The sequence below is a fragment of the Triticum urartu genome, chromosome 7 (genome assembly GCF_003073215.2).
Source record: "Triticum urartu cultivar G1812 chromosome 7, Tu2.1, whole genome shotgun sequence".
Classification (NCBI taxonomy): domain Eukaryota; kingdom Viridiplantae; phylum Streptophyta; class Magnoliopsida; order Poales; family Poaceae; genus Triticum; species Triticum urartu.
In genome coordinates, this window is record NC_053028.1 from 17,793,314 (window position 1) to 17,859,794 (window position 66,481).

The 66,481-nt window shown below is 45.8% G+C and overlaps 2 protein-coding genes and 2 pseudogenes across 11 annotated transcripts in view; 1 reads left to right on the forward strand and 3 right to left on the reverse strand.

The window, feature by feature from the left end:
- Positions 1-193, reverse strand: part of LOC125520735 (disease resistance protein RPM1-like) — a 6,776-nt gene extending 6,583 nt beyond the window's left edge. For all 6 annotated transcript variants that reach the window (XM_048685734.1, XM_048685733.1, XM_048685732.1 and 3 more), the window contains exon 1: positions 1-193. This exon is cut by the window's left edge and continues 70 nt beyond it. In XM_048685734.1, coding sequence (XP_048541691.1) covers positions 1-46 — 46 coding nt within the window. In that variant the 5' untranslated portion in view covers positions 47-193.
- Positions 194-26,437: 26,244 nt separating this feature from the next.
- Positions 26,438-31,450, forward strand: LOC125523790. 5 transcript variants are annotated; one of them, XR_007290403.1, is made up of 4 exons: positions 26,438-26,954; positions 27,117-28,712; positions 30,787-31,057; positions 31,220-31,450. XR_007290403.1 is itself a non-coding variant. In XM_048688861.1 (3 exons), the coding sequence occupies exons 1-3, from the start codon at positions 26,675-26,677 to the stop codon at positions 31,222-31,224; spliced, it is 1,881 nt and encodes a 626-aa protein (XP_048544818.1). In that variant the 5' UTR covers positions 26,438-26,674; the 3' UTR covers positions 31,225-31,450. The 5 variants fall into 5 exon arrangements, 3 of the variants coding, with proteins under 3 accessions (XP_048544818.1, XP_048544817.1, XP_048544816.1); XR_007290402.1 differs by lacking the exons at positions 30,787-31,057; positions 31,220-31,450 and adding exons at positions 29,374-29,891; positions 29,975-30,052; XM_048688861.1 differs by lacking the exon at positions 30,787-31,057.
- Positions 31,451-32,762: 1,312 nt separating this feature from the next.
- LOC125518161 lies at positions 32,763-37,812 on the reverse strand (annotated as a pseudogene).
- Positions 37,813-49,350: 11,538 nt separating this feature from the next.
- LOC125520001 lies at positions 49,351-54,865 on the reverse strand (annotated as a pseudogene).
- Between the last annotated feature and the right edge of the window lie 11,616 nt (positions 54,866-66,481).

Genomic DNA, 66,481 nt, shown 5'->3' on the forward strand with positions numbered 1-66,481 from the left:
CGCCCATGAGCATCGACCTCGCCATGCTCACCACCGTCCCCGACATCTCCGACCAGTTCTTCTCCTCCGCTCTTTCTCAATTTTCTTACAGACGCTCTCTTTGCTCAAGTAGTTACAACAACAAGTATTGATTTGCAGCTCACACAAGCAGGTTGAGGCGTTTATGTAGCTGATCCACCAAGCCCAGAAGCTCTGCCTGTGGACCGGGTCCTCTTAACGTAGCACTCTAGTAATGAATGAGCCTGTTCAATAATACACATATCCTAATCCCACTTAATGCAGTAAGGGCCCTTGGACCGTAACATACGAGCGACCTATGTTTTCTTTTTCCGTCTGAAATTCGTTCGATGAATGATCATGGCTCATATTGCCCTGCGTGTCTACGTGCTGTATATGCCCCACGCGAAAATAAAGACGCATAACTGCACCAAAGCTGTGAAGCAAATACGTACGCGTGCCAGCCGATGATGACATATTAAACAGCAAAAATGAGCTTGTTATCCTACGTGGAGCCAATTAACATGACCTTATCTTATTAGAAGAAAACAATGCTTAATTTTGTTTTCTTAGTTTTTTTTTTTTGCGAGAAACTTCCAATCTATTTATCTTCGATCATGTCGGTACAAAGAACAACAGATGTATACCACCAAACGCAAGTGGAAGCGGAAGGTTTATCCAGTGTCTGCAGTGCGTAGGAGTGCTAGGATCCGTACGGCAAAAAAAATCCATGATGAAGTATGAAAGGAATCTTTCGAAATAGCAGAGGTCTGAAAGACTTGGCTAAAAGAAGGTTTCTGGCGGAGGCGTCTCTTGAGCATAGATTAGATTTTATCGCTTTATCAGAAACTGGTAGAGATAATTTTGCGCCACAATTTCTAACTAACTTGTCGGGAGGAATTGATTTTGACTGGCATTGTTTGCCACCGAGAGGGAGATCGGGTGGGATCTTACTCGGAGTTCGATGCGATTCGCTCGAGGTTCGAAGTGTGGTTATGGGAGATTTTACAATCAAGTTTCGGGTGCGGTCAAAGGCCGATGTGTTCAACTGGGCTTTGCTGGCGGTATATGAGGCCGCACAGCCTGAACATAAGCCTGAGTTCTTGGCTGATCTTGTTAGGATTTGTGGCTCTGAGCAGCTACCTATCCTGGTGGGGGGTGATTTTAACATCATTAGAAGGCGTGAGGAGAAGAACAATGACAACTTTGACGACAGATGGTCTTTTATGTTTAATACTATCATTGAAAGCTTGGATCTGAGAGAGATTGAGCTTTCAGGAAGAAAATTCACTTGGTCTAACGCGATGCCAACTCCGACGTTTGAAAAGTTGGATCGCGTGTTGGCTAGCGTTGAATGGGAACAGAAGTTTCCCTTTGTAACTGTTCAAGCTCTTTCCCATGGAATTTCTGACCACACGCCGTTATTTGTTGACACTGGTGAGGCCACCCACGTGGGAAATAAAAATGTGTTCTCTTTCGAGCTTGCTTGGTTTGAGCGAGACGGCTTCTTTGATCTCGTAGCCAGGGAGTGGGCTGAGGATTCCGGAGGTAAGAATGCGCTTGAGCGCTGGCAGAATAAGATCAAGCATTTGAGAAGTTTTCTACGTGGATGGGCTAACCATCTTAGTGGGATCTATAAGGTCGAAAAGGAAAGGCTCCTTAACCTTATTCAGTCCTTAGATGTAAAAGCAGAAACCACTGTTCTGCCACCCTCGGAACTTCATGACAAGCTTGACGCGGAGATGAGGCTGAAAGAGCTTCTTCGAGAGGAGGAATTGAAGTGGGCGTTGCGGGCCAAGGTCTGGCGACTAGTCCAGGGGGATGCGAACACTCAATTCTTGCACATGATCGCTAATGCTAAACACAGAAAGAAGAGGATTTTCCAGCTTGAGCAAGATGAAGGAATGATTTTAGGACAAGAAAACCTAAAACTATACATTACCGAGTATTACAAGCAGCTGTTTGGACCCCCAGAAGATAACTGTGTGTCTCTGGATGAGTCCAGGATTGAGGATGTTCCTCAACTTACAACAGTGGAGAACGATATTTTGGCGGCCTCTTTCACTGAGAAAGAAGTCTTCGGGGCTATATCGCAAATGAAAAATAATAAGGCTCCCGGCCCGGATGGTTTTCCGGCTGAGTTCTATAAGAAGTGCTGGCACATCATTAAGGGGGATTTGTTGCCCTTGTTCAATGATCTCTTCTCTGGGCAGCTTCAGCTTTTCCATTTGAATTTTGGAACGATAACCCTTCTTTCTAAGAAAACAGAGGTTGTGAGAATTGAGCAATTCAGGCAAATCTGTCTTCTCAATGTTAGTTTCAAAATTTTCACCAAGGTCGGGACTAATAGGCTCACACAGATCATGCACGCTGTAGTGCAGCCTACCTAAACCGCTTTCATGCCGGACAGGAACATCCTCGAAGGGGTTGTGGTCCTTCATGAAACGCTCCATGAGATCCACATGAAAAAGCTAGACGGAGTTGTTTTCAAGGTGGATTTCGAGAAAGCGTACGACAAAGTCAAATGGCCTTTCCTTCAGCAGGCCTTACGCATGAAGGGTTTTGACGAAGCTTGGCGACGCCAGGTTGAATCCTTCATGCAAAAAGGGAGTGTTGGAATTAAAGTGAATGATAACATTGGTCATTATTTCCAGACACACAAGGGCCTGAGACAAGGTGATCCAATGTCTTCTATTATGTTCAACATCGTGGTTGACATGTTGGCAATTCTGATAGGAAGGGCCAAGGAGGCTGGTCAGGTGGGTGGATTGGTGCCTCATTTGGTTGATGTTGGGGTGTCCATCCTGCAGTACGCTGATGATACAATCATCTTTATGGAGCACGACTTTACGAAAGCGAGAAATATGAAGCTGGTGTTATGCTTATTTGAACAATTGACCGGACTGAAGATCAATTTTTATAAAAGCGAGTTGTTCTGCTTTGGTAGAGCCAATGAGGAACAGGAGGCTTATAGGCAATTGTTTGGATGCGAATTGGGGGTGTTACCTTTCACTTACTTAGGTATACCCATTCACCATCGTAAGTTGACGAGCAGAGAATGGAAGAGCATCGAAGACCGGTTTGAGAAGAAACTAAGTTGCTGGAAGGGCAAACTCATGTCTTATGGAGGCCGACTAATACTTATTAATTCGGTGCTCACGAGTATGCCTATGTTTCTCTTATCTTTTTTGAAGTCCCGGTTGGTGTTAGGAAAAGACTGGACTTCTATCGATCCCGGTTCTTCTGGCAAAGTGATGAAACAAAGAGAAAATACCGACTAGCCAAATGGGATATCATCTGTCGACCAGAGGACCAGGGGGGCCTTGGTATTGAGAATCTTGAAGTCAAGAACAGATGTCTTCTCAGCAAGTGGCTGTATAAACTTTCAATTCAAACCGAGGCCACATGGGCGCAGATTCTTCGAAGTAAGTATCTGCAGTCCAAGACGTTGTCCCAGGTGACAGCGAGACCCACAGACTCGCCGTTTTGGAAGGGGCTTATGAGAATTAAAGCTGCCTTCTTTAATAGAACTAAGTTTATAGTCGGTAATGGCAACACCACTCGCTTATGGGAGGATACTTGGCTTGGTGAAACGCCATTGGCACTTCAGTATCCGTCCCTGTATCGTATTACTCAATGACGTGATGCTCTAGTTGCCACGATTTTGCAGTCCATTCCCCTTAATATTCAGTTCAGGAGGGCGCTTGTGGGCGACCGGTGGGAAGCCTGGCTTCACTTGGTGAGTAGACTGATGGAGGTTCAGCTATCTCACCAACCCGATAAGTTGTGTTGGAAGCTTACTAGGTCTGGTGAGTTCTCTGTCAAGTCGATGTATATCGATGTCATTAACCCAAGTGTTATACCTAGTTCCAAAGAGGTTTAGAAAGTCAAAGTTCCTTTGAAATTTAAAGTGTTTATGTGGTTCGTGCATAAACAAGTCATTCTAACAAAGGATAATTTGATTAAGCGCAACTGGACAGAATCTACTAGGTGTAGTTTTTGTGATCGGGACGAAACCATCAAGCACCTCTTCTTTGACCGCCCTTTGGCAAAGGTTTTGTGGCACACGGTGCATATTGCCTTTAACATTACTCCTCCGAATTCGGTCAGTTCGTTATTTGGAACATGGCTTCTTGGAATAGAGTCCGAAACAGCCAGACACATTCGTGTAGGAGTATGTGCTTTGTTGTGGGCAATTTGGAATTGTAGAAATGATTTGACCTTTCACAGTAAAACGAATATTCATTTTTTGCAGGTTTTATTCTGAGCTACTGCGCTGATCCGTATGTGGTCCTTACTCACTCCGATGGAAGCCAGGGAGCGTTTGGTTACTGGATCTGTCCGGTGGGAGATGGTAGCGCGGGATATCTTCAACCGGTTTGGATGGCGGTCATGTAATATGATAGGCAATTAGTTTACCTATCTTTGTTTTGCCAGCCGGTTGTGGCTTTTGGGCTTTGTGTTTCTGGCACTTGTGGCTCTTTGTGAGCTTGTCGTTATTTTGCTTTCAGACGTGACAACCTTGTTGAACAACTTTTATTTATTTATCTTTGTGGCCGTATGCATCGTTCTGATGCAGAGGCCGGGGAGACCCCCCTTTTTGAGAAAAAAAATTATAACCATGTCCGTGGACAACCTAGCGACGACTACAATCACTGCACTGGAGCGAGCCGAAAGCGCGCCGCCATCATTGCCCCTCCCTCACCGGAGCCGGACAAACCTTATTATAGTAGACAGTAGGGAAGTAGTCGTTCTAAGGCCCCATAGGACCAGTGCACCAGAGTAGCAACCATCGCCGATAAAAAAAGTAGTAGATCAGAAGGATCAAACATGTAAACACCTAAACGTAGACAAATGAAAACTGGATCCAAATAGATCCAGCAAAGACCAGCACCAACCAAATCCCGCAAGATCCGGCGAAAACAAATCTCCACATGCCCTCCGATGATGCTAAACGCATCATTGGGACGGGGATAAAACGTGTGAGACATTATTAAAAACACAAAAGTAGAAAACAAATGGAGAAAAAAGAAAAAGAAAAATATTTATAGAAGAACAGCAAAATAGAAATAAAAAATGAATGAATAAATGGAAAGCTAAGAAAAGTAAAAAAGAAAACTAATTAAAAAAGGACCAGGCAAGGCTGGTAGAGAGCAAGATGCAGAAAATTGAGCAACGGCAAACGAGCGACCTTACATACAACGACCGAGGAGAGATGCGTACAGCCACAACCGAGCGAGCATGTGACATTGCTAAAGGCCAAAGCTATATCTGCTTCGTTGGCGAGATATAGCTTTGGTGCTCTCCTAGGGCGATCCAGTTTTTAGAATGTGAAAAAAAAGAGTCAATTTTAATGCTCTGAACAAAATGGGTGGTTCATATAATAATCTGATGGTTTTTTCTGCTCTCTAAACCCCTCGATCTATCTAATACCGTTCAAAAATCATTTTAGCTGGATTTCTTAGGCGGTTTGCTTACGTGGATGAGGTCAAAGTGATATTTCACCAATAGGACCCCCTCAGGTGACCCGACACTGCTGACGCGTTGTTGGCCCTCAAGTCCGCCATGGATGCCCGACGGCCTCCTCTGTCCGCGCCGGAGGCAGAACCAAAGTGGAGTGAGGAGGCCGCCTTGGTTCGCTGAAGAAGGGCACCACAAGAGGAGGCAGGAGCGCACCGTGGCCGCAGCAAGAGCGCGCATGCCGGGGAGGCGCTCGCCCGGATCAGGGTTAGGAGGTGCAGCTGGGTGAGAGAGCTTTGGTCCGAGTTGGAGGAGGAGGGCCGCGAACTGGATGCAATTCGCACGGCCGCTAGCGCGCTGCAGCGGGGCCGGGGTGTGGCGGGGAGGTGCGGCGGCTCGCCAGGATCCGGAGCAGGCAGTGTGCAACGAGGACGGAGTGTGGTGGTGCCTTGGCCAGTCGTGGCAACTCCGATTGAGAGGAGTTCAGGCAACACAGGCTCGCGCTGCGATTTGAACAGATATTTTTATACATACATCAATTCCTCGACTTACAATACCTCTGTTCATGTCCTCGCCGTCGCCGCTACCGCCGCATGCTGTCCGCTGGTAGACCCGGCATGTGCTCCAGGCAGCGGGAGCACGTCGAGAGACACGACGGTGTCTGGCGAGACGGCGCCCACCACGGACTCCTAGCGTGCAGCCCGGTGTCACTAACGTGCTCCCTGGAGCATAGCATGGTCCTAACTCCTAACATACGTGGAGTGAAGCACGTACACATCTCGGCCCGAATTGACAGCTTGAGGATGCCCGATTCCTACTGGCTCGGTCCGCCACAGGCGCACGCAGCGCCGCACACGGCAGCCATGAAACGCACGGTCGATGTGTGCTCCAATGGGTGATACCCGCGTCTTACGCTGCCGCCATGACCATGGGTGATGCAGACGAAGATTTCAGGCCAAAAAAAAAAACGCAGAAACGTGTGATTCCTGCTCACCATGGCGAGCTTCCAGTACACGACCTTGAGGTCGGCGTCGGAGCACTCCTTGTTCAGCCTCAGTCCGGCGTACAGGTCACTGCCGGCAGCACGCAGCTCGCTGCACCTGTCGCCGCCGGTGGCCATGCCTTGCATCGCTGGTAGGAGAGGCCGGAGGCTGCACAGGGAAGGAGGAGTCTCATGGTCAACAAAACAGCCTTGACCGAGTCCAACTAGCAAAACCACCTGACCAAATCCACTTTAGGTGGGTATTGAACGGAATTGATTTTATTATAAGGGGTTAAGTGAACCATTGTAGACTTCAGCGAGTTATGTGAACCATCCATTTTGTTCAAGGGAGTAAAATCGACCTTTTTTTCAATGTGAAATTCGTCTTCTCCCCTTTCCAATTTCTCTAACTACCTAGCTACCGTGTAGTAGATAGTGGCCGCCGACATGTACCAGCCCATCCATTGCAGCTGTGATTATCTCAATGTTGCTGTTACCTTTCCTCCTCCGGAACACTTGAACTATACTTATCCATACGTCCCACATAATTTTTCAAGATGATGTATTTCCAAATACCTCCCGTTCATATTTCTCCATTGATTGCATTCATCCAACTTATTGTTTTCTATTTCACTGCTCTCTCGATTAGGATCCTGATAACGTGAAGGCTACAGAAAGACCACAAAGAGTAGTGTGTCTTTTATAGACTGGTGAAGGTTGGTGAGCACATTCTCTATTTCACTCATTTTCGGAATTTGAGTCGTACTTGAACCTTAATTGCGCTTTCTGGAAAGAGGGCTGGCTACACATGTGCTCTGCCACCACTTTTCTTTCTCACCCTGGCCTCTACAGTCAACACCGAGTTGCCAAGCTTCTGGGAGACCGGCGTACACTGAAAAGAAAAACAATGGTCAATGGTATAGCGTCATATACCATCTGAAATTTGTGGAAGGAGTGACATCCTAGAATCTACATCTACGCTACCCACCACCCCTTAGTGAGCTAGCCTTCAAGATTCCAATTGACATGTCATCTTTGATTACAGGAAAAATGTGGCCTACAACCCTACGATTGTTCGTTGCCTCTAGCTAAGCATGTTTGCTTTGGCAGAGAGAGGAAGCCCATCAATGCTGTCCGTGACACATCAATGTTGATGAGGATGGCTTTGGATCTCCTCTCGTAGAGTATGGGAACAGGATATATTTATCTCCTCTCGTAGAGTATGGGAACAGGATTAAAGATTGGATTGCATCGTTCCGGCATAGGTAGCGTCATAAAAATTCTTCAACAGTGGATTTGATGTTTTTGGGGGTATATAGACGGAGGGTCAAAGAAGCGTTCGAAAGGTACCAGTAGGCCCCACATGCCCTAGAATCATTCCGGAGACTTGGGCGCGGGGAGTTGGCGACTTGTTAGCCCCGATGGCCCCTCTTTGCTGATCCTTATTATGAAAATCGCAGTTGGGATATTTTATGTTTTTTATCTCTTCGTAAAATACCATTTCCTATAAAGTAAAAAAAACATTGAACACTCTGAAAATAATATCTTGGTCCAAAAAAAGTGAAAAACGTTGTATAGAAGTGTGAATAAGTGCAACAAATATGGCATCACTAGTAGAAAACCGGCCTTTTGTCCCGGTTCATAAGGGCCTTTAGTCCCGGTTCAGGAGCAGATACCCCCACCCTTTAGTCCCGGTTCAAACCAGAACCGGGACAGATGAGCCTCCACGTGGCCGCTGCCGGCAGCCCAGGCAGGGGGGCCTTTGGACCCGGTTGATGACATAAGCCGGGACCAAAAGGCTTCCACACGTCAACAGCTGGCTGGAGCTGAGGTTTTTCTTTTTTTAAAAAAAAGTGGCTGTTTTAGGGGTTTAGGGGGTTATTTTTAGGTTGTTATTAGCTAGCTAATAGAGAGAAGTGTCCTCTCTTATATGTAGTCCTTGGTTTACCTACGCTAATGCTATGTTCATTTCACCCGCAGATATATATATATATATATATATATATAATAACTCATGCATGCTCGCATCATACATCATCATATATAATAACAAGTCCTACTAATTAATCAAGCATCATCATACAACTTCTACTCGTTATTAATAATAAGTCATACGATCATTATCCTCATAGTCATCGAACCCAACCCTACATAATTGTTCTTAGCACATGATCATCAGTATCAGGTAGGACCTAAACACACTTAAGGTAAAATAGCATAAAACAATATAGACCCTGACTCTCCATTATGAAGAATGGAGATCATCCTGTCTCCAATTCTTGCGCATCGCTTCCTTTTGCTTCCAAGAAGCTCCTTACGACTGTCCATACATTTTTTCCATCCTTTGATTGTCATGTCTCCACTTTTTTTAGAAATCCGGTATGAACAGTTGAGATTCGTAGGATGACCTGGATATATGTTCAAAACACGAAGGCTGCCGCCATTCTGATACATCAAATGAGGCACACAATCCTCTGGGATTCTCTGTTGAAAAACATAGTAATAACTTCGTAGTTAGCAATGATGTACTAGTTTTAGAAGTATGCAAAAAGATGCACGGATGTCGTAATAGTAAAAAAACTTACCAGGGTATCTCCATGGTAGTTACCGTAGTTCAACACGTGCACTAGTGGCACGTATTGACCATAATGTTGAGGAGTTCGATTGTAGATATTGTAATTCTCAAGATCATTACAAAATCCAACCAGATGAGTTTTCTCCTTGTAAGTTAACTCAGAGCCATCGGTGTAGTAAGTTCTATCTACCATCTCTATGCACATTCTTTGATACTTCAAAATAAGCTGTCAATGGAAATAAGCTGTCAACTATTTTGAAATGAACAATATAAATTAGTTAATAATTAACTATGTTTGAGAAACTCACATAGCGGTAGAACTGGAGGAGTATCAACAAGGACCCAAATGACCAAGATCCATGGTGACAAGCATACCCTCATCAAAACCATACAATTTGCAAAATGCTTCCCAATTTTTGCAACCAAAATGGGTTACGCTCTCAGCATTATACAACTTTACTTCAAAATCCACATCATGATGGGTCCTTAGGTGAATTTTCTTCGTTTCAAAATTTTCATGGTCTTCAAAATCCATCCTCTCCAAGACATAGCGTCTTGCATGGCATGTGATAAACTATACTCGAATTGTAAAAGAAGAAAATTACACGTTGAAATAGTTGAAGTCATGCTTAATTATGAAAAAAAACACTTGTCGTCGTTGCGTACCGTTTCAACTTCGAAGGTCTCCTCAAGCTTAATGCTGAAGCGCCGACCATCGTCCAGGTGAGGCCTGTCGCACTCACCTCGATCGTCGTGGCACCAGTCGCACTCCCCGGGAGACTTTCGTCGTCCGATGATGACATTTCCTATACGTTCATAATTCAAAGACTAAATTAGATCATTATTATTCAACTAATCATATGCATATGCCTTGCATAGTGCTCTCCAATTTGAGCATTCAATAAGAAAAATCAAATCGCAAAATAAAGTAGTATTCAAATTAGGATGCCTTCAATTATAAGAAAAACTACATCATCTCCATGTGTCCGTACATCGAATATTATCACTAATACACGTCGAATACTATATATCATACATATCGCCAGTACAGCTAGAACCGTAGCGCCCGACGGGTATCGGCGCGGGCGATGGACACCCAAAGGGAAGGAACCATCACAGGATCATAGCTCCATAGCTCCAGTGAGATCCCTGAAGAACCTGCCAGGTATTCTCGAACCTGCCCTCCAACGCAACCATGTAGCGACGGACGTGCTCGTCCTCCTCGCTGACACGGTGACGTACCACCTCCGCGGTGTCCGGAAGCCTCGGCACCGTCACTGGCCCACGCGACCGCCACCAAACAAGGATCGGGTCAACGACGGGCTGGCTCCTCACCAAGCTACGCCCCCCGGAAGGTAGCGCCTTCCAGTACCACCCCGGCGGAGCCCAGTCCCGGACATGGCCCATCTGGTCAAGCAGGTGTCGTCCTCCGCCGACTCGACGACAAGGATGCGGGATAGGCATCGTCCACGTCGATGCGGGAATAATTGCTTTAACTAAAAGAATAAACTAGTTCTATTAATTTTCTTGCTAAAAATAAACTATTTCTATATATAGTAAATAAACTAGTTTTCTTAAATCAACCAGTTCAACTACTACTAATATAAGTAGTTAATTACTATAAATAAAATAAAGTAGTACTAACTAAAAATAAACTACTTGTATATATAGTAAAATAAAGTAGTACTTATTAAATCAACTAATTCAACTACTAATTAAACTAGTTCAAAGCACTAACCTAGAATGTACTATCCTAAAATGCACTAACAGTAGAACTAATAACCTCAAGTGCATTAAATCAACTAACCTTAAATGTAACTTTTGCAACATAATTTTTTTTCTGAATATGCACATATATACATATGAACATATATATACATAAATTGAAAAAAATAATTCTATGAACAAAAAAAATCATACATCAATTCATACATATCAATGGCCCTAATCTCACACCGCTATGTCTGTGGGCCTGCTGGGCCTTCTGCGGGCCTGAATCCTGGCCCATGGATGGGCTTCTAGTCGTATTCAGGCCGTGGTGGCCCAGTAGGTGGCATCTTTTTTTTTTCTTTTTTCCTATTTATTTTTTCATTTCTACTTAGAACTAAATACTTATAGTTTTTTAGTGATTTCTTTTTTCTTTTAGGTCAAAAAAATTATAAACTTTCTGTTAGTGCCATTAGTTTTCAAATTAGAATAGTTAAAATTTGAATTCTTTGAAATTTGTGTGAATCTCAAGTTTGTGATTAACTTTACTAGTGCCATTAGTGTCAAATTAGAATAGTTAAAATTTGAATTCTTTAAAAATTTTGTGAATCACTAGTTTATGAATCACTATTTTACTAAATTTGTGTGAAAACACTTTGTAGAATAGTTAAAATTGATTTTTGAGTCAATCTTTTTCCTGCTATTTAATAGTAGGTGGCAATTTTTTTTGTTTTGTAGTGATTTCTTTTTTATTTTAGGTCACACAAATTATAAACTTTTTGTTAGTGCCGTTAGTTTTAAAATTTGAATAGTTTAAATTTGAATTTTTTAAAATTTGTGTGAATCACTAGTTTATGAATAACTTTACAAATATTATAGGCATTTTTTCTTTTTTGCTATTTATTTTTTCATTTCTACATGTCATCACTAGTTTATAAAAACTTCTCTGTTAGTGAACATAGATGCACTTATAGAGAAAATTAAACATAAATTCATAATTCATTTCTATTTATGAATTTAGGTCCAATTTTCCTCTATAGATGCATCTATTTTTACTTTGAGAGGAGCTCAACAACGCAGAGAGGGACGTGCTTATAAGCAGGTGTGGGCGCCCTTCGGTTGGCGAGGTGGGACTAAACTCTGGGTGCAACGAGGGCGAACCCTTTAGTCCCAGTTCGTGGCACAAACCGGGACTAAAGGGGAGCCTGTGGTCCCGGTTCATGCCACGAACCGGGACCAATGGTGGTGGGCCAGGAGGCAGGCCCATTGGTCCCGGTTCGTCCCACCAACCGGGACCAAAAGGTCCTGACAAACCGGGACCAATGGCTCACGTGGCCCGGCCGGCCCCCTGGGCTCACCAACCGGGACCAATGCCCCCATTGGTCCCGGTTCTGGTCTGAACCGGGACTAATGGGCTGCCCCGGCCTGGACCGTTGCCCCCTTTTCTACTAGTGCATGAACATGACAACAAAAATTATAGTTACCTTTGAGACGTATCAATGGATTATAATTCAAAATATTTCTATGAACAAGACTTAAAATTTAGCCATCAACTATATTATTGCACTTTGAATTGCAGAGGAAAATATTGAGTCGTTTTTTATGAAGTGGAATTTCTCTTCTTCCCTTTCTATTGTAGCCACCTTGTAGTAGTTGGTCCCTGATTTGTACCAGAATATTGATGTCTTCTACCATCACATTAGTGTTAACACTACATGCCCTCCTCAGAAATCCATGGCATAAACCTCTTTTCACATCTTACTTCCTCCATCTGGGAGTAAAGGGCCCATGAGCCACGTTAAACCATTTGAATTTACATGGCAGCAGCTATTACATCGAAAGTATTTCGCCTTGATTCTGCTCCAATTTGCCGCGTTAATTGCAACTGGGGGCATGCAGCCAGTAAAATCGATCTGGTCAGTACGCCGGACTAGGCATGCTAGCTATTATAGCTAAGAGTATGCATGCAGCAAATTAAATTGCTACAATCAATTAAGCTGGATGGAGTGGGCATATGATTTTTTGAGCAGATGTGTTTCCGTATGCCTCCCACCCATATTACTCAATAAATTAGACTGATCCAACCCATCACAATTGTCACTGCTACGTCCCCTCTCTAGCGCCACGACTCTGTTCATGTTTGTTTGGCTGCTAGTACTATTCTTACAACATAGGTAGAGGCTACAAGAAGTAGCGACTCTGCGTTTTATATGTCTAGCTCATGCTTAGAGCGAGAAATGTTGTTGAGGATATTAGCTGTCCATCAATTAATTTTATGACCAAATCTTGGATTCTACGTCGTATCAAACCTTTATTTCCCTTTCTCTAGAGAGGTATCGCAACACATGTGTGCTCTGCTCCATTGTCTCCATCTAACATTGGCATGTACACTCAATACTGAATATCAATTCTTGTGGGAGATGGTGCATTTGGATCTTGGGAAAAAATACCAGAGACATGCTTCCAGTATAACCTTACACACCATTTGCATTTTGGGGAAGGAATGAAATTCTTAGATATCTCCAAGATCCTGCCTCCAGCCCCATCGCATCGGCCTTCAAGATTGCAACTGAGGTGGCTCCCCTGATTCTTGCAGGAGAGTAGCGTAGTGCTATCTTTCTTCTGAAAAGACTTTTCCACTTTTGATCCTTGTTAGGTTGTAAAACTTCTCCCTTTTACAATGAATGGCAGAGCTTCAGCTTGTTCGGCAAATTAACTCCAATAAATAGCATGTCATGTCCTACGAAGAAGCTCGAGTCTTGTTCCATGCTAGTCAGGGAACATTTGTAGTTTGCATTCATGGTAAGATGGAGGGCGTGGGAAACACGAATATCCATTTCTGCACTCGAACCCATCTAATTTTGGTGAACAGTAAAATTAAAAAAATACTAGAAAATTTTAAAAAACTCATAATTTCTTTTGCATGGAAGGTGTTCTAAAGTGTGATGTGGACGCCAATTTTCTGCGCACATCTGACTAGATCTCAGAAAACGTTCTGAACCGTGCATGAACAGTATTAAACTTTTTCACGGACCCCATTTCTTTTTTCCTAAGAGCTACTCGGAGGTCCGAGTGTGCTGAAAATTAGCAGGGACATCATGCACTAAAAAATCTTCCATGCAAAAACAAAATTTAGATGTTTTAGAATTTGTAGCAGTGCAAAAAATATATAGAACAAACATAATTTGTTTAAAAGGCACTGAATGAAATGAAAACAAAAATCTAGAACATAGAATGGCCCATGGAAGACCATCCATGGCCGCGCGGTTGCTGCGTTTGGCGGAGCAGTGCGCAACGGACCAAGTCAAGCGCGCACGCTTGGTGTCCGGTGATGAGTTTAGTGAGGCGAGCCGCGGTCAGTCTCCTGGCCTTTGTCATAGTCAGTCTGCTGATTGCACAATTTAGCCTGCAGGTCCGTGGAACTATCGACAGTTGAAATTGGGAAACATGGTCACAAATTACAGATGGAAAATACTGCTCCCAAAATAAACCTGTGTGTTTTGTGTGCCGTCGCGTGGCCTTTTGCTGACAAACTATAAGTGGCAAAGCGAAATTGAGAAGGCAAAAAGTCATCAATTGCCATATCCTGTTTCCACTAGTGTGTCAACCAAGCGCTTGCAACTTTTTTTTTCTGATGTTTGGGGTCCAGCACCCACTTCTGTTGGTAGGCATACTTACTATGTAAGCTTTGTCGACGATTATAGTAAGTATACCTGGATCTATCTTCTCAAGAAGCAATCCGACGTGTTTCAAGTGTTTCACAACTTTCAAGCTCTCGTGGAACGTAAATTCTATAGTAAAATCATAGCCATGCAGTCGGACTGGGGTGGTGAGTATGAAATATTGAACTCTTTTTTCCAAAAGATTGGTATCTCTCACCATGTTTCATGCCCACATGCTCATCAGCAGAACGGTTCTGCCGAGCGCAAGCACCGTCACATCGTTGAAGTAGGCCTCGCTCTCCTAGCTTTAGCTTCCATGCCACTAAAGTTTTGGGATGAAGCGTTTCTCACTGCCGTATACCTCATTAACATGTGGCCAAGTCGTGTTATTAAAAAACAGTATAATTCAGCTAGCTAGAAGCCCCCACAGCGTTTTGACACTCTCAGCCGTTGGATCACTCTTAGGTACGCTCAGGATTAGGTTGGTCGTCTCACACGTCATTTGAGCCAGTTTTTTACCGCTCTGCCCACTTGGGCCATTCCGGGCACCGTTGTCTGGGCCGCTGCTCCTCAGAACGAGTTAGAAGTGCGGTGCATGATCGGGCCGAACAGGTCGAAGGCCGAAAAGGCCTGTCGAACGTGCTTCCCAGTCCGTGAATGTGTGCAGCTTCCTGATCCGTACGTCATACCCATTCAACATCCGTATCCCCAAGCACCTCGCGTGTTCCTCCGCATTGCGCCGCCGCCGCCGTCCCGAGTCCCGACAGCGAGCTTCTACTGCACGTGTGTGTGAGTGTCGGTGCCCTCTACTCTTCCTCCGTTGGCCCGCATAGTGAGTCCCTTCTCTCCTACTATGTCTTACCCTGTTGTGTTCCTCCATTGCGGCTGCGACAGCCGCATGTGCCGTCGACGTCCGTTCCCGGCTGTCCTCAGCGTGTATCGGCCGCCATGCCATGGCGGCTGTACCGCCACATCATGACCGCATCTTTTTCCATTCCGTAACTGAAACGTCAGAACGTGGAAGCTGAAACCGTCGCCGGCGCATAAGGTCTGAGTGTTTCCCTCGTGTAATGATGGTAATTGATTTCTTCTGCGTTATCACAATCTCCCGTTCTTGGCAACCTCTACTCCTTCCTCGCTTCCGTGTTGTTTCTCACCGTTCGTCAGGCATGCCCATTGCTTAGTTTCGCTATTGCAGACCATCCATCTACCTCCCCGTAATTCTTCCCCTTGTCTTCAAATCTATGGAAATGACTAACTATTCCTCCTTATAGGGTTGCAGTGCTGACTCAATGGAGTTTCTGTGTTGGAATTGCTCAGAGGGTGTGTCGCACATCCAATTTGCGACCATGGCTGCTGGACAAGGCAACTACTAACAAATTCTCCTCCTGTTCATATCTGTTTTCTTTATTACTGCAAGTTTACTTCCGCATTATATGCAATTTGTTCAACTTTTATTCCAACCGGACGCTCCCTTTCCCTCAATTTGTTTCAGATTTGATATAATCTGGCTGTGGCATGAGCTGGACCTATGCATATTGGCTTATTTGGTATGGCCCCGCCTGGGTATGTAAGACTGAATAACGCTTCTTGGTTTTCTTCTTTTCCTGTGCTACTGCCATCAACACTTTAAAATTGTTCTAGCTAAAAAAACTCCGTCAGTCTCAAATGAGTGGGAATGGGTAAAATATCCCCGATGCATGAATCATGATAAACATCATTTGTTGACCATGCATTATGTTATTCTGGATCATCTGGAAATAAAGTGTCGTATCCAAATGCTGATAATTACAAGTCTATCCATTAGGATGTAAGGTATGTAATCTTGATGCCGGATATTGTTGAATGACACATTCCTTATCCTATCCATGCTCTTATCTTCACTCATATTTTCACTTTATTTGGTCCCTATTCCGTTGCAACATACAGATGTTTCCTATTGATTGCTTTCTGAATCTATTCAGGAGTACTTTCTTGGGAGTCTCTATTATTAGTACTTGCTAAAGTTTGACGTCTTTGCTGAATGCCTTTGTGATAACACACTCATAAGCGCTTGCTTCTCATAGTAGCCAAATATGATGTCTTACTTTTTCCAGTGTTAAAGATGATATACTGACCAACTTGACATTTGACAGAAGGGAGTGTTATCCTAGATTGTTATAGATAAACTGTGTTAACATATGTGTTTTCTAACCCATCATAATGCATATATCTATACTTTCTCAATATGGGCGGGCGCGGCAACGCGCGTCTTCATGATCTAGTTTCCAATGAAACTCCTACGGAACGCCTCTTGCATGTTACACCAGATTACACCACTCTTCGTGTCTTTGGTTGTACCTGTTGGCCCAACCTTCGTCCCTATAATACTCGTAAGCTCATGTTTTGATCCAAAGAGTGTGTTTTCCTTGGGTATAGTGCTCAACACAAGGGTGTTAAATGCCTTGATGTTGCAACCGGCCGTGTCTACATTTCACTTGATGTCGTGTTTGATGAAACGCAGTTTTCATTCGCCAAACTTCATCCCAATGCCGGTGCTCTTCTTAGGAAAGAAATCCTTCTCCTTCCAACTAGTCTTCGTGTGGGTAATGATAACTGTGATGATCATGTATGGACTAATACTCCTAATCCTTTGCCTGAGTTTGATACAGAAAAAAACTGCAGTTTAAATGGTGCAGAAATCGGTCCAAATGGTGCCCCGGATGATGCAGCAACAAACGCAGAAAATCTGGCGCAATCTCCTTCGGGATCCGTGCGCCCATCTACGTCAGACCTGACAGGATCCGCCTCGGGATCTCCCATGTGCTAGGCGGATTGCCTCGTTTCTCCGCACCAACCTGACCTCGCCACGTCGTCACGTGTTGCAGCGTCGGACCCCGTGGGCGAAGCGCGCCAATCAGCGGCTGCGGCTCTGTCGCCCGCGCGCTATGCGACAACCCCACGGGTCTTCATCATGCGGGCCCCGCGCTCCACCATGGTCGCGCCAGACGGGCTCGACTCGCGCCCCGAGCTGCATGAGGCTGGCTCGCCCGGATCGTCTGTGGCGGTTCCCTCCACTTCGACGCCTGCGCCTGCCACAGAAGATCCCTGCAGCCCTGACGCGCCTACTGCCTCGGGATCGGCTGGATCGCCTGCCGTATCGGGATCGGCTGGATCTCCTGACGCGATCCCCGCCACTTCTGACGAATCTTCTACGCCTGATCCCGTGTTGTCCATCCTGCCTCGCACTCGCCTTCGTACAGGAAGAATTGCACCCCTTAATTATAAAACCAAATATGGTTTAACTGCTTCTGATGTTGCTACAGGGGAACCGCGGACTGTTTCTCAGGCTCTCGCTGATCCAAAGTGGAAGCTTGCCATGCAAGAGGAGTTTGGAGCACTTTAGAAAAATCACACTTGGCATCTGGTTCCTTTCCGTCCAGGTACAAACCTGATTGATTGTAAATGGGTGTTTCGTATCAAGCGACAGTCAGATGGTTCCATAGATCGCTACAAAGCTCGTCTCGTTGCAAAAGGATTCAAGCAAAGGTACGACCTTGACTATGAGGACACATTTAGTCCAGTTGTTAAAGCCGCCACTATTCGTCTCGTTTTATCCATAGCTGTCTCTCGAGGTTGGTGCTTGCGTCAGCTAGATGTGCAGAACGTGTTCCTTCACGATGTTCTGGAAGAGGAAGTTTACATGAAGCAACCTCCTGGGTTCGTTGATCCTAATAAACCATTCCATATCTGCAAACTGGATAAATCGCTTTATGGACTGAAACAAGATCCAAGGGCCTGGTATTCTCGTCTCAGCTCCAAACTGCACACCCTTGGATTTGTTCCCTTCAAGTCTGACACTTCATTATTTATTTACAACAAATCCAACACTGTTATCTTCGTGCTTATTTATGTTGATGACATTATTGTCACTAGTTCATCTAATGAGGCAGTCACAGCTCCTGAAAGACTTGCATTCTGATTTTGCTCTCAAAGATCTCGGCGATCTGCATTTTTTCCTTGGCATTGAGGTCAAGAGGAATCCGGAAGGTGGCCTCCATCTTTCTCAGGAGAAATATGCCACTGATCTTCTGAGCAAGGCAGGGATGCAGGGCTGCAAACCATCACCAACACCACTCTCCAGTTCAGAACAGTTGTCTCTTGTTAGGGTGTTCCTTTGAGTTCAGAGGATGGCACCAAATACAGGAGTTTGGTAGGAGCACTCCAGTACTTGACGCTCACCAGACCTGACATTTCGTTTGCAGTGAACAAAGTATGTCAATATCTTCATGCACCTACTTCTACTCATTTGACTGCAGCCAAACGTATACTCAGATATGTGAAGCACACGTTGAGTGTTGGGTTAAATTTCACCAGGTCAACCTCCACTTTGGTTAGTGCCTTCTCTGACTCTGACTGGGCAGCCTGTTTGGATGATAGGAGGTCCACAGGTGGATTTGCAGTCTTCTTTAGGCCCAACTTAATTTCTTGGTGTGCAAAGAAACAGGCAACTGTATCAAGGTCAAGTACTGAGGCAGAATATAAAGCATTGGCAAATGCTATAGCTGAGATAATATGGGTTAAAGCTCTGCTTAGAGAACTTGGCATATGTTATACACAAACTCCATGTCTCTGGTGTGATAATATTGGTGCAACATATCTCTCTGCTAACCCTGTCTTTCATGCAAGAACCAAACATATTGAGATTGACTATCTTTTTGTGAGAGGGTTGCTAGTAAGGAATTGGAAATTCGGTTCATTCCCTCAAAAGACCAAGTCGTTGATGGTTTTACAAAAGCTTTGCCCACAAGATCATTTGAAGAATTTAAGCGTAATCAAAACTTGAGAAGTTCAGATTAAGGGAGGATGTTAAACACATATATCTATTCAGGTTCGGGCTATCCCTTGAGGGCCACGGCATGGTAGTTAGGGAGTTTATTCTCTTTATGTTTATCTCTCTCTTATCTCCTAAAACCCTCCTGTAATATCTCTTGATAGTTAGCCTTGACGCTGCTATCTCCTGTACCGACCCCCCTGATCAATATATACCTCGCGGGTCTCCATGTATGGAGATTGAGATGCTTACCCATAGGTTTCTACACTAAACATCTCTGGAAAAATAGAGTACTAGAAAACAGAGTAGGTCTGATTCAAAATTGCAGGCGTTCTGATCAGGTTGATCAGCCATTCCATGCCATGGTGTTCCTCAATGTAGAAGGACAAGATATGGGCTGTGCAATCTCGATGTACTGATCGGTGCACCAGGCACGTATATATAAGTACAGAGGTGGGCCACAACCTCAACTATACAAGGAAACAGGAGGTGGGCCCTACACACAAATATACACGTACACAATATACTCAACACCCCCCCCGGCAGTCGAAGCGGCGCCAGTGACGCAAAGACTGGAACGAAACTCCTCGAAAGTAGAAGTCGGCAGTCCCTTCGTCATCACATCGGCGAACTGCTGAGCGGTCGGCACATGGAGAACCCGCATACGTCCAAGAGCCACTTGCTCGCGCACAAAGTGAATGTCCAGCTCGATGTGTTTAGTCCGACGATGATGAACGGGGTTGGCGGAGAGGTACACCGCAGAAACGTTGTCACAGTAGACAACCGTAGCCTGGGAAACGTCATGATGCAGCTCCTGAAGTAACTGTTGTAGCCAGGTGCACTCGGCAACGGCGTTAGCCACAGCTCGGTACTCAGCCTCCGCGCTAGAGCGCGAAACAGTGGGTTGCCGTATTGACGACCACGAGACGAGTGAAGGACCGAGGTAGACGCAGTAGCCAGAGGTGGACCGACGAGTGTCAGGGCAGCCAGCCCAGTCAGCATTGGAGTAGGCCACCATCTCCGGAGAAGTAGACGCCGTAAGTGTCAGCCCGAGGGACATTGTGCCGCGGATGTAGCGAAGGATCCGCTTCACGAGAGTCCAATGAGAGTCACGAGGGGCATGCATGTGGAGACACACCTGCTGAACAGCATACTGAAGATCCGGTCGAGTGAGAGTCAAGTACTGAAGAGCGCCGACAATAGACCGGTAGAACGGAGCATCCGACGCAGGCGAGCCCTCAAGAGCAGAGACCTTGGCCTTCATGTCAACAGGAGTAGCAACAGGATGACAGTTGAGCATGCCGGCACGCTCAAGAAGCTCATGTGCATACTTCTGCTGATGAAGAAAGAAACCGTCCGGGTGCCGAACGACCTCAATGCCAAGAAAGTAATGTAGAGCACCCAGGTCCTTAATAGCAAACTCGTCACGCAGCCGGAGAGTAATCTGCTGAAGAACAGCTGCGGAGGAGGCCGTCAGGATGATGTCGTCGACGTAGAGTAGCAAATATGCAGTCGTGTCACCGTGGCGATAGACAAACAGTGAGGCGTCCGAGCGAGTAACGCTGAAGCCCAGTGTCTGAAGAAACCCGGCAATCCGCTGGTACCAGGCGCAGGGTGCCTGCTTGAGCCCGTAAAGAGAGCGGGACAACAGACACACATGGCCGGGAAGTGAGGCGTCGACAAAACCAGTGGGTTCCTCACAATACACCTGCTCCTCAAGATGGCCATGGAGAAAGGCGTTGGAGACATCCATCTGATGAACGGGCCAGCCGCGGGACACGGCGAGCTGGAGGACGGTGCGGATCGTGCCCGGTTTCACAACTGGGGCGAACATCTCGGTGAAGTCCACTCCAGCGCGCTGGCGGAAACCACGGACCACCCAGCGAGCCTTGTAGCGCTCAAGAGTACCATCCGAGCGGGTCTTATGGCGAAAGACCCACTTGCCGGTGATGACGTTGGCGCGAGGAGGCCGGGGAACTAATGTCCAGGTGCGGTTCCGTTGAAGGGCATCGCACTCTTCCTGCATCGCCGCAAGCCAGTGAGGATCACGGAGGGCGGCGCGAGCGGACACGGGAAGAGGCGACGGCTCCGTGGTGGAGGCTGCGAGGACGTACTCGTCACTCGAGTACCGGAGGCTCGGGCGATGAACACCGGCGCGAGCCCGTGTAACCGGGCCAGATGGCGCCGGCGGAGCCACCGGCGAGGCAGCCGGTGAGGCGGCCGACGAGGCAGCCGGCGTCGGAGCCAGCGAGGGGGCCGGCGAGGCGGCCGGCGTCAGAGCCGGCGAGGGGGCCGGCGAGGAGGCCGGGGGCGTCGGGGCCGGCGTCAGGGCCGGCGAAGAAGCAGCCGTGCCAGCGGCGCCCGAGCCTGCGGCACCCGAGTCGGGGGCGGCGGGTGAAGAAGGGGCGCCGGCTGCGTCGGCCGAGGGGGCGGGCGCCGGCAGGAGGGCGCGAGGACCGCCAAAGCCCGGAGGCGGTCCCCGAGCCAAACGAGACCGTCCACCGGACGAGGTCGTCGAAGAGCCGCCGGTGGCTGGTGGTGGCGAGGCGACAAGGAGGTACCTTCTGCTGAAACGGAAACACCATCTCATCAAAGTAAACATGTCGGGATGTGAAAACACGATGGGAGACGGGATCATAGCAGCGGTAGCCCTTAGTGTTAGGTGGATAGCCGAGAAAGATGCAGGCGACGGAGCGGGGTGCAAGCTTATGAGGCGCAGTAGCGGCGATGCTAGGGTAGCAAAGACAGCCGAAGATGCGAAGCCCATCATAAGAGGGAGGTGCACCGAAGAGAAGATGATGAGGTGTAAAGTTCCCACGAGTACGACATGGACGGATGTTGATAAGGAGAGAAGCGGTGGCGAGAGCGTCAGGCCAAAAGCGCGGAGGCACATTGGCATGAAAGAGAAGTGTCCTAACGCAGTTGTTGAGAGTGCGAAGGATGCGCTCAGCACGACCGTTCTGTTGCGAGGTGTACGGGCAAGTGAGACGAAAAATCGTGCCATGTGTGGTAAGAAGATTACGAACAGCGAGGTTATCAAACTCCTTTCCGTTGTCTGTTTGCAACACGAGAATGGGACGACCAAACTGCGTGAGAACATAGGAGTAGAACGCGGCGAGAGTGGATATAACATCCGACTTGCGGCGCAACGGGAAGGTCCACACATAATGCGAAAAATCATCAAGTATGACAAGATAATAAAGAAAGCCCGTACTACTGGCAAAAGGAGAGGTCCAAACATCACTATGAATTAACTCAAACGGGTACGATGCAACAAAAGAAGAAGCCCTAAACGGAAGACGGGCATGTTTGCCGAGGCGACATGCATGACATGAGTGATCCTCGTTCTTATTACACGTGAAAGAAAAACTCCGAAGTATGTGGCGAAGGGTGGCAGGATTAGGATGACCCAAGCGAGCATGCCAAAGATCCACTCCGGTGGCGAGAGCGACGGGGGCGGCGGAAGTGGTGGAGGTGGCGGAGTGAACCGGGTAGAGCTCGTCGGGGCTGTCATATCGGTGGAGCACCATCCGCATGCGAGCGTCCTTAACAGAAAAACCACATTCGTCAAATTCAACGGTAACCGGATTTTCACGTGTAAGAGAACGAACGGAAACAAGATTTTTAATAAGTTTAGGAGAAACTAGAATATTGGACATGGATATAGGAGTGGAGTTAGACGGAAAGTATGTATGACCAATATGAGTGATAGGAAGGGAAGAGCCGTCACCGACGGTGATGCGGTTGGAGGTGTGGATAGGATGGGCGGTATGGAGGTTACCGGGGTACGCCGCCATGTGAGCGGTGGCGCCGCTATCCATGTACCAGTCGCCGCCGCCGGTGTAGTTGGACGGGGAAGGAGCATTGTGGAGAGCCGCCAACAGGGCCGGGTCCCACGGTGCCGGCGGGAGAGGTGGCGCGGCCGTCAGGGGCAGCAGCGGCGGCCCACCGGGCGGCGGCTGCTGACCATAGGGCGCCGCGTAAGGCTGCGGCACGGCGTAGTACGCCTGGTGCTGCTGTGGCCGGGTGCCGAGAATGCCCGGGGCAGGGGCCCGAGGAACCGGCATGGAGTAGGCATGTACAACGCCGGTCCATGGGTTCTGGCCGGCGTACCACGGGGCCGGCTGCCTGAGCACCGCCGCCGCCCTGCTTGCGGCCTCGACGATGGCCGCCGCGACGACCCCCCCATTGGCCGCCGGCTGGGGCGGCGGGAAGGGGGCGGCCGGTGCGGGCGGGAACCCGGGCGGGAAGGCGGGCGCCGCTGGGGGCGGCGTCGGGCGTGGCGGTGGCGGGGCCGAACCCCCGCGGGTGCCTGCGACGAGGGCGGTGTGGGTCGCGCGAGTCCGGGCCACCCGCATCCGGCGCTCCTCCAACTTGAGGTACGCGACCACCTTGGCGAAGGTGGGCTCCGGGATGAGGGTGAGGTTGGAGGCGGCGTTCCCGAAGTCCTCGTTGAGGCCGCCGGAGAGGGTGCTGATGAGGAGCTCGTCGCCGATCTTTTCCCCGAGATCACGGAGCTCATCGGCGAGCTTCTTGAGGCGCATGCAAAAATCATCGATGGATGAGTCAAGTTGCTGGCACCCGTAAAACTCACCATAGAGCAGGACCTTGCGCTGCAGCCGATTGTTGGTGAGGAGGCCGTTGAGCTTGGTCCAGACCGCATAGGCGCCGTCCTCGTCGTTGACCACGGTGTGGAAGAGGTCGCTGGAGATGGTGAGGTAGAACCAGCGGATGATGGTGGCGTCGAGGATCATCCACTCCTCGTCGTTGGTCATGAGCGCCGAGTTGACGGTGTCGTCCACGTGGCCGTGCAGGAGGTACTCACGGAACACAAGCGAAAAGTACCGCTTCCATGCAGAGTAGGACGCGGTGGTGTGATCAAGCTTGACCGGGACACGCTCATGGATGTTGAGGTCGCGGACGAGGGTGACGTCGGGACCGGCGAACGGGTTGGAGACGGTGGATGAGGAGGAACTCATGGCGAGGGGTAGGGTTTGGGAGGTGCGGCGGCTCAGGGAAAGGTGTGGCGCGGGTGCTGGTGCGAGGGGAAGGTGCGGCGCGGGTGCGAGGAGATGGGGCGCGGGCGGAAGCGGGAGTCGCGGCGGTGGCGACCTCGGGAAGAGGCGGCGGCGGCGGCGTGCGATGAGGTGGGGAAAGGCGGCGGCGACCAGCGGCGGCGACGGCGACCGGGGAGGTGGCGGCGGCGGCGGGGAGTGGCGGCGGCGGCGGCGCGTAGGAGCGCGGCGGCGGCTTAGGGTTTAGGATCGTGCTGCGATAGATACCATGTAGAAGGACAAGATATGGGCTGTGCAATCTCGATGTATTGATCGGTGCACCAGGCACGTATATATAAGTACAGAGGTGGGCCACAACCTCAACTATATAAGGAAATAGGAGATGGGCCCTACACACAAATATACACGTACACAATATACTCAACACTCAAGAAGCGGTTTTTCATCTCGGCCGACAGTTGCAACTTCTGAGTAGCAGTGCAGCTTGCTACTCCTCCCCATTACACCGAAGCCTCGAGATCAATGTGTTCCTCTTCCATTCGCAGTGGAGAAATGTCAAGATCCCTCTCAGCTTCACCTTGCACCGTATCAGAGTTTGCCAGCCAGCAGAGAAGTTGGAGAGCTGAACGTGACAACAGGCATATGCGGCTTAAGAAGCAGCAGCATCTCGTGTGGTGTAGTACATTGCATTTTCTACATCTTCTCCCCAACTGAGATAAAATACGCAGCATTAGTTAGTGCATTTCATCAGTGGATGCATGGTCTCAAGCGGAAAATGATACAATGACAGTAAGTATAGGGACTGACTAGTTATCACTGGAAAAAATAACATGACAACAACGAAAAAGGGCTGTAGATGAACTGACCAGTTATTGGTGTGATCACAGTCCATACTTCAGAACATTCTCATCAGTTGCAGAAGTATGTACCATCATGTACTGTCCATCTGTCAGAGTTGCTCGAGGTCCTCCTAAATATCAAGATTCCTGACATTTTGAAATGCTACACATTATGAACACTAACTTCTGCCTTGCATATACACAGATACAAAGAAGGAACAGAAGGTTAGCCGATGCACACCTCTAGTACTTTCCATGGGTTATATATATCTTCCTCCAGTTGACTCCTTGGTATTATACAATCTTCAGCAGAAAATCAGGTAGTGTGCTGCCCATAAGTCACATTAATTGCATCATGAGCTTGATCATTCCATGCTCCGGCATGTGCTGGATTTGCGAAATTCCAACTTCCTGTAAAGTGTGCCAACAAAGGGGTGCTTCAAATTATAGAAAACAAGAGGAGCCTAAATTGTAATGGATGGTGAGAGTCTAAGACACCAAACGATATGATACAGTACTGCTTCTATTTTGAGTCGAAAAGTAAAAATAACTCATAGTGCATATCATACTGAGACATTGTGGTTTAGTTTTCGAAAACAAAGTGCGATGTTTTAATTTTCAGAGGAAATAAAAGCTGAAAGCAAAATCAAAGCAGAAAACCATGGATATAAAAAACATTCACCTGCAGGATGCAGCCTGGAAACTTGACATTATATGGTAATGCGTACACGCCCAGCAGGTAAATACGAATGCGGCACAATGTTGAACCAGGTAAAATTTATGGCACAGATATAACCTCTTACAGACATTGAGATGAACAGTTGGTGTGGACAAAAAGACCTGACAAACATTACGATAAATCAGTACAAGGTGTTAGAGAAGCGAATGAAACAGAGAAGAAATTATCAGTGCAGATCATCTTCTCTGTAAGCGACAACAAAAGGAGAGATGAATCGAAATATGTGTACAGCTACTACCTACTGCATGAACAAAAGAGAAATTAGCAGCTGACCTGTCAGCATGGAACAGACGACTCCGATCCTCTGACACTTGCAGCATAGGAACATCCAGTTGTATCTTAGGTTCACTTTGCGGCAAATGGAGTCCACCAGCAGCGAACCGGAAGTAAATCGCAGCGACCAACTGCAGCATAGCAATGCAGCTTAATTTGTAGTTGTATGTTGTGTTGTCTAGTCCACCTCACGGTTTTGGGTACCGTTCGAGAAAACCGGTTACCGAGCGGTAACCGCGTTTCTCGCTGCCCTCCGGTAAATGGGCCTCCCGTGCAAATAAATTCGGCCATATTTGAATTTTTTTGTCCGGTCCAGCTAGAGCCCGAGAAGCCACGGCTACGACGCTGCGTCTCGCTACTCACACACCCAAACGTGAACCCTAGAAGCCGAAAACGCCAGTCTCTCTCGTCTCTTTCTCCCCAAATCGTTTCCCACAAAAACTTGGCGGCGGCGGCGGCGCCCACTCCACCCCTTGGCTCCCATCCAGCTCCACCGCGGCCGTGCTTTTCCCCCCTCCACGGCCTCCTGGGGCGCTCCCCGTCATGGCCGGTGTTGCAAGGGGGATGGGGCGGGGTGATGGCGACGGAGATGGCGAGCCGTGAACTGTAGGGATGGCTATCGTCGCCGGCGTTCGTGGCGCGGGTCGTGCGTCTATCACCGTCGGCCAGGGCAGAGGGGATGTGTTCCTTCATGGCCAACCGAGCAGATCCGGAGGCAAAGATCATGGCAATGGCAGTGCGGCCATCCCCGTCGACCGTTCGTCAGGAGGAGGACAATCCACAGGATTCACGGATGACATCAATCGGAGCGGATATGCCACCCGCGGGGCTCGTTATGGTGGCATAAGCAGAGGCCCGGAGGTTCCATTGCCAATTCCAACACCAAAGAAAGGTGATTGCCCTTCAGATTTCAAGATGTTTTTCACTTGACCAGTTATATTTGGTATATTTTATCTCTAATTTCCTGTCCAGTGTGTACTCACTTTGCTTTGCATCAAATGTTATCCAAATTACATGCAAAATCATTACATTGCTTCTGTATTTTTTATTTAAGGTAATGCAAATGATGTAACAAATATATGGTGTCATGGAAAATCGTTGGAAGGAAATGCATGGTCTTGTTCTTATTGTGGGGCTGTTAAACTTGGTGGGGGTGCAACCCGATTCAAGCAGCATCTAGCAGGACTGGGCCCTGAGTGTTACTCTTGCCTGAGTGCGCCTCATCATGTAGTTGCTGTTTTTCGGAAAGGCATTCCGGAGGGAATTGATAGGAGGAGGAAGGCCAAAGAAGGAAAGAAAAGAGTAGTAGATGAGGTCAACCATCTGAACAATCTAGGTACATCAATACATATTGATTGTGAAGATGAGGACGATGAGATACTACGACAGAGCCTACAGAATTCATTACATGAAGATCATGGGAGAACTAGTGGTGTTAGAGGAACTGTAGGCAGCTCAGGGGGTGTCAAAGGGAGCAGCTCAGGTGGTGTCAAAGGGAGCAGCTCAGGTGGTGTCAAAGACTTCTTTGATGTTGATTTGGCATATAGCAGGACTAGGCCGCAGCAGACAATGGAGGTGTGTATTAACAAGGCGGAATATGAATCAAGGATTGGGAAGGCTTGGGCCAAATGGTTTCACGCTAATGACATCCCTGGGCACAAAGCCAATTGTCCATATTTTGTAGGACCCGTGAAATTGACTCAAGACCTTGGCAAAGGGGTGCCTGCCCCTAAAGGGATAGATATTGATGGAATTTATTTGAATTCCAACTATGAAGAATTGCAGCAGTATGTGGCCAAGTTCAAAGACGATTGGCCCACCTATGGTGTTACTATCATGTCAGATTCGTGGACCGGCCCTTCTCGGATGAGCATTATAAACTTTATGGTGTTCTCCAACGGGCGTATGTATTTCCACAAATCTGTTAATGCCACTGGACACATGCAAAATTCTAAGTTTGTTTATGAGCACATTAAAGAAGTGATCGAAGAGATAGGGCAGGAACATGTTGTCCAGCTTGTGACCGACAATGGCTCTAACTTCAAGAAAGCATGTCTTGATCTTGTTGTCGATTTCCCACACATCACATGGCAGCCATGTGCGGCTCACACAATTAACCTCATGTTAAAGGAGATGGGATGTTTTCCTGAGATTAATACAGTGGTCAACAGTTGTAAGAGAATCTGTAGATTCATGCACAATCATTCAACTTTGCATGCTGAAATGCAGAAGCACATAGGTGGAGAGTTGGTGCGACCGAATGCAACAAGGTTTGGAACAAACTTTATGTTCCTAGAAAGCTTTTGGGATAAGCAAGAGAAATTCAAGGTGTGGATGACATCTCCCGAGTGGAAAAATAGTTCATGGAGTTCCGAGGTTGATTATGACTACACATATGATTGTTTGACAAGTAGGAAATGGTGGGATGACGTGAAGATGGTGTTAGATGTAATCGGCCCAATATATACAATACTTCGATATGCTGATTCACAGAAGCTTGGGTCACTTTCTGGATTTATGAAAAGGATGATGCAGGCTAGGCATCACTTGAGTTCTTCTTTTCCTGAAGAATCTCTAGACCAACAGAAGTACCTAAAGGTGGTCGACAAAAGGGTCGAGCATTTATACCAAAATACATTGATGGTTGCAGGTAATAGTTCTTGCTGCCATAGTACTGCTATTCCTGCTGTCGTAGTATTGTCACTGCCATATAGTTCTATACAACATGCTAATTATTCTTATTGCTATCATACTTATATTGTCGCTGCCACGAAGTTCTTGATGCCCTGCTATTTTTCCTTGCTGCCATGGTAATAGTTCTTGCTCCATAGTTTTGTTATCCCTGCTGCCATAGTATTGTTGCTGCCATATAGTTCTACTCCCTCCGTTTTTATTTACTCCGCATATTAGAGTTGACTGAAGTCAAACTTCGTAAAGTTTGACCAAATTCATAGAAAATAATATAAACATTTACCATAACAAATTTATACTATGTGAAAATACATTCAATAATAAATCTAATGATATTGATTTGTTATCGTATATGTTAATATTTTTTGTTTATAAAATTCGTCAAAGTTTACAAAGCTTGACTTTGATCAAAGCTAATACGCGAACTAAATAAAAATGGAGGGAGTACATAACATGCTAATTATTCTTATTGCTATCATACTTATATTGTCGCTGCCATCAAGTTTGTGTGCCCTGCTATCTTTCCTTGCTGCCATGGTAATAGTTCTTGCTAGTATTGTACCTGTCATAGTATTGTCACCATCTAATTCTTGCTGCCGTGCTATCTTTCCATTCTAAAGCCGGTGTTCTTGACCCGGAAGGACACTACAAGTATAACTTTGGAACAAGTCTATCACACAAGAGGGCACTCAACGCAGCACTTAGGAAGTTGGCTAGTCCTTCGGAGTTCATTAAAATGATTCCTGAAATTGACATGTATACATTGATTACGAGTCGAGGGACTAGTCGAGACTAGTCACTAGACTAGTCTATGAGTCGCATTCTGTGTGTCGACTAGAAATCTCGTGTAGACTAGTTCGTCGAGTCGAGGAGTCGAAGGACTAGTCGTGCACCTTGAGTCGTTCGACTCAATTTTTTTTATTTTTTAGGGATTGGGAGGGGATAAGTGAGCCAGCCACCCTGCCCCTTTCCCTCCATTGCTTATGCTCTTCATGGATCTGCACTCCTCTGCTCTGGCCTTTTCCCTCCATTGCTTCTGCTCTCCCTAGATCTGCCCTACGGTCTCCCTCTGCTGCCTTCTGGCTACTGGATCCACTCGTCCCTCAGGTTGCAGTAAGCAAGCAAGCATACTAGCAAAGTAATTTCTCCCTTCTCTTCTTCCCTTCTTTGATTCAATTTTTACCCCCTGCCCTCTTCTTTATTTCGTTTTGTTTGCTTCAGTTTCAAGATCCTTAGGTCTAAAGTGCAATGCCTATGCCGGAAATATCTCAAGTACTGTATTCAACAGCTGCAGCTCAGACCAATGAGCAATATGATCCATCAAAGGGTCCTGCAAGAAGCCAACTAGGAGCAAGGATCCAACATGGAAATATGATTACTGGACTAATCTGCAGGACAAATTGACGCTCCAATGCACTTTCTATAGTATATATTACATATTAATACTAGGTTTTAGTAATTGATTACTGCAAGTTGTGAACTACAGTACCATGTCGACTAGTCCAGCAGTAGTCTAGACTAGTCACGATTAGTCTATGAGTCTCAACCTTCGGACGACTCATCGACTCGTAAACGTTGCATGTATACCAATACAAGGGGGGATTTTGAAGGCATGTACCCTCGTAATGCAGCCAGCCAAGTGTCCCCAATTCAGTGGTGGGAAACATTTGGAGATAGTACACCGTTGCTTCAGAAGTACACTATTCGGATTGTCTCTCAATGCACCTCTTCAAGCGGTTGTGAATGAAATTGGAGCACATATGCTTTGGTGCATACACTAGTGAGGAACCGTCTTGGTTTTGAACGGCTGCACAAGATGGTTTTTTGCCACTACAACCTTGGGCTGCGAATCCGCCTAATTCTTGGTGAGCCTAAAGAGAAAGAAGTTGATCCTTGCGCGTTGTTGATGAATACCTCACTCTATGACTGTGATAATGAAATCATGGGTTGGTTGGGGCCAACGGATGACTCCATGCCTTCAATGGATGAGAACAATGACTATGATGGTGATGCCTTCAATCCGGTTGTCATAGAGGTGGGAGTGGGGCAAAGAAAGAGATCTAGAGCAAGTAGGATGGAAGAGGAGGAAGAGGAGGAAGAGGAAGAAGAGGAGGAACGGGAGGAAGAGGAAGAGGAGGAAGATGAGGAAGAAGGTGATTGCCCTTTAGTTTATATCAACACTATATGAATTTATTTATTAGGTTCAAGTGCTAACTAGTAATTTTTGTAGCTAATAATGATGTGATGCTTCCCAACAACAATGAACCTTTGCGGAAGTCTACTAGGAAGAGGAGGAAGAGGACGGTAATAATGAAGTGCTAACTTTGTTCGTTTGCTTGCTGCCACCCAAAATTTTGTTTGCTTGCTGCCATCTAATGACATGCATCCATTTATTCTATTTTGAGAACAAATACTATAGACAAATCTGCTTGCTAACAACTTGGCATTTAATTTGTTCACTTGCAGCTTGAGTCTCTGTAAGGGTTGAGGAAGGACACTTGCAGCTTGAGTCTCTGTAAGGGTTGAGGAAGGAGACTTGCAAGTCTAAAAGGAATCGAATGGCCGGTTTGTTGCTTGATGCTATGGAGTATGTAATGCACTGAATTGATGTTGTGGGGCTGCAATATGGACTGTGGACTGAATTTATTTTGTTGTGGGACTGTAATATGGACTATGGACTGAATTTATTTTGTTGTCGGACTGCCATGTGTAGCTTCATGTGAACTTTTAATCTTAAGTCTAGTTTCTAAAGTCTGAACTATGTTTCTGTTGGTCATTATGTTCCTAGATGTGTTGTTGGTCTCTGAAGTATAGTTTGTTGCTATATGTGCTGTGTAAACTTTCTTGATATGCTATATATATAGCAGGCATGCTGTCAAAAATTCAAATTTTTTAGTTTTTGGTCCCAAAAATTTGAATTCAAAATTTGAAATAAAATTTCGTCCGAAATTTTCTCGGAATTTTGCGGTAACCGTGGTAACCGCATTTCCCAGTCACCCATGAGAAAAATGACCTCCTCGGTAACCAAATTCTTGGTCCACCTTCTTCTGAGCTGAAAACATATAAAGAGCATGCATGAGTTCATTTCAATAGAAAATGTATGTGTTCGCAAGCTGAAAACAACATGAGAAATCAGCTGAGCAATGTAACATGATGACTACAAAGAAAGAAAAGGAGTTGTTGCTTGGTTAACTGATAGCTATCAGGAAACGCTTCACGCTTTGGAGGCTCTTGGACTGTATGAGTGTCAAGCATGTCAACTCTCTTCTCTGGATCAGAAAAATATTTCTGATATTTTAAAAAATGCTACTGTTCTGAACACTGAAAGAAGAGGGTTTATCAGTTAACAAATAAACAGTAGGATGTTGTTCCCTGCTACAAAATGGATTATAGAACTATGGGAAATTAATGTTCAAAGGAAAATCAAAGTAGAGACGATGGATGTGACATGTGAGACATACATCCCCATCAGAGACATACATCCCCATCAGGGAAATAAAAATGGAGCTAACGGCAAGTAATTATACACTGAAGCATAGTTGATGACAAACTGACATCCTAGTAGTGACAAACTGAAGGTCATCGAATATGCATGTAAAAGGTAATTATGTTCAGATTTGAATTCAGTAGCACAAACATAACCTCTTACAAGGAGTCGAGACAACAGTTGCTGTGCATGCATGAAAGTTAGTCCGAAGACAATGGTCAGAAATGAGATGGAATCAAACAAATCAAACAAGCCAATGAGGGGGTACCTTGATTGTTCATAAGTTATCAGCAACAAGTGGAAACGAGTAACAGCTCCTGTTAGAGACAGAGAAATAAACATCGTCAGAAACACAGACTGAATACAGTGTAAATAACCTAGGGAGATCTAACTGAAGAGGTACATACACCCATGAAAGCATGACATTTCATGGAGACGACCTGAGCGATCATCCTCGCCGGCTGACACCCATGAAAGCATGGCGTTTCATGGCGATGAACAGCTGAGGTGACAAGCCGGTCTTCAGCGCAGATCATCCTCACTGTCAAAAGTAGAAGAGAAGAGAAACAGATTGTAAGTTTACCATAAACATCATGTGCTGACAGCTGCAGCTACTGAAGGGAAGAGAAATTAAGAGCTGGCTGACCTGTCGCTCCCCGTTGTCATGACGACCTCCCTCGCTGCTGCAGTTGCTTCCTCCACTTGCACTGCTGTAGTGGAGCCTTCGGCAGCGTCACCCAGGTCGTGGTACCTCCGGTCCTCCTGCAGTCGCAGGCTCGCAGCACGGTACGGTTGGGGTGTGCGTGCACCTCACCTTGCAGCGCACCAAGCCTCGCCACTTTACCTTCCCAACCAAGTGAGATCTGCTTGAGATTTGGAAGGTGTATGATACCAGTAATCCCAGATTCCAACCTGCCTGTACGATATCTATGTTTTCCAACCTCGAATACCAACCCTGTCAGTTGCTTCAGGCCCCGAATATCAGGTCTCCTGAGACTTGGGAATGTTTCTGCTCTGAAAACCAGTCTCTTCCCAACATAAGATTCCCAATAAAGATGAAGGAGCATGAGCTTGGGCAGTGCGCCTAGTTGTTTCATGCTTATATCTCCATCCTTCAGATTGCTCGACTTTAACTGAATCTTCATCAAATTTACCAGATCCCAAACCACTCAGGCGGCAAAATTTCGTGTTTTGACCCTTTTGTGAAACAAAATCGAGATCTGACCCCAGTTTGAAAATATTTCGGGATTTGACCCTTTTGCCTACCGCCAGGTGGCCCGGCGGTAGGATCATATAGCCTACCGCCGAGAGCTGCGGCGGTAGTAAACTTTTCCACATCAGCAACGATAACGGCCGCCGTGCCCCCTCCGTCACACCCTACCGCCGCCCCACCCGGCGGTAGGTTGTCTGAACCTACCGCCAGAGACTCCGGCGATAGGGTGTGGGCATATATAAACCGCGGGCCGGCCGCCCCCACCCCCCCCTCCCCCCACCCAGCCGCCCCCCACCACGAAGAACAGAGCAACTGCTCAAAGTCGCCCTCTCTCTTCCCCTCCACTCCCCCCCTCCGATCTTCTTCGTTTCTTGACGGATTTTGCGGATCAAGATGGCCCTGAAGAAAGAAAAGTAAGCTCTTTCAATCCCTCCAACAAGTTTTAATCAAACACCTTTCGATTCGTCACATTATTCGTTTGAAATCACTCCTATTTGAATTTTTTTTAACCCTACAATTGATTTAGGTTGATTCTAGATGTTATATTGTGTTAGATTTGAACTATATGATGGATGATGCATGTTCCTATGCTATGGCTGTGTTAAGATGAACCCTAGTTCATAATTGATTTGAATGGTTTTTTTTATATGATGGATGATGCATGTTCCTATGCTATGATGCAAGTATTGGATGCTATGATGCAAGTATTGGATGATGCAAATATTTGATATATTTGTTATATGTAGTATATGAATCCTCAAGATGAACCCTAGTTCATTTTTTTTAACATGGTGATTGCAAGTATTTGTTATATGTAGTATATGAATCCTCAAGATGCAAGTATTTGTTATATGTAGTATATGTGTTATGATGCATTGAAACCATGGTGGTTGCATCTTCATAAAAGTATTTTATTTAGTTTTTGATATATGTATTGTATTTAGTTAATAATAATCTTGGTATATGATTATTTAAAGATTGAACTCATAGGTTCAATTTTTGTTATGCATCGATGTGTTTCGTAGTTAATGTTGAACTCTAGTTCATGTTGAAAAATCTTTTGATGTGCTTATGCAATTCTTTTAGGAGGCCACCTCTTGCGGACGACATCGGCACAAAGTACACAATGCTTGACCCTAGGTTCGACAAGCGTCACCATGCCCGTTTCATTGAGAATGGAGTGATAATTAGCATTTTAAACCAAATCTTTCGAATTGATGAAAACAAGTTGCTAACTATTATGTCCATGCTAATTATGCTTTGGTTATTGATTTTCACAGATGCTGCCGCCACTGCGGATGAGGGCTCACAAGACGACGGTTAAGATGGTTACGATTTTCACAGATGCTGCCGCCAATGCAGATGGAGTACAACCCCTAATCCCCACCCACCCAGCCGCCTTCTTCTTCCTCTCGCCCATTTTCTCATCTCCTCCACTTCCCCACTCTGATCTTCTTCGTTGATTCACGGATTTTGCGTATCGAGATGGCTACGGAAAGAGGAAGGTAAGCTCCTCCAATCCCCCAATTACTTTGAGTCAATCATTCCTCTTTCTTATAGCCATATGAGGAACCCTATCTAGTTGATATGATGAACCCTAAACCTAGATGATTGCAATGTGATAAACCTAGTTGATGAACCCTAGGTTTAGTCTTTCTTATAGCAATACGAGGAACCCTATCTAGTTGATATGATGAACCCTAGAACCTAGATGAACCATGAACCTAGATGAACCCTAGAACCTAGATGAATCCTAGAACCTAGATGAACCCTAGAACCTAGATGAACCCTAGGTTTAGTCTTTCTTATAGCCACCACCACCATATGTGATGATTTATTGTGTGAATATTGTAGATATTTGTTTTGCTTGCATTAGAACAAATATTCATGTTTAATTAACTTTATCCAATCAATGCTTATATAAGGAACATGGCGCCACCACCACCACTTGATGAGGACTATGAAGATGAAGACCCACTTGAGGAAGCCATCTGTGCTCAAAGAGTGAGGCTGAGCGAACAGGAGGTGTGCAACCTATGGGACAACTTTTTGCCACGTGTTGAGTTGATTGGGGCGCCATTCGTGACCCGTCTGACAACTACCATGATCGATCGACATGAGATGGTATGCTATTAGTGTAGAATCCAAGGAATTGTTAATAGTTTAGATAATCCATACTTATTAATTGATTTGTTTTTCTTATTCAGAAATTGCCAAAGAGCCTATCTGAGAGTTGTGGCATCGAGGCTGATGAAGAAGGCTATGCTGGAATACGCCTTACCGCAAGGGGCCCCGTCACTACTTGTGCGTACGGCGTGGACACGGACGACCGCACAAATTTAAGCACAGATGGGTGAAAGAGCTTCCTCGTTGACAAGAATCTTCATGTTGGACAGACCATCCTTATTACTATCAGGAAGACCAACCATCAAGGCTTGAAGATGATGATCGTCATCGATATCATCTAAACTATATATGCGTGTGGCTGCTGATGATCGTTATGTTTGATTGCTACCTATGGATGAAACCTTTTATGTGGTCGATGACCGTTGAACTGGTTAAACTTCTTATGTTGCCTTCGTACTACGTTATGTTATTTGGTTAAACTATGTTATGTGATCAAACTATGTTATTTGGTACTTGTTTCTTAGTCCGTAATGGCAAAACTTTTTGGATGTGATCAAACTATGTTATGTCTATAAAATTGTGCTTATTGTTTCTTATGTTATGTCTTATGGCAAAAAAATTGAAGACAAAATCAAAGTAGTTAAGTTTATGATAACCTACCATCAGGGGACTCGGCGGTAGGTTTGTGTGGGCTACCGCCGTGGACGTTGGCGGTAGGTACGTAAGCAGCCGTTAACGGATTGACGGCCGTCAGGCACACCTACCGCCGAAACCTGCGGCGTAGACTGTGGAATCCTACCGCCTGAGGGTCTGGCGGTAGCAAAAGGGTCAGATCCCGAAATGCTTTCAGACTGGGGTTAGATCTCGATTTTGTTTCACAAAAGGGTCAAAACACGAAATTTGGCCCACTCAGGCATCTACCCAAGATCTCCATCCAAAGTCAGCTTCCGCAGCAGAGGGGGAGGGGCGGAAATAGACTGCAACAGCCACTTGAGTGATGCACGGCTTCTCCTAGGGGCGCAAAGGCAAAGAGAGCGGAGGGAAGTCAGCTTCTCAAGGGATGTACAGAGTATCTTGCTCTTTTGCTTGCTTGCCCCTAGTGTGACACTCAACTTTCTTAGCTTTATAAGCTCCCCGAGCTATTTAACTGCTTTCTTACTAGTCCGTTCAATATCCACAATCTCTAGTACCTCTAACTCCTTTAGGTTGCTGATCCCTTTGGGCACCCTCACACCTTCAGAGTTGGTCAAATGACCAGTCCAGGCCATCTGAATGAGCTTCAATGTGTCTGGACGCTCATTCGGACTAACTAAAGGAGTGAACAGAATAGGCATACAGAGTGCGGACATTAACCAGATCATGGGGTAAAGTAAGTATAAATTCTCTTCTATGCTAACTATGCTGCAACAGAGGCTACGAAGGCTTTGTAGTTTAGTGATCTCAGTCGGCAGTGATGTGATCAAGCTGTCTCTTATATCCAAAGTCTGCAAGCCTTGTACTTTCCCTATGGATCTTGGGAGCTTGTAAATATATGAACTGTGATAAGACATCTCAACATTGACATATTTCAAATGACGTAACAACCCTATAGTGTTGATATCTTTTTGTGTGATTTTAAAATGTGCATCATTGTAAATCCAATACTCTAAGCATTCTGAGGCTGGGTGAACAAGGTGAAGGTACCGGCTTCATGGGTCTCTCGCCGAACACGGTCAATGATCGGACATGGTTCCAATCCAAGCCTTTATTTGGGCCCCAACTGCCTTGCAGTGCTATATGACGGAAGTTATCACCTGCTATGTTGGTTACATTATCCGATGTAGACCACGCAAAATTTTCATATCTAGAAATTGAGATCATGACATCCCGAACAATATCATGAACTCGACAACTCTTGACAATTCCTTCTATGTTCACTCTTGATGGCTGAATCAAGCTTCAGTTGATTAGGTCATTAAAGTAACTATTCCCAACATCCTCAACACTCACCCCACTCCTGGCAATAATAAACCCCTCGGCTATCCATCTTTCCACCAGACGCCTCCTTTCGATTTCAAAATCCTCGGTAAATATGCTTAAATATAGAAAACATGACTTAAGATGAGAAGGCAAGTGGTTGTAACTCAAAGTAACCATCCTCCTCATCGGTTCAAGGCTTGGGTTGCTCTCAAGCTCTGAGGGGATCTGGTCATAAATGCTTTTCCACTCACTAACCACTCTTGTGGCAAGCATGCCTTACGCGTGCCCTGGGAAATCCTGAACACCCGGGAAGAACACGAGGCAAGGGCGCTATTCCGTGGTATGAGGGGTTTTCGGACTGGAACGCCGACTACAGAACCCGTGCGACAAAGAAGATTGTGGAGGAGAAGAAGAGGAAGATGGAGGAGGAGCAGAGGAAGCTGGACTATGAATGCCTTCAAGGCCTAGAATCAGCGCATGCGGACTTGGCAGTCAAATTCTAGCGGCAGCAGGAACAAATCGACTCACTTAGCCGGCAAAGGGGGTCTCAGCAGCTGCAGCAGCTAGCGGATGATCCAGCATTGGATAGCACCGCCCCATCCATGCCGAGAAGCAGCGTGGGTTCCGCCCCGGGCGACGCAATGTTGGATAGATACCCCGTGGATGACATCATGGAGAACACTAACTGCGAGCTACACTTCAAAATGAAGAACATATCCATGAAGGTGGCGGACGCCGTTTCTTTTACAAATCCCCCCGAGGCAACCTTCCATTGCAACTCGATTCCAACGGGCTATGCTCGTGTCTTGGTTGATGAGGTGGTGGACCCATATTCGGGGCTACAGCTTGACATTCCTGGAGGTGACGACGAGCACACATTGGGGCCATACATCGTATCATCCTATGGAGAAAGGATTGCATCGTCTTTCGAAGGCCAGCGACACCGCGTCAGCCGACTCCTCGTCGAAGTCCGCCACCGAGTCAACAGACTCCCACTCCTCCAAGTCCACCAACGCGTCAGGCCAATCCTCCTCCAAGTCCGGCAAAGTGTCAGGCCACTCCTCCTCCAAGTCCAACACAGCGTCATGTTGGGGAACGTAGCAGAAATTCAAAATTTTCTACGCATCACCAAGATCAATCTATGGAGTAATCTAGCAACGAGGGGAAGGAGAGTGCATCTACATACCCTTGTAGATCGCTAAGCGGAAGCGTTCAAGTGAACGGGGTTGATGGAGTCGTACTCGTCGTGATCCAAATCACCGATGATCCTAGTGTCGAACGGACGGCACCTCCGCGTTCAACACACGTACAGCCCGGTGACGTCTCCCACGCCTTGATCCAGCAAGCGGAGAAGGAGAGGTTGGGGAAGACTCCGTCCAGCAGGAGCACGACGGCGTGGTGGTGGTGGAGGAGCGTGGTACTCCAGCAGGGCTTCGCCAAGCACCGCAAGAGACGAGGAGGGAGAGGGGTAGGGCTGCGCCAAGAAGGAGATGTTCTCGTGTGTATGGCAGCCCAAAACCCCCACTATATATAGGGGAAAGGTAGGGGTTGCACCCCCACCTAGGTTTCCACCCCTAGGGGTGGCGGCCAGCCCTAGATCCCATCTAGGGTGCGGCCAAGGGGGGAGAGAGGGGGGGCGCACCACTAGGTGGGCCTTAGGCCCATCTGAGCCTAGGGTTTCCCCCTTTTCCCTTCTCTCTTCGCCTTGGGCCCTGGTGGGGGGGCGCACCAGCCCACCTGGGGCTGGTCCCCTCTCACACTTGGCCCACGCAGCCCTCTGGGGCAGGTAGCCCCACCTGGTGGACCCTCGGGACCCTCCCGGTGGTCCCGGTACGTTACCGATAGCACCCGAAACTTTTCCGGTGACCAAAACAGGACTTCCCATATATAAATCTTTACCTCCGGACCATTCCGGAACTCCTCGTGACGTCCGGGATCTCATCTGGGACTCCGAACAACATTCGGTAACCACGTACATCTATTCCCTATAACCCTAGCGTCATCGAACCTTAAGTGTGTAGACCCTACGGGTTCGGGAGACACGTAGACATGACCGAGACAACTCTCCTGCCAATAACCAACAGCGGGATCTGGATACCCATGTTGGCTCCCACATGTTCCACGATGATCTCACCAGATGAACCACGATGTCAAGGATTCAATCAATCCCGTATTCAATTCCCTTTGTCTACCGGTATATTACTTGCCCGAGATTCGATCGTCAGTATCCCGATACCTTGTTCAATCTCGTTACCGGCAAGTCTCTTTACTCGTTCCGTAACACATCATCCTGTGATCAACTCCTTGATCACATTGTGCACATTATGATGATGTCCTACCGAGTGGGCCCAGAGATACCTCTCCGTCACACGGAGTGACAAATCCCAGTCTCGATTCGTGCCAACCCAACAGACACTTTTGGAGATACCCGTAGTGCACCTTTATAGCCACCCAGTTACGTTGTGACGTTTGGCACACCCAAAGCACTCCTACGGTATCCGGGAGTTGCACAATCTCATGGTCTAAGGAAATGATACTTGACATTAGAAAAGCTTTAGCAAACGAACTACACGATCTTGTGCTAGGCTTAGGATTGGGTCTCGTCCATCACATCATTCTCCTAATGATGTGATCTCGTTATCAATGACATCCAATGTCCATGGTTAGGAAACCATAACCATCTATTGATCAATGAGCTAGTCAACTAGAGGCTCACTAGGGACATGTTGTTGTCTATGCATTCACACATGTATTACTGTTTCCAGTCAATACAATTATAGCATGAACAATAGACGATTATCATGAACAAGGAAATACAATAATAACCATTTTATTATTGCCTCTAGGGCATATTTCCAACACGTCAGACGTCCACTCCTCCTCCAAGTCCGGCACAACTTCAGGCCACTCCTCCTCCAAGTCCGGCACAGCTTCAGGCCATTCCTCCTCGTCCAACTCAGCCACGTCAGCCGTCTCCGCCGCCTCAGCAATCACGGAAGAGAGCCGCCGCAGCTATGGTGCATAGCAGTATAAGTCGAGGTAGTACGGGAGGTACAGGCGGAGGCAAGCGATTTCAATATGGTCCAAGAAGCCTCGCGCCTCTTCCGCAGAGGCCTTACGACAAGTCCGAGGAGGAAAACGCAGCCATATCGAAGGCCAAGGTGGAAGCCCATTTTGCACCAAAACTGCCACCGCCGCCAAGGGAGAAAGTGCCCGAGGAAAAGATTGACCATTTCATTCGTATGGCTACACCACCAGCTCCCAAGCCTGTTGACACAGACTATGAGCACCACCTCAGGAAGTTAAATCGAGCACGTCTACAGAAAGAGGCGAGCTCGAGCTCGAGCAAATCAGCTGGCAAAAAATGCGGTAAAACCGTTCCCCAGCTGGGATAACAGGCGGCGCAATCAATCCCCCCACTTGTTGTGCCAACAACACATGAGAGTAGGCGCGCCCAATATTATTGTGGGCAAACCATTTATGTTCCCGAGCTGGGCGATGTGGTAATAACCGTGGAGCATATAAGGCAGGCTGAAATCCTCAAGATCATTGTTGGACAACTCCTCGAGATCGAGTCCATGTCTCCGCTTAGAGAGGAGGAAATAAAACGGAAATATGTCCGGGGCCAACCTTTGGTCGAGCCAGACGAGGTCAAGAAGTTCCCAACGAGAATGTATGAATTGCATCAATGGTACATGGACATTACCAAGATTTCCAATCGAGAGTCCCTCATGGTGAATGTCAAGAAGGATCATTACTTCCATGAGAAAGCTTGGTCCGTTGAGTATTCAGAACTATTTCAGTTATACAATCAAGACGCACTCGACAAATCTATCGTGAGTTGCTATTGTCTTTAAGTGATTTCTTTCTATAATTTAAGTCTCAAGCTAGCTGTAGTGATCGTTTTGATCAATCATTACCTGTAATTAATTATCCTCACTATATTCTTTTCTGTGGTATTATGCAGGATGAAGATGTATGAAATGAAAAAAGGTGGACGCTATGGCATTGGGTTCATTGACCCAAATACCCTTAATGAATACACATGGAAATTAGATGTATATTATGAAAAAGTGTAGAGGAAAGCGTGCTAGAGTTCTTCAAGCGCCTCAATACCAATGAAGATATACTACTTCCTTACAACTTCCAGTGAGTCACACTGTCTTGTACTACAAATTCTGTTTTTGCCTACTAGCTAGCTACATGTTTTTGCTTACATATGCCCGCTTAATTAAGACATGCAAACGTGTGTGCATGCAGATTTCATTGGATCTTGTTAATCATTAAAGTTGATGAAGGAACAGTTGAAGTACTGGACTCACTACTTAAAAAAGAAAGTGACTACACTATCTTGTTTGGGATAGTCAACAGGTAATTTCAATCATTATTAACTATATCTCGACCTATTTAGTTAGTCATTTCCTGATATGAACTATTTAATAACCCCTTTATTCATTTTCTTTGTCGGCGGGCAGGGCTTGGGCAAAGTTCATCAGCGTCACTCCAGGCCAATGGAAATGAAAGCTGAAATGGTTTCGACCCAAGGTAAGTAATTAAGTAGTACTAGCTAGCTAGCTGTCATCTCTTTAATTATCATGCTTGATTAATTATTATCTGATCAAATTCCATTCTCGTAAAGGCCCTGAAGCAGGCGCCGGGGAATAATCTGTGTGCATACTACGTTTGCGAGAACATTCGCATGATGGCGTCCGAAAGGAGCAGATCTCAAAGACAGGAGTGGGTACGTTTGTCAGAACACTATTCACAATTTTTACACCATTATCGATATCTAGTCACACAACTAATACACATGCATATTGATCTCCTTCTTAACAGTTCAGAGAGGTGTGGGAGAAGCTCCTAGCAGAGGAGCGCATAGAAGCAATTCAAGAGGAAATAGCGGGAGTTTTGCTCGACCAGATCATAGATCCCAAAGGAGAATACTATTACCCGCTACCGCCCCCATGAACCACTTCCAATTGTCATCGTGCTCCGAAGGCACCAATTAGGCTAATGCCACTGGCTACGAAGGCAACAGTTAGGAGAAATTGTATATAGCTAGCTAATTATATATATATATGTATATATACATATATATATATATACATATACATATATATATATGTGTGTGTATGTGTGTATGTGTGAATTAATGGTGGTTGTGAGACATTCGATGATATATATATGATCGGTTACTAGAAATTCTATTTATATATATGCATAACGTGTACAATATGTAGTATCGTAAAATACCAGCAAACGAAAAAGAATTAAATGAAAACACAAAATTAATTGAAAAAGAAATCATAAAACCAAAACCCCCCAACCTTTTAATACCGGTTGGTGTCACCAACCGGTACTAAAGGGCTCCCTGCCCCTGGAGCTGCCTCATGCCACGTGGTTGCGCTTTAGCACCGGTTCGTGCTGAACCGGTACTAGAAGGGGGGGGGGGGCTTTAGTGCCCACACTTTAGTGCCGGTTAACGAACCGGCACTAAAGGGCCTTACGAACCGGAGCTATTGCCCGGTTCTGCACTAGTGAGGCAAAACCAAAATATTTCTGCACCGGGCATCAACTTAGCTTAACCTCACATGGGCACAAGGCCAATTTGTGAGAAACTTGGAAAATAGTTGCACGCATCTTAGTTCTTACACAAATTAAACGCAAGGACCGGTGAGCTCCGGTTTCCCATGGGAAGAATAATGGTTGGGTTTTCTTTTGTTCTGTTAACCGAAGGGATAAAAACAAAGAAATTACAAAAAGATTGTCGAAGACGCACTGACACGTGTGTTGCTCAATGAGGTGGCAGTGTAAGTGAACAAGTTCCTAGGTGGTTATTCGTCGGTTTTCTAAAGTTGAGGGGGTAGAACGCCTGATTTACAAACCCCGGGTGTTCTATTATCGTTCCGTGAGCTGAGAGGGAAGAGGTATATACACTTCTGTCATTTAATTAACATCACACTGAGCGAGATAGAAAAATCTTGATGAGTTTCAACTTTTGTACTACTAATGTACGGCTTTGTGTTCCACCGAGAGAGATAGAAACAATGACAAAGGACTGTCCTGACCAAGCACTCACATGCATGCACGTACAAAGGACTGACCTGATCTACACATGCATGCATTTTTCTTCTTAGCTATATATGACCTCACGAGCTATCATAAAATGGCAACAATGTTGTACCCGTATTCTATATCTAAACGACACGGCACCATACAAGAGAAATTGTCCTGGGGCTCCATGCAGCAAGTAACCAAGAGCACATGCATGGCCGGCATTGATCTACTTAGGTTTCTGCTACCGATCGGTTGAGATGAGATGAGAGCAAGCAAATCTCCACACGTCCGTTGCCAGGCGTCAACTTAATTTAACTTGTTCATACTGAGCTGAGCGAGATAGAAACAAGTTTCTTGTAGGTTTTTGGCTTATGTAATAGAGTATGGCCATGTGCTCCATGGATCACGTGGCCAGTTCTTACTATGTACTCACGTTCGACGTACGGGCAGATTGAAATCAATAACTCGTCTCAGTGTAGATCTCTCGCGCAGCGTCATCTCATCTGTCACCAAACTAACAACGTTAGTACTACTACATACGTGGACGTTGCATGGGAGCTCTGGGTAGTGGGTACCTTGAACCCACCTCGGGGTCATTCACAACCGATTTCCCCACCATCTACTCCTATTGATTAAATCAGATGCATATATGTTTTGTCGGGATTTTATAATAAGATTTGTTGGAGAATGGCGTTTTGGCTCTCAGAGGCTGATTTTTTGAAAATAAAAAAAATCGAAAATTTTGATTTCAAAAAAATCTGATAAAATTTATACAAGTAAACTAGGATGTGAGACGTATGTGTGTAAAATTTCGGAATGAAATACAATGAAATGCGACCTGTACAAAAAAAACCAAATTCATAGTCTGAAAGGATGAATAGTATCATGTGTTAAAAGCCACAGATTTGTCTTTTTCACACAACTCTCATTTCAACGTATTTTGTTCTGAAAATTTACAGACTTGTGCACTATGCCTTCATCTATCACTGTATTTTTTTCAGAATTTTTTGAAATGTAAAAATATAAATTTTCACGAATTTTCAATTTTGCATTTGGAGGCCTCCATAGAGCTCGGCATCCGAAAGCAATTTCCAGATTCGTTGTCCTTTTAGGGCCAGTTCTTTTCGGCGATTCTCCCAGAATCACCCCCCTCCCCAGCTTCTTCCAGAATCGCCACTCCATATTTTTTTTACAATCCTATCTAGTTAAGGTCTAATTAGATAGGATTGTAAAAAACATATGGAGTGGTGATTCTGGGAGAAGCTGGGGAGGGGGCGATTCTGGTAGAATCGTCCAAAAGAACTGGCCCTTAGTCTGTTTGGGCCCGGGGGCATCAACATGCACCTGCTTCCTACTCGTATCAATTAATTATTAAGATCGTGCTTCCAGTAGCCAACAACTAGCTCCCCAACCACCATCACAAAAATGGCCAACCAGCTTTCAATTAACATCACATGTATCTCAATCTCAGTGTGTATCTGTCTTTAATGACAAAATCGAACAAGCAGCAGCAGCTCATTTATTAACGTACTAAACCTGCTGAACTGCAAAGTCCAGGCCAATTGGGACACCAATAGTACACAATCAAGTCAAACAATGATCACATTAGACTCCGGTCCAGAAGTTACACCCATCTACAAGCGTTTCCATGATGCAAGCAGAGCAGGAGGAGACTGTCTGAGTTGAGCAGCTAGCGGGAAGAAACGGGAAGTGGCAATCCAAGTGAAAAGACATGGAAACATAGGGAAGAAAGAAGGCTCAACATCGATCAAATTAGTTCCTTGTCGTCTTCAACTACAGTGGAGCCTTCCACATTGTATCATCCTTCTCTCAGCTTAATGTTTGAAGCATATCAGACATCAACCGCAACAAACTTGTTAGCCCAATAATTATACCGTCCCCAACTGAATACATAGTTACATACAGAAAGCATGAGTTTGTTGTGCCATCACAAATATATTTGTTTGCACCCTCAAACGCTGAATAAATTACAAGCGTAGAACATGTAACTTATAATTGTGAACCAAAAGGTAGTTGTTTCTTGCTGACCTAGTGAGGGAGTCCTAGATTAGGGGGTATCCGGACAGCCGGACTATAACCTTTGGCCGGACTGTTGGACTATGAAGATACAAGATTGAAGACTTCGTCCCGTGTCCGGATGGGACTCTCCTTGGCGTGGAAGGCAAGCTTGGAAATACGGATATGTAGATCTCCTCCCATTGTAACCGACTCTGTGTAACCCTAGCCCCCTCCGTGTCTATATAAACCGGAGGGTTTAGTCCGTAGGACAGAATCACTACAATCATACCATAGGCTAGCTTCTAGGGTTTAGCCTCTCCGATCTCGTGGTAGATCAACTCTTGTACTACCCATATCATCAATATTAATCAAGCAGGAGTAGGGTTTTACCTCCATCGAGAGGGCCGGAACCTGGGTAAAAACATCGTGCCCCTTGTCTCCTGTTACCATCCGCCTAGACGCACAGTTCGGGACCCCCTACCCGAGATCCGCCGGTTTTGACACCGACACCTAGCCTGTTATAAGTATGCAGGGTTCATGCTCTAGATGCGCCTACAACGTCGAGGCACCATGAACTATCTCCTAGTCGAGAAAGGAATCCGGGCTCCCAAATTTACTTTAGGTATCTAGGTGTAGCTAGAGCAACTTTTGGAAATTGAGTGGAATTATAATTCTGGACACCAGTTCTTTCTTATCATATAGTGCATTAAAATAAGGAAGGATTGGCAGTTATCCTTCCTCCACTCGACTACTTTTGGGCAAAACCTTGCAGGGAAATACAAGGTTTTTGAACCAATGTGCAATGTTCCACCATCTTATCCAATATAATTTTCTACAAATTCTCAAGACAAAAGGCTACTTCAAATCATACTAGAGGACATGATCGGTCCAATATTTCTTGATTTGCATCATAGGATGGCCGTGGTGTGCATCCACTTTTCCCTTGATGCACATCAAGATTCTCCACTCGACGAAAGGAAACAATTGATGTGCAAACCTGGTAAGAAAATTCTACTTAGAGAGTCACTAGTCAATTATGGGTTTTAGCGGAATATGGATCAAATCAAGAGGAAATTTGGTGCACTAACTCTCTTTTATCTTTGACCATAGAAGAATCTATAAGAATAATGTCAAGGACTTATGGAGAAACCGTTGAAAACATCTCATATACTCTAGAATTTTGTATTTACTTACAACTAATATAAACAATGATTTGCTCTAGAAACCTCTATTACGGTAATTGTTAGGCCATATGATTGGGCATATTTTCCAGCATATTTAAGTATACAAGAATGCAACAATAATTCATCTAAGCGACATGAGTTATCTGTGGAGGATTGTTTATATTTATTTATCTTCGATCCACCAATAAGGATTTGATTTAAAGAGAGATTTCAAAAGAAAACCAATATCTAAAAATAATAATAATATTTTTCCTTCAAAATATATATCTGGTAATTTAAGTATATATGCCATGCTAAACGTAAAACTTTATCTCCAAAAATAAATCTTACCTTGATAAGTACCGCATGATTATATGAGCGATTTAAGGGCAGCAAAAATATAATGTGAAAATAGTATAGTGATAGAATAAGTTATAAATAAGTAAAAAATGCGATCAATTTTCCATAAGTTAGTAAATAAACATATTTTTTAATAACGTACATTCACAGAATAAGTTATAAATAAGTATAAATTGTAATTAATTTTGTTAAGTGTAATAACTAAATATAATATTTATTATTGTATATTGATAGAATAAGTTATAAAGAAGTATAAAATGTGTTGGTTTCTGATAAGTGTAAATAAAAATTAGTTTTATACTGATAATGTGAATTAAAAAAGATGTGATTAAATTTGTTAAGTGTAATTGAATTGTTATTATTTTATATTGAAAAAGATATTCATGAGGAAGGAAAAAAGTTTTGTTAAGTTTGTACCACGTGACCTAAACCATATATCAACCACCATTTTCTCCCTTAACCTCCTTGTCATTCTTTGCCACTTTATTAATCCTCCGCCTTCAATGAAAATATAGAGTTGTTTATTGCACTATTTATGTGGGTAGTAGTATTATCTCTTAGGATAGAAAATGCAGTATAATGATCAGAAAGTAGAACATAGATTAAAAATGTAACGACGAGTAAGCATAGTTGCACGTTCAACAAATACTAGGCTAGAGCGTAGTGTTGTCCAATTTGAGCTGCAATGTAGAAAATTGTGATTGCAACATGCGATCATGACTTGTTCAAAATTGTATTCGTGTGACGGACTTTCTTGTGATATGAATGCTATTTGTCTTGTATTTTGTGTATGTTTATCTTATGCTAGGTTTAGATGTTAACAGAGAAATTGGAGAAATATATAATTATTATTTTTGAAGTCCCATGGTTGGGTTATGCTTCATGTTCTCCTTTAGGCAATCAAGTTTCTCAACTTGACAAAAGGAGCCGTCTGAGATCACCTTACAATCTGAACACTTGAGTGTTCCATCCGTGATATAGTAATTTTTTCCAGGCACATAATTTTGGCTGCCTATAACATGTAGGTGTGCCTTATGGCGTATGTGCTCTCCAACATCTTTTTTCATCTACGGCTCTACCTCATCACTTTTCAGGAACAAGAGTCCACGGGCACGCGCCCACTTGTTGCTCGGTAGCATTTTGTATGGAGGTGGGAACACGGAAAAAGGAGAAAGCTCGGTTGTAGCTTTGCAAAAAATTGGCTATTGTAACTAGAAAAATATATACCTACAAAAAGCATTTCAATGTAACTCAATCTTTTGCGAAAATTATGGAAGACTGTTGCGAAAACATCACCAAATTAAAGCAACATTTTGTGAATGGACACATCAAGAAATAGACCAAAAAGCATGTTTTTGGGGAAACGGATTTTATTTTTTATTTTTTAATTTTTTTTCACTGATTGTTTTGGTTTATTATTTATTTTAAACATATGTCTATTTTTCTTATACACGTGTAACATTTTTATCCTTGTTTTTTAACATTGTTTTGAATACATGCAAACAATTTTTTACTATTTTTTTTGAATTTTTAGTACATGCTAACTTTTTTAAAATATAAGTTGAACATTTTTTTAATGGCACAAAACAGTTTTTGTGTTGTATAAAAAAATTAGTAATGTCACGGACATTTTTGGAATGTGCGAGTTGAATTTAGGTTTGAATTATTTTATTTTCAAACTTAGTTGGGTTGTGATATTTATATTCGAACTACTGTCGCATTTTAATATTTTCACTCCTCGCAGATTTGATACGCTATTATTTTGGGTGTTGCCAACTTAAGTTAAAAAACAGGGGCAAACGTTTACGGGACTTGGTCTGATGACCGGCTACCGTATCACTGTCCCAGACCTGTCCCAACCAGTCCGCGAGCAAATAGTGTGTCTGTTTTAAGGGTTGGCATTGGAGATGCCCTTAGTTTTCGCAAAGAAAAAGGATATCTGGAGCTAGATTGAGTAAGGCATGTGATTTTCATTCATTGCATAAACTCATATTATTTCATTCCTTGATAATCGGGACAAATTGTGCATATCACCGCGCCGAGGCATCGTAGTTGCGCAGTTGGATGGCAGTGCCAATTTGGTTGCTCCTGTCTACAAAATGGTCGACAACAGAAATGGTGAATTTACAAAGCAGGGAGGTTAATATACTGGCATAAGACCACATGCTTATAGAATACAGGGAAGTTAATTTTTCCAGCTGAAATTTGAAACTGCAAAGTTAATAGTATCATACGAGTATATTCATAGCCTGGAAGATGGAGCAGCCATAGAAGGCATAGAAGAGTGAAGTTCAGTTTGCCAGTAGCTTTGCGTACACACTCCCCTTACAAAGCAGAGTACAAATACAGGGGCCAAAAACAAACAGAAAAAATATACACAGCAGGAGTTTGGTCATGATGTGCTTGTGTCAACATTAACAGAGTACACGAATCCTGGGGTTGGAAGCCATTGAAGTTCATCAAACTAGGAATGATTTGACATCACGTTGATCAACTCCATGGTGAAAAACTGATACAACTCCCGCTTGTGAACTCGGTTTGAGTTTGCTCCAACGCCTATGTGTGAGCTGACCATCAAAGTTGCAGAGAACTGGCAACACCGGCTGCAGTTCTGGCAGCTGAACCATCAAAGATTGCAGTGCCAGTGTTGAGCACCTCGCAGGCATCATTTGTACCTGAAGGATTACATATATATCATTATCATTACCGCACTTTACAGAAGTATGCAACTTACTGACATTGTAATGCTTACAGAAAGAGAACCAACATACCAGCTGGAAGGTTCATCTGTAGAAAGGCACTGAACACACACCTGGCCGATTCAACGAGCCATCTTGCATTTGTGACAGTGCGTTTGACAACAACAAAAAATGCATGTTTTGCCTGCGCGGCAAGCTGCGTCACCACACGATGCATACCATATACAGAGACTATGTAGTAATGTTGAGATTCCACGAGAGCAGAGTGGTATGTCAAGTGCCTGTCAGACCAAACGACTATGGACTATCACTTCGAGAAATATGACTGAAATGGAGTAATTGGAATAACCGATCTTTACCCTCGAAACCATCGATCTGTGTGGGAGACTTCAGAAATCAGCACCGCGAGTGGCAGCAGTGAAGCTGAAGAAAAATACTAGTTACTAGCAGCACCAATCGATCATCAAGCATCGTCGTCATCATGGCCCGAGTTGCAGCAGCAGAAATCATTGTCGTCAAAGTCCCTCTTGGCTGCTAGAACAACAACGGGAGAGCATCAGCAGGCTCAGTTGTGATAAGTGTATACAGGACATCATCGCTTCAGTTGAACACTAGCGACTGCTACTGAATGAAAAGAGAAATTTGCTAGCTTACATGTTGTTCCCTGTCTGCATCACCCACCACAGGCGAGGAGAACTAACATGACAACAAGGAACGGTCAGTATCAGTATAATCACTTCGCGGCTAATAAACATGTGTAAACATGACAACTACTCCCTCCGTTCCTAAATATAAGTCTTTGTAGAGATTTCACTAGGTGGACTACATATGAAGCAAAATGAATGAATCTACACTTAAAATGCATCTATATACATCCGTATGTGGTTCATAGTGAAATCTCTACAAAGACTTATATTTAGGAACGGAGGGAGTAGATGAAAACGTTATACAGAGTTGTTGATGAACTACCCGACCAGTTAGGATGCGCATCAGAAAGGGATCCGGCGCTGTTTCTAACTCCACTTCTGATCACTTGGTCAGCCTTGCTTGTAACGCTGGGATGTCTGTTCACTTCAGCTTGAGAAGCGCCCTGCTCAAGTATCATCTCTCGGGCTTATAGATAACAAGATACCTGAAATTTAAAAAATGATCCGATTCTGAAGGAAGACTAATTTCTCTTAAGATGAACACGTAAGGAAGCAAAGCATCATGAGTTACGTTTCTCCGGTTGGATCTAGTAAGCTCTAGCAAATGTGGAACCAATCAAACAGTGTACCATAAGTCAGGGTGCATCATGAGTTGCTCTAGCTTCGCCCGTGGTCAGGAAGTCTATTGTTCTGCAAAGTTTGGTAACAAAAGAAGGCTTTTCAGATTCCACACACAAAACAGGAGCGTTTTAAGAGTCCAAATGCCTATCTTTTAGAGTAGATTTAACATGCGTATATGTTCAGTGCATATAGACACATTTGGTAATGAGAGGATGGAATACAAACACAAGGAAAATAGAATCATAGACAGACACTTGTTTAGCTAAAAATAGGAAACAGCCTAATCGTAATGCAGTGCAACCAACTTGGTGTGAAAGAGGCGAAAGCAGAGGGGGAGCTGAGCTATACCAGCATGGTAGTGGGGAAGCCAGCAAGGAGATTCTTCGATGTCGGGGAGCAGCATCACCAAGAATTGTAAGTGTGCAGCAGATCATCACGGCTGTTAGAGATAAAGAAAAAGATGAACGTAAGTAGGCATACAATAGTTGCACATCATGCATCTCAGTTGAAAAAAAAAGAGATATTAGCTAGCTAGCTGACCTGCATCTCTCCATCGGCATGAGGGTGACCACCTGCGACTGCGAGGAGGAGCTTTCTCCTGCTACTGCAGGCTCGTTATAGAGTGATGATTCCTCCTCCGTCACTTGTACTGCTTCCTCCATTTGTACTGCTCCAGTGGAGCCTTCGGCGACGTCACCCAGGTCGTGGTGCCTCCGGTTCTCCTGCAGTCGCAGCACGGGATGCTTGGGGTGTGCGTTCAGCTCACCTTGCAGCGCAGCAAGCCTCCCCACTTTGCCATCCGAACAAAGTGAAATCTCCTTGAGACTTTGAAGGTGTTTGATACCATTAATCCCCGATGGCAAACTGCAGTCACTGATTTCTATCTTTTCCAACTGGAGCGAGGTGTCCCCCTCAAATATCAGCTCTGTAAGTTGATTCAGGCCCAAAATACCAAGTCTCCTGAGACTTGGGAATGTTTCTGCTCTGAAAACCAGTTTCTCCCCAACATAAGAATCCCGACCAAGATGAAGGAGCATGAGCTTGGGCAGTGCGCCTAATAGTTTCATGCTTTTATCTCCGTCCTTCAAATTGCTATACCTTAAGTCAATCTTCACCAAATGTACCAGATTCCCAGACCAGTCAGGCATCTCCCCAAGATCTCCATCCAAAGTCAGCTTCCTCAAGGGAGGGGGAGGGGAGGAAATAGACTGCAACAACCACTCGAGTGACGCACCTCTTCTCTAATAAATACGGTCCAAACAAACACAAAGAGACGTGAGGGAAGTGAGCTTCTGAAGGGATTTGAGAGTATCTTGCTCTTTTGCTTGCTGGCCCCTACTGTGACACTTAACTTTCTTAGCTTTATAAGCTCACCGAGCTCTTTAACTGCTTTCCTGCTAGTTCGTTCAATGTCCACAATCTCTAGTATCTCTAACTCCTTTAGCTTGCTGATCCCTTTGGGCACCCTCACACCTCGAGAGTTGGACAAACGACCAGTCCAGGCCATGTGAATGAACTTCATAATGAATGGACGAAGGGGACTAAATAAAGGAGTGAACAGAATAGGCATACAGAATGCGGACATTACCCAGATCATGGGGTAAAGTAAGTATAAATTGCCATCTACACTATTTATGCTGCAATGGAGGCTGCAACGGAGGCTACGAAGGCTTTGTAGTTTAGCGATCTCAGTCGGTAGTGATATGCTATGACTGCCTATGATGTGCAAAGTCTGCAAGCCTTGTAGTTTCCCTATGGATCTTGGAAGCTCGTACACCGATGGATCTCCATGAAGCTTGAGATTGACATATTTCAAATGACGTAGTAACCCTATATTGTTGATATATTTTTTTGTGATATGAAACTGTGCATCACATAGATCCAATACTCTAAGCATTCTAAAGTCGGCCGAACAAAGTGAAGGTGCCGGCTTCACGGGTCTCTCACCAAACACAGTCAATGATCGGACATGATTCCAGTCCAAGCCTTTATTTGGGCACCAACTGCCCTGGTAAGAGACATGGCGGAAGTTGTCACCTCCTATGCCGGTTACATTATCCCATGTTGAGCATGAAAAATTTTCATCTCTAGAAACTGAGATCATGACATCACGGACAATATCATGAACTCGGCAGCTCTTCACTATCCCTTCTAGGTTCACTCTTGATGGCTGAATCATGCTACGGTTGATTAGTTCATTAAAGTAACTATTCCCAACATCCTCAGCAGTTATCCCACTTTTGGTGATAACAAACCCCTCGGCTATCCATCTTTCCACTAGACGCCTCCTCTTGATTTCAAAATCCTCAGGAAATATGCTTAAATACAAGTAACATGACTTAAGATGAGATGGCAAGTGGTTGTAACTTAGAGTAACAATCCTCCTAATTGCTCCAAGACATTGATTGGTCTCTATCTCTGAGGGGAGCTGGTTATAAATATTTTGCCACTCAGTTACCATTTTGGTGGCTAGCATGCCTCCTATCGTGAGTATGGCTAGTGGTAACCGTCCAGACTTCTTTACTATCTTAGTAACTATTTCCCTCATGTTCTCGTCATTTTTCATGTCTTCCTCACTTTTCCTAGCCTTTATTAGTAGCAATTTTATGGCATCTTCTCTTTGTAGGGGTTCATGGTGGTAGATAACCGATCTAGAAGATTCCAAATTACACTCCTTAGCTAAGCCAACATCTCGTGTTGTTATGATTATCCAGCTACCTTTGCTATTATTGGTAGGAAGAGCAATACTTTTGATCCACTTCCAATCATCTATGTTCCATAAATCATCAAGAACAATTAAGTACCTCTTCTAAAGTAGCCCTTCCCTGAGATAGCAGGCGAGGTTCTCTACTCGCACTTCTTTCTCTTCAAGTTTCTTCTTCAATGCTTCCTTGCCAAAAAAGTTGTGTGATCAGAACTTTGAGAAGCTCCATCCTGACAAATGATTGTGAAATAGTGATCCAAGCACGACATGAAAAGTTATCCATACTTTCATAAACCTTCTTTGTAAGAGTAGTCTTACCCAAACCGCCCATGCCAACCACACATACTACCTGAGCAAGAACATTTCTGGCATGGACATCTATAAGCTTTATTACCTCTTCTTTGGGCTTGGAAAATCCCACAAGTTCGTTTTCATCAATGTTGCTAGCTGAGTGGTTGCGGATATCTTCCATGCGAGAATCCCTCTCATCAATGGTTCTAGTAACCTGCTTCTTCTCAATAAGATTGTAGCGTGTGTTCCTGCTGCTCACATCTTCTATTCTTGATTTGAGATCACGGATTTGTATGGCGATTCGATGGCGATCTTTGAGCTTCATCAGTTCTCTTGACAAGCTTTGGCTTGCCACATGAACCATGAATTCACTAAGACAATCTTCAATATTGTAGGATGTATCCCTTACTTGCTTTGCCCACACCTTCAGTAGCATGTCTTTCTCCTTAATTCCTTCGGCAACAAGCAGAAATGTTTGCATCGTCTCTAGCTCGTCTTTGATAAACCTGCCAAACGAGACAAAGGTTCAGAAGGAACTTAGAACGATGAACAATGGTATTCTACAGCTCCTAATGTGCACAATAATTTTTGGTGAAATATGCACCGGCTAAAACAGATTTTAGTCCAGCCATTGCAATAATTGTAACAGTAAAGTGAAAGTGTTGTTTATGTTGAATGCATTTGTAGAGTGAACCAAAGGTTCCCCTAATAAGGAGGCTAGTTCTTTTACAGAGTTATTCCAGTCTCTGTACTTTAAGGTCCTAGCTGGTGTGGCCAACTAACGGCTAAAAAACATTAGTTGCACGCCTTTGCAGCAGATTGGTTGATCATCGATTCCATGGTTTTCTTTTCAGAGAATTGATCTTCATCTGCAGGTTTGCTCCCTCGTCTCTGTTAAACTGAAGCCCCCAAGTCAGTCGCAGTCATACATTTCGTTACAACACCATGATAACAGTCCGTGAGACGATGTCCTCCCGGACAAATTAATGGCATTGCCTGATCACAAGGATGCCAAGAGTAAGACTTGTCAATGTCCCATACTGAATCTCCAACAACTTGTTGTTTAATCTAGTTCTGTTCTACCATTGACAAGAGAAACGAGGAAACTGCAATTTAATCACAAAGTGACACCAACGAATACCACAAAGCTGATGTGGTATATCTATATGATGTTATAGGTGAAAAACAGAGCAGTCATATCAAGTTCCATTGGCTTGCATAGTAGCATGTCTGCTCATTATTCAGTTACAAGGAATTACAAAATATAGTGGCAGCACCATATTGATTACTGTACATAGTAGAAGCAGATCATGCCATGATCTGGTGAACAGTGCAAGATGCAGGCATGCAGCTAACTAATGTTCCATGGTGAAGAACTGATCATCGTCTACGAAAGGGAACCAGGGCCAGCCAGCAAGTGTCACTTTTAAGCCCTCGATCGGTGGTGCCACAGCTCTGGGAATGATGTTCTAGATTGTTCCAAGGTCGTGGGAACATTTAAAGGTCAAAGAAGAATCCTGCACGAAAGGCTGCACAGGTGTTAGTGTCATCATCACTGCATTATTTGTATGGCTTGAACGGATTAAACAGTCTAACTCTGAGATTAAAAAGACAAACCTAACGAAAAGTTACGCACATAGAGAACACAGTGAAACCATCTGGCCTCTCTTGCAGTGGTGACTAATCTTATAATTATGGACAGTACAGTAGGATGAACATTGCATCCTAGGCCTTAGTGATGCATCATCTGTACTCTGTTGGATCTTCCTCCTCTTCTGCGTAGCTGAATCTGATTACATTTTTTTTTGAAAGGGGTGATTCCCCGGCCTCTGCATCAGAAAGATGCATACGGCCATCTTATTAACCAAATAAAGTAGTGTCAACATGGTTCCAAAGGTCTCCACAAATAATAAAAAAGCACAGACAGCTCACACAGAGCCAATAGGGGCTAGAAACACCAACTAGCCGAGAAAAGACGCCACAACCGGCTGGCTAAAAAAATAGATAGGAAATCTAAATGCCTATCATATTACATGACCGCTATCCAAACCGGTTGAAAATATCCCGAGCTACCATCTCCCAGCGGAAAGACCCAGTAACAAATGCTCCCTGGCCTCCGTCTGGGTGAGTAGCGACCACGAACGGATCAGTGCCATAGTTCGGAATATGACCTGCAAAAAATGTATACATGATATTCTGTTAAAAACCAAATCATTTCTGCAAGTTCAGATAGTCCACAGCAAAGCACAAACTCCAACCTGAAAATGTCTCGCTAAGTTAGGCTCAATCCAATTAAGCCATGTCCCAAATAACACATAAACAGAATTCGGTGGATTGATACTAAAAGCAATGTGGACCGTCTGCCAAAGTACCTTGGCTAACGGGCAATCAAAAAAGAGATGTTTGATAGTCTCATCCCGATCACAGAAACTACACCTAGTAGGTCCTGTCCAATTACGCTTTATGAGGTTGTCCTTAGTTAAAATAACTTGTTTATGGACAAACCATATAAACACTTTTATTTTCAAAGGAACTTTGACATCCCAAACATGCTTGGACGTAGGAATGGAGTTTGAATTAATAACATCAATATACATTGATTTAACCGTAAATACTCCAGACTTAGTCAGTTTCCAGCGTAATTCATCGGGTTGTTGTGAAAGCTGGACTTCCATCAGTCTCCTAACCAGACGGAGCCATTCTTCCCAACGATTGCCTGCTAGCGTTCGTCGGAACTGAATATTAAGGGGGATAGATTGAAAGACCGATGCAACGAACACCTCACGTCGTTGAGCAATACGGTATAAAGACGGATATTGGATGGCCAAGGGTGTCTCGCCAAGCCAAGTATCCTCCCAGAAACATGTACTCGTGCCGTTTCCAATAACAAACTTCGTCCTATTAAACAACGACTGTTTGACTTTCATCAAGCCTTTCCAGAAAGGCGAATCGGTCGGCCTGACAGTAACCTGGGACAAAGTTTTTGTCTGGAGGTACTTGCTGCGAAGGATTTGAGCCCACATAGCATCATTCTCCAATGAGAGCTTCCACAGCCACTTGCTAAGAAGGCATTTATTCTTAACTTCTAGATTTTCAATACCTAGACCCCCTTGGTCTTTCGGTCTACAGATGATGTCCCATTTAGCAAGCCGATATTTTCTTTTAAGCTCATCACCCTGCCAAAAGAAACGCGATCGATAGAAGTCCAGTCTCTTCCTAACACCAACTGGGACCTCAAAGAACGATAGGAGAAACATTGGCATACTCGTGAGCACCGAGTTAATCAGGATTAATCGGCCTCCGTATGACATGAGCTTACCCTTCCAACAACTCATTTTTTCTCAAACCGATCCTCAATGCACTTCCACTCTCTGTTAGTCAGCCTACGATGGTGGATTGGAATCCCCAGGTAAGAGAAGGGTAACTCTCCCAACTCACACCCAAACAATTGCCTATAAGCCTCCTGTTCATCTTTGGCCCTACCAAAGCAGAACAGCTCGCTCTTATGAAAGTTAATCTTTAACCCGGTCAATTGTTCAAATAGGCATAACACCAGCTTCATATTTCTCGCCTTGGCCAAGTCATGCTCCATAAAGATGATTGTATCATCAGCGTACTGAAGGATGGATACACCTCCATCAATTAGATGAGGTACCAATCCACCTACTTGACCATTTTCCCCCTTCCTATCAAAATTGCTAACATATCCACCACAATGTTAAACAAGATAGGGGACATCAGATCTCCTTGTCTTAGGCCTTTATGTGTCTGGAAGTAATGACCTATGTCGTCATTAACTTTAATTCCCACACTACCTTTTTGCGTAAATGATTCAACCTGTCGGCGCCAGGCTTCATCAAAACCTTTCATACGCAATGACTGTTGGAGGAATGGCCATTTGACCTTATCGTACGCTTTCTCGAAATCCACCTTAAAAATTACTCCATCTAATTTTTTGGAATGGATTTCATGGAGTGTTTCATGCAGGACGACCACCCCTTCAAGGATATTTCTGTCCGGCATGAAAGCAGTTTGAGACTGTTGCACCACAGAATGCGCAATCTGTGTGAGTCTGTTTGTCCCGACCTTGGTGAAAATTTTGAAACTAACATTGAGGAGACAGATCGGCCTGAATTGCTCAATTCTCACCGCATCCGTCTGCTTGGGAAGAAGTGTGATAGTCCCAAAATTCAAGTGAAATAATTGAAGCTGGCTAGAGAACAGATCATGGAACATAGGTAGTAAATCCCCCTTAATAATGTGCCAGCACTTTTTATAGAACTCTGCCGGGAATCCATCCGGTCCGGGAGCCTTATTGTTTTTCATCTGTGCAATAGCATCAAACACCTCCTTCCCCGAGAACGGGGCAACCAGAATATCATTATCGGCAGCCGATAGCTGAGGCACATCCTCAGTCCTGGACTCATCGAGGGACACACAATTATCCTCCGGAGGTCCAAACAACTGCTTATAATAGTCGGTAATATATGTTTTTAGGTTGTCCTGGCCTAAAATAGTACCCTCGTCTTGCTCAAGCTGAAAGATACGCTTCTTTCTGTGCTTGCCATTGGCTATCAAATGGAAGAACTGAGTATTCGCGTCCCCTTGGACCACTTTGCGGACTTTAGCACGCAAAGCCCACTTCAATTCTTCTTCGCGGAGCAGTTCTTTCAACCTCTTCTCCGCCTCATTTTTAGCCTGAAGCTCAGTTGACGTTAAGATAGTGGATTCGGCCTGTATGTCCAGGGCCTGTATAAGAGCAAGGAGTCTATCCTTTTCCATCTTATACAAACCACTGAGGTGCTTAGCCCAGCCCCCTAAGAAACTCCTCAAATGCCTAATCTTATTCTGCCAACGCTCTAACACAGTCTTGCCTCCAACACCTCTATCCCATTCCGTGGCAATCAAGTCCAAAAACCCCTCACGTTCAAACCATGACATCTCGAAGGAGAAGGTGTTCTTGTTACCCACATGGTTCGGCTCACCCGAGTCCACGAACAATGGGGTATGATCAGATATTCCCCTTGAAAGAGCTTGCACCGTCACCAGAGGGAACTTTTGTTCCCACTCCACGCTCGTAAGAACTTGATCAAGTTTTTCATAGGTTGGGTGTGGCAGAGCATTAGCCCAGGTGAACTTTCTACCAGAAAGCTCTATCTCTCTCAGATCCAAGCTTTCAATAATGGTATTGAACATAAACGACCATCTGCCATCAAAGTTATCATTGTTCTTCTCCTCTCTCCTCCTGATGATATTGAAATCACCTCCAACTAAAATTGGAAGCTGTTCTGACCCACAGATACGAACAAGGTCCGCCAGAAACTCCGCTTTAAGCTCGGGCTGTGCGGCACCATACACCGCCACCAAAGCCCAGTTAAAACCATCTATCCTAGACTTGACTCGAAACTTCACCGTGAAGTCGCCCATCAGTACACTTCGGACTTCAAGCGAGTCACATCTCACACCCAGTAGATACCACCCGACCTTCCTCGCGGAGGGAGGCAATGCCAATCAAAATCAATACCACCCACCAGAGAAGAGAGAAACTAGGGTGCAAAGTTATCTCTACCCGTCTCCGATAGAGCAACAAAATCTAACCTCTGCTCTAAAGCTGCCTCGGCAAGGAATCTTCTTTTAGCCAAGTCCTTCAGACCTCTGCTATTCCAAAATATTCCTCTCATGATTCATCATGGAATTTTTTAGTGGTTCGAATCCTAGCACTCCTACGAACTGCGGAATCGGGATAGATCTTCCGTTTCCACTTACGCTTAGGTTTACTAGGCTCTGTCGCCCGGTCCTCATAACCGGGTTCACAAATATTACTATCATCATTCTCTAGGGGTACATCATCTTCCTCAGAGTCATGATTGGGGGGTGCTAAATCCGCACACAGATTATCGAGCACTCTGACCCCTAACGCATCAATCTCCTCATCCTTCATTGGTTTAACGGCTGCAAGATTACGAATAGTCTCTAAGGCACGTTCCACCTCCAAATCTAATAAATCATTCACCGAATTGGTAATCTCACTATCCGTAGCACCTAGTGAAACTCCTAATTGGTTTGCATTATTTATAATCTCCTCATTAGAAAAATGCAATAAGGAATTAGATAGGTTGACGGACATACCGGAAGACAAGGCAGCCTCCTGAAGCTTGGCCGCCCTCATAGCGCACCGCTGCTGCATATCATCCACCTCAGGGATGTCGAGGATGCGAGCACTCATCCGTCTCCCCTCGGCGATAGGGTCCGGGATCCCACCAAACGCGACAACCTCCTCCCTAGTAACACCTGGCACAGAGTCCCTCAAAGGCTCTACCGGGGTTACTAGAGAAGGCGTCTGCGGGCTCCCGATCCCCTTAGACGGGAGTCCCACACTAGGGACCCTGGCCATGGGTAGGAGCGAAGAGGAGATGACGGGGGCCGCCTGCCCGCGCCCTCCTCCGACCTCAGCTGCCGGCTCAGACGAATGAGCCATCGGCGAGGGAGAGACGGTCCTCCTGATCGTCGAGGGCGAAGGAGGAGCCAAGGCCTCCTGCCCCAGCACCCCCCCAACGCAGCTGCTGCCGCGGTGGTTACCGCCACCGTCGGGGAAGCAGGAGCCGAGGCCGCCTGCCTCGGGCTCCCGCTCCCCGCACCGGCCGACCCACACGGGGCCGGCGTCACCGACGCCACCGAGATCGGGATGGGGTTGGGAGAAGGCGAGGCCACCTGCCCCGAAGCTCCTCCCCCATGACCCATCTCGCCCGTAGACGCCGACACCGGAGTCGCGTCCACGTGAGGCGCCAGGACAAGGGAAGCACCCTCCGGACTCCTCTCCGTAGCTCCGACCAAAGACCTTGCCGGACGTCTAGCAAACAATCCAGCATCCCCCTCGAACTCCAACGGGGGGGGGAGCGTGTGCTCAAGAGAATCATCAGAATCTATCCGGTCACTCCATAGTCTGGGAGGTGCCGAGGCTGGTTCAAAGGACCCAAAACACAGAGTAGTCATGGGCACCGCTGGGGAAGCTGCAGGCTCAACCCCGGTCCCATCCCCATGCAACTGAGAAGTTGGGTGAGAACCATTAGACCCCTCGCGCGTGGGCTCATCTGACGGTGCCCCCTTGGCCCCGGCATTGCCATCACTGTCGTGCATGTCAACATCGTTACCATTAATTAACCGCATCATCAAATAAACCAGTGTCCTCAAACTCGATGTCTAGCGGGAACACCTCTCCCCTGTAGGTCCAGTTGACCTTATCGGGCATGAACTCAATATCCAGAACACTCACTAATAGCCGGGCCACCCCATGGGCACGTGTGAAAGCCATATCCACTTTTTCTGTCTTCCCCACCATGATGCCCATACTAGCCACCACTCGAGCGTCCTGCAGAGGCTTAGATGGAGCCCCTGTAAAACACAACCAGACCTGCGTAAGCGGCTTTCCCTTAGGCTCAACCTGCTTCCACTCGTGGAACTCCAGGATACACTTAGTACCGGGTACTCTACACAAGCCAAAGCTCAACAATCTCTGCAAATCGTCCACAGTTGGGAAATCAACCTTAAAAGACCTGTCCTCGATAAGCACCAATTCCCATCGAAAATCCCCGGGAGCCAGCTCCTGAAGCCTCCTCACAATCTGTGCCTCAGTCACCTCGCCCTGGGTTGCTTTCACAATCCCGGTAGTCAAGCTCAGGGTATCCTCCGGGACCTCTCTCGCCGCTGGGGACTCAAAAAACATGAGCTCAGCACAATAGACTCCATAAATATTCAGCGTCGGAAGCAGGTCACGCAACAACGGGCACTCCCCCGAGTCATGTGCAGGCTTGCCACACGACTCGCACAGCTGGGCCACACACTCAGCAATGAAGTGGCCCTTCTCACCGCAACGGTAAGAAATCATCCTCTCCTTAAGTGCATATTTGGACGCCCTGTCGGCATCAGACCTGTCAGTAGCCTCATCCACCGTCCTAGCCTCAGGAACCTCGACACTGGCCAAGGCGTTCACCACCTCCATCGCCTGGGAAGGAAGCTCAGTGGAAGTATGGTCAGACTCCGTTGTAGACGCTGCAGGATCAACTGCCTTGGGCGGGGGCGGTCGGCGAAATCTCCCACGGCCCCCACCCCGACCACCACGATGGCCACGAAAGCCTCCTCTCTGACGGTGATCCGGGCCGGAAGCCCCCTCGACAAAACCACCTGCCGGGCTGAGAAACGGTCTCTCAGCAGACCCGTCACTCTGCCAGGCATAGCCACGGCCGCCTCCCGTGGATGAGGAACCACGATGCTGTCCATCTCCATACGCATCAGAACCATCGTCCCCCACTGACCTCGGGGCGGATCCAAGGACTCTCTAGTGTTCGAACTCTGTCTCATCTGCAACGGTCCCGAACGATTCTGAGCAGGCCGCGCGATGTAGTGAGGCGGAGGCGCGGCACGAGGCTGGCTGCCGAAAGGCGTTGGCATAGCCCCTGTGGCCGCCCCACCCCGACCCGCCGCCGCTGCACTACGGTAGCCACGCCCGGCGCCGGGGGCCGAGTCCCGCCCCGACCCGCAGCCGGCTGCACGGTAGCCACGCCTGGCGCCGGAGGCCGCGGCCCGCCCCGACCGGCCGTAGTCAGCAGCGGCACATGCCCCGGCGGCTGGGTGCCCAGGTTGCCAGCGCCGCGACCAAGGGAGCCAGGCGCCACACCACCACCCGCCGGCGGCCTCTGGCCAGTTGGCACCGGTGCACCATGTCCGGCTCCCGCGGCCGGCGGCGGCGCAGCCCCACCCCGACCTGCTGGAACCGACGTGGTGGTTTTTTTGGCAGGCGGCGCTGCCGCCCCGCGGCCAGCCATGGCCTTGAGAGGTGGGATTCTCTTCGCCCGACCAAATCCGCACGCCGGGAAGCCAGGAGTCCCGCGCCTAGGAACACTAGCAACAGCAGCCGGCGGCGCAGTAGCGAAAGAAAGAACGATCGCTGCGTACGTGCATGGGGGATCGCTACGTGAGGGACTCGGGTCCGGTCTAGCCTGGGCCACATACCCAGCCATCCCTGGCCCATCTCCTCACGGCCCCGACCGCCACAAAGTCGGCCCATCGCAGCCCACCAGATGATTCAAACGTATCGCTCGCATCTCAGCGATCTGGGTTGTCACCGCGGACGCCACGGCCGCCGCCGGCGCCGGACGAACGCCCATCTGCTTCACGTTCTTTCTTTTCTTAACAGTAATCCACGAATCCGGCCTAATCATGTCGAAAAGAGTAAGATTTGGAAGGCGTACCTTAGGTAAAGGTCCCTTCCACGGCCTGACCGCCGATACCGCATTTCTCCGGTGAACGACACGGCGCACCAATTCCTTCCTCTCGTCCGGAAGAAGCCCAACCCGCGCCAGATCCTCCACCGGCACAACCGTGTCTACGGTAGTGGCCACCTCATCTTCGTCATAACCTGCATGAAATAAATCGCCAATCAAATCCGAAGGCGTAGGCGACGGCGGCGAACCCTCTGAGTCGTCGCTATCTCCGCCGGCATCCTCCTCGTCCGTAGCCAACAGGGCCCAGAAGCGGCCGCCGATGCCCGCCCGAGCAGCCGCTGTGGGAGGACACGGCGCGGCGGAGGCCTCCACGGTCGCCCGGGGAGTCGCCCTCATTTCGCCCCTAGACCAGCCCCAATATCATCCCCTCCTTGTTTCCGTCCCTGAATCTGATTACATACAAGAGCATAAGTTTATTTCGCACATGTTAATTAGATGTCAAACTCTGTCACATAGGGGATGCTCAAGGAACTCTTGATATAAACAGGGGTGTAAATATATGTGGCCATAAGCTGAAAATTTCATCAGGAATTGCAAGTGCAGAGTATGTGACAGTCTAACATGATGATTATGACAGAAATGAGATGATGGATGTTGCTGAACTGACCTTTTTATCAGTATAAGCCCGTCACAGTTGAGACTTCAGATGTTGGTGGACTGTGAGGCATTGCGAACTCGAAAGGGATTCCTCAGCTTCCAGCTTCACTTGAGATCACTAGATCACGGTTAGTTCAGTACTCAAGTCTTGCTCCATTCACAACAGAAGATGGCTGGGATGTTCACTCCTCCAGCTTCATAACTCAGCTTGAACAGTAAAAATTTCATAGTTGCACCACCTTGAACAGCAAAAATTTCTCATAGTTGTCCAGCTTGAAATAGAATGCTAACGTTGACAAGCTACCGAATACGCCAACTGTCCTCTGACAGAAATTCTGGCAGACAAAAAGGGTAACCGACATTTCACAAACCAGATGGAATCAAACAAACAGATGCAGAATGGAGAAACCACAGTGATTAAACAGTTTAAGACTGATTTTTAGAAGGAAATACCACAGTGATGTTCGGCCGAATGGAGAAACCATCTAGCCTCTTGATGTCGGGTCCCATCTTGTAACTGTCGACAATGGGATGAAGAATGCAGCTTGGTGGTGCTCCTGGCCTCCTGGGTGCCCAGCTGAATCTGAAATAGTGTGATATTTGAGCTTTACCATATATGGTGTTATATGGTGGACCTGACAGTAGGCTTGCTCCGATTCAGTCAGCACGAGTTGTAAGTGTAAAGCACATCATCTTGGCTGTTACTGTTACACACAAAATGGACAACAGAGTAGAGACTAATTAGCACATCACACTCCATAGCTGCTACGTACTACTAGTTGAACGAAAGAGAAGCAATTAGCTGAGCTGACCTGATGTTTGCCGTCGCCGTGCCCACCGCTTGGGACCGTGAGCTCTCTCCCGCAGCTGCAGGCTCAGGATGGAGAGATGAGGATTCCCCTGTTGGTTCTCCCACTTGGGCGACGGTGCCTCCCAGGTCGTGGTGGCTCCTTTCCTCGGACAGTCGCAGCATGGGACTGTTGGTATGTGCATCCACTTCACTTTGCAACATAGCAAGCTTTGCCACTTGACATTTGTAGCCAAGTGCGATCTCCTTGAGCTTTGGAAGCTGGTTGACTCCAATAATTCCTGATGCCACTTGACATTTGTTAGTTTCTTTCTTTTATTTACTTTCCTTTTCTGTTTTTATTTCATTTTAAATTATTTAGGCATTTTATAAAAATGTGTTTACTACATCATATTTATATATGCAATATTTAGTACAAACCGAACATTTTTATTTTAATTTTTGAAAACTGTTATTATTTATCAAACTTTGAATTTGAATTTTGGACCGGTTTTGACCTAACGATAGATTAGCAACAGTAACCGAGGTGACGTGGCATGATTAGCGGGATTACTGTAGCATGATTATCCGGGCGTCACAATTCTCCTCTACTACAAGAAATCTCGTCCCGAGATTTAAGAGGGGCACTTAGGGGGAAAGGTCTGGTTAGGAAATCCTAACGAATCTTCTCAGTCTTGGTTTTGCTCTTCTTGAAGAGGTCGATCCATTACATTGACGTCTTCATTTCTCTGCTTCAGGTCATCATGGTGATGTCGTCCTTTTCTCGGGAACTCCAACGTACTTACGAATAGGTAAGGGGCAGCTCGGCTACGACAGAATGCTTATGAGGGAAACAATCTGGGGTTAACCCATGAAGGAGCATAAGATTATCTCTCGAGTTGAACATATCGAATACATCAAGAGTAAGGTACGAAGGTACAATAAGAGGTTCCAAGTGGATAGATAGTTGCTCGAAGTCTGAACCAGAGTGAGAAAGGGTTTCAGAGCAGCGAGAGTAAGTATTGCGTCTGATACCAGAATAGAGCACTAGGAAGGTGGCCCGTGAATTAAATACGAAGCCAAGCGCGAGGAATAACTTCGACAACAGGGTGTATATGAGAGTCAGGTTTCGATCCTGTGGAACTGTGGGTTATGGGCCCACCATGTGGGTTAAAAGTAGGAAGGGCGTTGACATCTTGCATGGTCATGCAGGCAAGGCATGTCAGAGGTTAGTCTGTCGGTTATGTCGACAACAACATCGGTACCAAGGGCGAGGGACGAAGAGAACCATTTTTCCTGCTCGTTCAACGAGGCGGACCAATAGGCAAAGTTCTCTCCATCGGTGGTTACCGGAATGTCATCAACAATAGAAACAGGGTCTTACTGACACGGTTGTACACCAAGGTGTTTACTTAAGCAGAAGAATATTACTGCTTAAATCATATGGATCACGTGGAAGATTAAACAAATCAATGGAAAGGAAAATGTGATCATCAGATTAAATAGAGCAATGGAAAGGAAAATGTGTTAAAACACATTATTCAGGGGTATATCCTTCGCTAAGGACAAACAGAGCATGATATCCACAACAGGATATAATGTAGAAAACCCTTTAGGAAAAGGGGAGAGAAACTTCATGACATTACCCATACAACGGTGTTTGGATAATTGATAAAGAAAATTCAACGTTGTGCTTCAAATGTTCTTATTCACGAT

What these genes read in the sequence shown, in the direction of transcription:
- LOC125523790 (XM_048688859.1), top strand. Translation starts at nt 26,675, where the DNA reads ATGGCTATCGTCGCCGGCGTTCGTGGCGCGGGTCGTGCGTCTATCACC. An exon ending in AATTCCAACACCAAAGAAAG is followed by an intron (nt 26,955 to 27,116) that starts GTGATTGCCCTT and finishes TTTTTATTTAAG; the next exon opens with GTAATGCAAATGATGTAACA. An exon ending in AAATACATTGATGGTTGCAG is followed by an intron (nt 28,713 to 29,373) that starts GTAATAGTTCTT and finishes TCCATTCTAAAG; the next exon opens with CCGGTGTTCTTGACCCGGAA.